Raw genomic sequence first — 72,089 nt, forward strand, 5'->3', positions numbered from 1 at the left:
AGATTATACCCTGCAGGGGTGTCCTAACTTAGCCCATGACAAGCTCTCGCGATCAACAAAGGAATAGACCTTCTCCCAGGAAGACCCGATCAGACTCGAAATCCCGGTTTACAAGACATTTCGACAATGGTAAAACAAGACCAGCAAGACCGCCCGATGCACCGACAATCCCGATAGGAGCTGCACATATCTCGTTCTCAGGGCAACACCGGATGAACACTACGTACAACTAAAACCAACCCTCAAGTTTCCCCGAGGTGGCGCTGCAAGTGGATCTGGTTCGAACCAACACTTAGACAAGCACTGGCCCGGGGGGGCTATAATAAAGATGACCCTCGAGCGAGCGACTCCCAAGGGAAAAGTAGGTGGTGGTGAGGCAAATGGTAAAACCAAGGTTGGGCCTTGCTGGAGGAGTTTTATTCAAAGCGAACTGTCAAGGGGGTCCCATAAATCACCCGACCGCGTAAGGAATGCAAAATCCGGGAACATAACACCGGTATGACGGAAACTAGGGTGGCAAGAGTGGAACAAAACACCAGGCAAAAGGCCGAGCCTTCCGCCATTTACCAAGTATATAGATGCATTAATAATATAAGAGATATTGTGATATCCCAACCAAAATCCTGTCCACCATGGAGCAATCTTCAACTTCACCTGCAACTAGAAATGCTATAAGAGGGGCTGAGCAAAAGCGGTAACATAGCCAAACAACGGTTTGCATAGGAAAGGTGTCAAAGGTTAGAGATTCATGGCAATATGGGAGGCTTGATGAACAGGTGATAGGTAGCGCAGCAAGGCGATAGAACGAAGCAACTAGCATAGCAATGATAGTAGTGAGATCCAGGGTAGCGGTCATCTTGCCTGAAATCCCGCAAGGAAGAAGAACGAGTCCATGAAGAAGACGAATGGATGAAGCCGAACCAAGCGTAGACGAACGAATCCTCACGATCGCAACGAAACAGGAACTATCGAGAAGAAACACACAACATGGTAAACACACCGCACATGAACAAGGCATGATGCACAACCAAGTATGATGCCTGACAAAACTAGATGTGGCTACTCATGGCAAGAGATGATGCAAACAAGAGCAATACATCAAGGCAAGTTTAAATGAGGCCGGGAACAACATATAACAATTCCGGTAAGTCCTCATATGCATATTTCGAAATTGGTCCAGATCTGAATAAACCTTATGTTCAAGTTGTTAAACAACAAGTTAATATGCACAAGGATGATCTACACGAGATTCTAGTCAAGTTACATATAAAGTTCATTTAGTTCGGAGCTACGACCTAGAAGATATGAGCAAAACAAGTTAAACATGGCATTGATGCAAAATGCACCCAAACATAAAGCAAACATCTCAAAACAAGGATGCAACATGATAATATGAAGCTACATGCAATTCTAAGCAAGTTTCATATAGAGCACACTCAAAACCGAGCAACAGTTCAACACAGACACATGAAACAAGTTATAAGGACAAGCTGTCCAAAATAGCAACTAGGCATATTGCAAGCATCAAAACAACATGCTACAGGACCTCAACAAGAAAACAAAAGGCATGGGCATGATGTACAGGTAAAGCATTACAAAACATGAACACCGAGCTATCTCCAGAAATCACTAGAACATACTCAAACACACATGGTAAGATTGCAAGTAATAACAATTCAGACTTTGCAGAAAATAACATCACGATGCAATGTTCAGAGCTATCAAATAACATGTTACAAGAACTTATCATGGCAAACAAAGGCATGGCATGAATCTACTAAATGCATAGATCAAATTTCCTTTACTGACCATAAGCCAAAAAGGATCAGAAAATATGATGGCACCCATGTAAACATAGCAAGTTATATTGCAGATTTAAACATGGCAGGAACAGAATTATGAAGGCATGTAGATGAGCTTGTGCAACTCTCTACAGAGCAATACATGGCATGGCAAGGCACCCAACAGTAAAAAGGCATGTTTGTGAAGCTAAGAATGGCAATAGCAAGTCCATAGGGTGCATGGAACACTAGCAACAATCATAGAAACAACTGAACTTAATGTAAACAGGCTGACAGCAACATTATCGAGCAACTTTGGAGCAGGATATGAACAATCTACAGCAAGCTATAAATGCAACTAGGGGCATGGATGGTTATAGGATGACATGTAGATCAAAACATATTTATAGAACATCTCCATATTATGCATAGAATGATTAGTAGCAACATGTTTATATAGCATCAAAATAACAGCAGAACAGGGACTAAAATCAGCAACATCACGATGCCTAGTTTGCATGCTTGTGCTAGTCATCACATTGATCACAAAAATACATGCTAAGCACCTTTGTAAAGAAGACATGGCATAGTTCAAAACACCTGAAGACATCAACCTCATAGGATGCACACATCAATCATGGCAAAAATGACAAATGAGCTCGTTCTGTTAACAGACAGCAGAAAACATTATGAAGCACTCTTACAACAATGATTCAGGCATCAAGATGACCTCAAATGAACATGATGCAATAGAATGAAATGATGTACTCGTCGAGGCGAACAATTTGACATATTACACGCCCAAAATGGAGCTACCGATGCAGAGATACAACAGGTCAAACATGGCATGATTATTGCAAAAAAACAGGGCAGCAGTTTCGGGGTCAACCTCGGGTCCGCACGGATATCGAGGCGGCGGCGCGAGCTCACCGGAGAGATCGCCGGAGACGACGGGGAAGACGTTCGGGGAGGCCGGAGATGGCGGATCCGGCCCTCCCGTGGCCGGATCTGGCCGGGGGCGACGGAGAGGAGGCGCGGGGAGGCGCTGGTCGGGGCGGAGGCGGGCCAGACCGGCCGGATCCCGCCGGATCCGGCGCGACGGCGGCGGAACGCGGCCGGGCGCGGGGCGGCGAGGCCCGGCCTCCGACGGGGTGGCGCGGAGGCCGACGACATGGGGCGGCGGCGAGCAGGGCCGGGGCGGCGGAGCTCCTGGCGGCGGAGGCGACGGCGGCTGGGGGCGGCGCGGCGCGCTGGCGAGGCGGCGGCGGGCGCCGGCGCGGGAGCCGGGCGGCGCGCGGGAGGCGGCGGCGGCGGCGCGGGCCGCGCGGGCCGGCTGCGGGCCGGGCGGGCCCGACGGCGGAGGCGGCGGGGAGCGCCACGTGGCGGAACGCGGTTCGCTGAGGGCGGCGGCGCGGACGGGGCGGACATGTCCGGCCCGATACGAACGTGTCCGGCGGCGGAGAGGAGCGGGGCTAGGGTTAGGGGGGATTTTCATCCGCAAATTTCGGGGGAGGGGCTAGTTTTATAGGAAGAGGGAGCTAGGAGAGTCCAAATGAGGAGCGGTTTTCGGCCACGCGATCGTGATCGAACAACCGAGAGCATGGAGGGGAGTTAGATGGGTTTTGGGCCACTTTGGAGGGGGTTGGGATGCAAGGAGAAGGAGGCTTTACGGTTACCCGGTTAACCGTTGGAGTACCAAACGAACTCCAAATGGCACGAAACTTGACAGGCGGTCTACCGGTGCTATACCAAGGCCGCTTGGCAAACCTCGGGCCATTCCGAGAAAGTTTAACACCCACTCACAACGAGAAACAAATGGGGAACGCCGGAGGACATAGGAGCGCCGGATTGCAAAACGGACAACGGGGAAAAAGCTCGGATGCATGAGACGAACACGTATGCAAAATGAAATACACATGATGACATGATAAAATGCAACACGCAAGCAAATGACATGGCAACAACGACGAATAACTGGCAGACACCTGGTGCATCGAAACCGGGGCGTTACAAATTAGAAGAAGAGAGGAGGCACTTGGGTTGAAAATCAAGGGATACCCAAGTGATCAAGTCCAAATGGAATGATTCAAAACTCCAAATTCAAACCAACTCAGATGAAAATCAGGCCAAGAAAAGAGAGCAAAAACCAGGCTGTGACACAATTATTATCATTTTGAGCGCTCCACCAAGATGTATGTGACATGGAAGAGTAACCCATGAGCCTAACTCTTTGTGAATTTGCAGTCCAAAGCAAATCTTAAACTATGCACAAATTTAGGGGGAGCTCTTGCTTATCACATACCTCTCAAAGCGACAATGTTTTTCACTCTTATTATCATTTGTCGAAGCATTGATCTATATGTTGTCATCTATTACCAAAAAGGGGGAGATTGAAAGTGCAACTATCCCTAGGTGGTTTTGGTAATTCGTAATAACACATAGCTCATTGAGCTAACATCATTCCAAGATGAATATTTCAGGAAAAGCTCAATGAATGGCAATGGCATGGATGAGAAAAATGGACCCCTCAAAATGCTAAGGATAAAAGGATTGGCTCAAGCTCAAAAGCTCAAGACTCTACATTTTATATTTTAGTGATCCAAGATCACATTGAGTCTATAGAAAAATCCAATACTATCAAGGAGGGATGAGATGTTGCTTAATGAGTTTCTTGCTCCATAGTGCTTAGTGATATGGTCCAAAGCCCTCAACTACTTTCTCACATCCACATATGACCTAAACCAAAAGTCAAACTCGACCCTACCGATTCTTTCTATCCGGCGCCACCGAGTTTAGATGTCATAGCCGCTGCCACAAACCCCAGGCAAACTGGTCTCACCGATAGGGATCTCGGTCTCACCGAGATGGGATTGTAATCTCTCTGTTTCCCTTCGTAACGGTTCGGTAACACCGAGATGAGCGATCGGTCCCACCGAGATTGCAATGTAAACTCCCTGTTTCCTTTCTGTAACATTTCGGTCCCACCGAAATGAGCGAACCGGTCCCACCGAGTTTACCTGACCAACTCTCTGGTTAGCTTATTACCAAAATCGGTCCCACCGAGTTTGTGTAATCGGTCTCACCGAGATTACGTTAAGCCCTAAACCCTAACCATATCGGTCCTACCGAGTTGCATGTTGGTCCCACCAAAAATCCTAACAGTCACTAGATTTGCTGAATCGGTCCGACCGAGTTTACCAATTCGGTCCCACCGAGTTTGGCAAGTTGTGTGTAACGGTTAGATTTTGTGTGGAGACTATATATACCCCTCCACCTCCTCTTCATTCGGAGAGAGAGCAATCAGAATGAACCTACACTTCCAACTTGCTGTTTCTGAGAGAGAACCGGCTACTCATGTGTTGAGGCCAAGATATTCCATTCCTACCATATGAATCTTGATCTCTAGCCTTCCCCAAGTTGCTTTCCACTCAAATCTTCTTTCCACCTAATCCAAATCCTGTGAGAGAGAGTTGAGTGTTGGGGAGACTATCATTTGAAGCACAAGAGCAAGGAGTTCATCATCAACACACCATTTGTTACTTCTTTGAGAGTGGTGTCTCCTAGATTGGCTAGGTGTCACTTGGGAGCCTCCAACAAGATTGTGGAGTTGAACTAAGGAGTTTGTAAGGGCAAGGATATCGCCTACTTCGTGAAGATCTACCAATAGCGAGGCAAGTCCTTCGTGGGCGATGGCCATGGTGGGATAGACAAGGTTGCTTCTTCGTGGACCCTTCGTGGGTGGAGCCCTCCGTGGACTCGCGCAACCGTTACCCTTCGTGGGTTGAAGTCTCCATCAACGTGGATGTACGATAGCACCACCTATCAGAACCACGACAAAAACATCCATGTCTCCAATTGCGTTTGAATCCTCCAACCCCTCCCTTTACATTCTTGCAAGTTGCATGCTTTACTTTCCGCTGCTCATATACTCTTTGCATGCTTGCTTGAATTGTGTTGAGATTGCTTGACTTGTGCTAATATAGCTAAAATCTGCCAAAGACTAAAATTGGGAAAAGGATAAGTTTCTATTTGGTCAAGTAGTCTAATCACCCCCCTCTAGACATACTTTCGATCCTACATTTATGTAGTAGTACTAGTACTACTCTAGTAGGCAAGCCACGAGATGATGGGGGGGGGGGGACCTGTTCACGTGGCTGGGCTATCCAATGCACCCACATTGTGGTGCGACACGTCCGTTCGACTTCAAAAGTCAAACTACCAATGTACAATATTGGCTTGCATTGAGGTTAACAATGTTTACAAAAAGGCCGCCGTGCGTTCTGCCGGGATCGAACCAACAAAACGAACTACACACTCCCGCAACTACTAGTCATACAATTCAACCTAGAATAACCTTTTGTCGCTAGTACATTGTTCCTTATAAGAAACCACTACAAAGAAACTACCACTTTCCAACCAGCCCTACCAAAAAACCATTACTCTACAAAAATTAGCAAAAAAATACCGAAATTTTCTTAATCCGTCGCAAAAAACAACCAAGTGTCATTATAGGCATGTTTCAACCCATGTCGCCCCTTAAGTCAATGTCGTCTATTTGACCGGCAAGTTAGGAGTTATGACTTGTGGGACCTACATGTCAGTCTGGACAAAAATCCCCGAGTGACCTCCTACCTACGTCCTGTCCACCTAGTCGTCCTCGACCATGGGACGCAGCTACCACCGCCAGCAGAAGGCGATGTCAAAAGCGCAGGCCGTGAGGAGCCCATCTTGCGGTAGCCCAGATGCCAGCTCCATGCGGCGCTCACGACCGCTAGCTAGACAAGCTAGAACACACCTTGCTGGATACATCCAGCTTCTTGTCTACAAGGTTTGCTAGCTAGGTTGGCACGGCGGTGCGGCGACTTGCTCGCGCGTGCTGCACTAAGGCCAACCATCTGGCTCGAGCAAAGGTCAGTGCAGCGGCTTGCTCGCACGTGAGCCATGCTTGCACCAGCCAGCCAACCGATGCGGAGCCCAGCACGGCAGCCGGCATGTCCGGCGGAGCGGCGGCCAACTCCCTCATCATCGGCGCCACCGACGAACACGCATAAGAACTGTTTGATGTAATGTTTACGAATAATAATGATTGGAGGAGGAAGAAGAAGATAGAAGGTTAGATGTGGGTCCCGCATGTCAATGGTCAAACAAATGGTGTTGGTTTAAGGTGCCTCATCAGCATGGACGTGTGGGCCAACCCTGTCATAAACAGGTTTAAACGAGCCTAATTGGCACTAGGTAGTAGTTTTTTGGCGCGAATTATGAAATTTTGGGTATGTTTTTGCTATTTTTTGCACAATAGTTTCTTTCTAGGGCAGGTTGAAAATGGTAGTTGTTTGTTAAATACTCTACATACTGCAAGTAGGAGTGAAAGTTAAGCTTTGGAAGCCAATAAGCACGACTAGTTACATAGTGCCTATGTGTATGTAATTCAAACTAAATATCGACTATGAGTGACTAATATCTTGATGGAAAACTGAAAACTAGGGAAATACTAGCATTTTTTTGCATGGATGGAAATACTAGCAATGTGCACATGCGCTGCAATGGATCGTAATTGGAATAATACTTATTCACAAAGTTGATAGAAAACACTCTAATTTTGATATACATATATCACTAAAAATATATTATGTTTCAATCAGAATATATTCCTTGGGCTGTTTTGGTGAGGTGAGGGAGGGATGTGGTTGGTTTTAAGAGTAATAAAGGGGTTTTCTGCAAATTGGGTAGAGAAGTGGGATGTCGTAGAGAAAAGGCAACAACTTACCTCACAGATGTTAGATGTAGATCTAATGCTCATAAATGACGGATGGCAGACACACCAGTATCACCAACTAAGTCTTTTGTAGGAGTACTAGCAAGATGCCCGTGCATTGCAGGGAACATCAAGATGCATTTTTTTATAAAACACCTGTTGTGATTGACCCATGCGGGAGTAATCCCGTGTGTAAAAACTAATGATATCCCGAGAAAGAGGAGAGATAAGGTGAGGAGGAAAGGGGCGTGGAGGTGATTGGTGGTCGGACTGAGCGGATGGACGACGCCGGCAACGACCACCATGCCAGATTGTTCCAAAGGCTTCCTTTTTTAACTGCTCAACAATGAGGTTGTGGGAGATAAGGATGAATGAGGGAAGGCCTTGTCTGCAAATGTGGAGAGAGGTGCATGTATATTTTAGTTTGCTTTCAATCTATCAGATATAGATCGGAGGGTCTATATTGCAAGATGGCAGGCATACCATCATCACCAACTCAATTTTTTATAAGAGAAGAGATATAAGTATGGAGATACAAATGTATTATCGATACTTGTTTCCATAAACTTGGAACTACATTCTATTCAACAGCTGAGCACGTGGGGCCTTAGCACGATGATTTCCCGACTGTCTAAAACAAAAGTTTTCCCGTCGCCGATAAGGAGGGGTCGGAGGCGCGCTTTCGGCTCGCTCTAGTCCTAGTAGTCATACTAGGTGGTCTACAAACATGTAGATTTATTCTTTTTCATGTCTCGTGTTCGTCGTACTGCCACGACTGTTGATGAATAGACGGTAAGTTATTCATGAGAAAACCTTGGTTGAGTGTGTGTGTGCGAGAGAGAGACACCGTGTGCATGCGTGATATGTAGAGATTGAGGGAATGATAAGAGATCCTTTGTGTCCCTTTGTGTGGAGGATAGAGAGAGACATGTGCATGGGGCTTCGCGTTGTGTAACGTGGAGGCACATAGACATAATCAGAGAGTGAGTGTGTCAGATACACATGCAGACATGGGTAGAGATGTGTGAGTTTGAGAGACAGAAAATTTTGGCGTGCATGTGAGCTAGAGAGAGAGGGATATATATAAATACCGAGTATGATTTGTGACACCTAGGTGCCCATGCTCCTTGACTTTCCACCACTCGATTGCATTTAGATGTGTGTTGTTGTGATGACTAATTTGGAAATAATTATGATAGAATCATTAATTGGAAATGTAATTAAGGCAGTGAGGGTAACATGCATGGTAAAAATTATGTAGTGGTATTAAATAGGGAAGAGAATGCCATGCATGGCAATGGTGCATATTTGAGAGATATTAATAGAAATAGGAGAGAGACAATTAATGCGTCATCATTTGTGTAATTATATGAAGATATTTTTTCATAGTTATATGAAGATATTTTTTCATATGTATATTAATAAAAGGTATGTTGTACTCTGTTATGGGACGCGATTTTATATTTTTAAATTAGGTATACAATACATTGGGTATATGATACCATGAGTATGATACCTAGGAAAAATCATGAGTATAAAAATTCTGAATATAATATTGTGGGTATATCATATTTATTTTTTGTACGTCCTATTTATTATCATCTTGAGGTATACATATTTATTTTGAGTATACAAATACCGAGTATGATACCTAGGACAAATTCTTGCGACATGCATGGCAAATTTATTTTGAGGTATCTCCATACCCATGATATTTTTGGGTATATACATTGTGTTTCATTTGTAGGTATTTGATACCTCGGGCATGTGTCGGTGATTTTGAGTACATACACCATTTAGGTATATACATACCGGATGTGCGTACGCATAATATTGCGAGGTATCCACGTACTCATGATGTTTGTGGGTATATTCATTACATCTTGTTAGTAGGTATTTGAGATACCCAAGGTATATTCATAACTTTTATTTGGTATAATACCTCGGGTATGTGTATATTCTTATACACATAATACCATCGGTATATGTATATTTTTCATTAAGTAGTAATACTTATGGTATGTTTATAATTTATCTCTACTCTTAATGGAGCAGTTCGTGAATAGTCTCCACGGTTTATTTTTGCTGGGTTTTTTCGTCTCTCCTCCCACCACCCCCTCCCATCCTGGTGCATCGGTTTATTTTTCTCTCCACTCTTTATTACAACCAGGACTTTCCTAACATATAACAAATCACGGATCTAACTGCCTTAAATTATTCATATCAATCGATTCCTTTTATTGGTTCAATTTGTCTTAGGAAACAAATAACAAATTTTTAAGAAACAAATAATAGATTTGAATCTAACTTTCCTAACTTATCTAAATCAATCAATTTCTCTCATTAGTGAAATTTGTTTTAGGGAACAAATAATAGACACGTCACAAACTTTCCTCCCAATAAATAGTTTCTTAACATTTGCAAACTTTCCTAATCAAAGACGTCACAAACGGGCAGGTACTGATATCATGTTACCAAACAATAAAACCCCATTTGCATAGAAATCAGTTCAAAATCCTAACTTTCCTAAATCTTTACCTTTCCTAGATAACATCCAATATTTCCTATGTTTTCCACCTATTGAAGGAAATCACCCCTCCATCGATATTAGCATTTTTTGGAATGAGATCTTCGGGTTATGATTTTTTTGCGATTCTTTCCAATTGTGACCTCTCCTTCCGCTCTAGCTCCTTCTCGCATAATCACCTCCACCACAGCCAGCTGACGCCACCCTAGACCTCTCGCCTCTCCACACCTTCTCCGCCACCTCCTCCTCGTACTCCATTGACAATCCCTCTGCCACATTTGTCCACGGCGGTGTCGAGGCATGGCGCAACAGTGTACCAGTGGTAGAGCAGCGCATAGCAGCAGGAAGAAGCACACTGCAGGCGAGGCGAGCGGCCGACGGTGGAGGGCAGAGATGCGATAGGAGGCGGCGCGAGGCACGGGCGCGATAGCGGGGCGAGGGAAGGGATAGGCGGCAGCAGACGGGGCGAGCGCAAACAGCGAGAGTGTGACACGCGGCCAGGGTGTGCATCGCGCGGGGCATAGTGGTGCGGTGGCTGTGGCGAGCATGATGGCAACGGCGGGCGCGACGGACGCGGTGTGGCACGTGCATGGGCATGGAGAGCCAGAGAGGGAGTGGCCCCGCGGGCGCGGAAGAAGAGCTGAAGGCTCGGGCATGGGCGCGCATAGGAGCGGCCATGTGCCACGGGGTCAATCCGAGGAGCTCAGTGGCTACCCATGCAATGGCCATGGGGGACGGCGGTTCTCGGCCACGGCGAAATACCTAACGAGAGCAAACGGGAGGGGAAACAGGGGAAAGGCAAGAGGAGATCACGGCGGTGTCAATGGCACCCTAGGGGAAGATAGGGGAGCTCGGGGCGGCGTGGATCGAACAGCAATGTCGCGGTGGCCGAAGGTTGAGGAAGACGGCAACAACGTCGATTTGGGGGTGCTGGACTTGATTTCGTTGGTGCAGACGAAGTAGCGGAGGCATACGGAGCTCCTCGACAAGGTCCTAGCCAGCAGGGAGGGCAGTGGCCGTGTGGACGGGGTCAGTCATGGTGGCCGTGGCATCTAACTTCGTCCAGATCACCGGGATCGAGCGAGCGAGGAGGAGAAGTGGATCTGGGAGGGGGCGTCGAGGAGGAGTGAGGCCATGGGGGCAGGGGAGGTAGGGTGTCACCCTTATCCATTCCCCTTCGATGCCGGCGAGGTGGTCGGGCGGGAGCCCGGCTCTGTAGCAACGGGCTCGGGGAACAGGAGAAGACGAACGTGCGGGGACTAGGCCACTGGGCCGGTTCGGTGGCAAGGCCCGGGGGATAGGGGAATCCCCCTTTTCATCGTCCTTTTGGTTTTTAATGTATTCTAATCCATTTCTCATTTTTAACACCGTTTTCTATTTATTCTTATATCAACTAAATGAATTTTGTTAGTTGTGAAACTATGCACACAAGTCGAGCACAATATTTTTAGGTGGCACAAAAAGTTTGGGGCCAAAAGGAAATACATAAAATTAGGTTTATATTTAATTGGTTGTTTTAACTACTGTTGGACCTCTTATTAATTTGACAAGATTTAATTTTTGGGTCAAATAATGTTGGGCTCAACATGGCAAAGATCAGTGAGATTTATAGAATATGGTGAACATTTTAGTTTTACTGTTTGACGAAATAATTTATTTGACTTTATTTTAAATTTGAATTGCGCTTTGATTTTTATCAAGTGGCAGTTTGGCATAGCAAGCCTGATGACAAGGCATCATTAGGGGGAGCTCACTGTAGCTAACGACTTGAGGTGTTACATAATCTTCCCATTTATGAAATTTCATTGTTAAATGATTGGGGAATATATCACACTATCCATTAGTTCAGTCAAGCTCACCACAAGTCCACACATTATTGCCAATTGAGTAAGTCTTATTGGCGGGGAGAATAGGCTATGTGTGTGTGTTAGAGAGAGAAGGAGAGAGAGTGAGGAAGAGGAAGGGGGAGAGAGTGTGTGTGTGTGAGGATTTGATGATAAAAAAAGGTCGCCAATGTCGTAATATTGAACTCTTAAAGTTAATGTGGCCCCGTGACAACGCACGAGCGTTCTTCTAGTAAGACATAATAGCCCTCTCATGTGTATATTTTCAATAGGTATAATGCATTAACATAATATTTAGAAAGGAATTGTTGCTAAGAAATCAATATAATTATATTTTTTTGGAAAGCAATCATTGACGTTGAGGATATCGTGCATGCACATGAAAAATAGAAAGCTAGTATTTAATGGATTACATGTCATGTAGTAATAAAAATGACCTGCCATAACGGGCCTAGGTGCCCCAAATTTCAGCAGAATAGTTATTCTAATAACACTTCCGCACTGTCCATCAAACGAGCACTGCAACGTCACCAGAAAAAACTGCATGCATTTTTTCGGCACTGTTTTCGCTCTAGTTTCTAAACCGTTCGTCAGAACGAGGTGTATAATATACTGCTGGATAGCTATGGAAAATGCGCAGCCTCTTCATGTTGAACACTTTTTGAAATTCATCGCGGTTTAAGAGCAGTTTCAAAAATAGTGCGCGCATGACGGGATGACGCGAGCGTATTTTCGCGATTTTTTCTAAATCGCACATCAGAATGAAGCAAAGAATACGGCGTTGGAAAGATATCATCGAGCCACATCTTTTTTATATCTATTATTTTCTCTAATTTTGTACGGTTTAAGAGCAGTTTCAAATTTAGTAAATCGCGGAATTCTGTTTTTTCGATTTCTTTTGCAATTTGTATACTGTTTTCGCTCCAGTTTTTGAACCGTTTGTCGAAACATGGCGTGTGATATGCCGTTGGAAAGCTACTGACGAGGTGCAACTTTCATATGTTGAAATGTTTTTGAGATACCTTATGGTTTTAGTTAATTTTGAAAATCGTGCGGCTGACGACGTTTTTCGTGAAATTTTCACAAACCGCTGATCGAAATGATAGAAATTATACGCAGTTGGAAAGATATCGTCGAGACGCAACTTTTTCATGTAGAATGCTCCCTCTAATTACTTACGATTTAAGAGCAGTTTTAAAAATACCAAAACGCGGACACTTTGTTTTTTTGCGACACCCAAATCATCGCGTGCACTGCATCAGAAAGATGAACGCACTGCTTCAGACCAAAAAACCACACTGCATCAAACAGTCAAGTGAACTTCATGGTTTCTTTTGTCGGGAGTAAACTTTCTCACACGAGTTTTTGTGAGTGTTTTTCAACATTTTTTATGAAAGAGTGGACCGCGGTGACGAGGGCAAGTGAACCACAACCTATGTCGGAGTGAGCTACATAATTGTTTTGTCTTTCTTATTTTTTGTAAATTCATATAGAGTACATGGTCAATATTAGTGAGCTACATTGTTAATGTTAGTGAGTTGCATCAATTTTTTGATGTGTTCATCTTCTCCTGCAAAATATAGTTTAACTGAATCGCATGTGTGTAACACATCGGAGCTACCATGAACTTCATGTTTTTTTTTTGTTTTGTGAAGTGCACCGCCAAGGTGTTCTTAATAAACTGCATCAATGTCGATTCAAATTTGCAAAAAAATTCCTCCAAAAATAATAAAAAGTGAACTCCTCTGTACATTTTTTTACAAAGTGAACTCCTTCGTACTATGCACTGTACTGCAATTGTGTCCATGAAAGAATGCACGTTTAGAGGGGTGCAAAATGCATCAAATTTCCTCCAATCAAAACAACAAAACCAGGGACAACAGGAAAAAAATAAAAGCACACCAAGGCCATCGCATGCAGCCCATCCGAGTTGCACTCCAGGGCCATCTGAACCTCGCATGTACGTGGCATCTCTGGTCCAGAGTCGCCAGCGAAGCGCACGACCGCGACGAGCGTACTGCATGGCGCACCGAAGTAGAGATGGCGAGCTCCTGCAAAAAAAAGAAGTAGAGATGGCGAGCGTTGGCGTGTACTTCACGACCCTTGGCCAGAACTGCAAGCCGCTGCCGGTGGACACTTCATCGTGGAATTGTGGCTGAGCTGCACCTATCCATCACCACGGACTGCAAACACGCACACACAGCACTTCAAAAAGAAGAACTTGTATGGTACCCCAGCGAACGTCCACACTTTCTTTGAAGCAATCGGGGCCTTTGAGCACAGCCAAACTGCAGTTTTTTTGCTACAGAAAAACAAAATGCTTTCAACTGTACCTTTGGATCTCACCGTTGATGTGTCATGTGAGACGAGGAGAAGAGCGTAGACTCCAGCCAAGGGATGCAGCCGTACGATGGTGCGGTCCATGCCCGTGGCCTCAACTAAACCCCAATTTTCTTTTTACACAACACACACCACAAAGGAAATCTTCACTTGGTTTTTTCAGTATTGCATTAGAGAACTACAAGGACTAGAGAACTACGAGAACTGCAAGACGACCACTCACACACTTCAACTCGGCCATCCCGCACAAACAAATCAAAATTTGCAACTCGGGCGAACTACGCACGCGTGATGATCTATAGTGGACTGCACGCAGTTGCGTAATACAGGCCGTCCACGGCTAGTCTGCAAAGCCGGTCCTGCTGAACCGTGCATGCGAGCGAACGCATTGCAAGGAGGGAGGCATTGAACGGGAGGTAGCTTGCCAGGCAGAGCAGAAGGTCATCGGCTTGTCGTCCGGTGGCGGAAATGGAGGGGAAGGGGTCTTTTGCAACGAGTGGTGAGGCCGGCAGACCACCTGTGGGGTCGGCACATCTGGGGGGTCACCGGTCGCGGCCTCCTTGATGGAGGAGAAGGTCGTCTGCACTGCATGCCTGCTCCGTTCGGCATCCACAGGCGAACCACACTGAGGGCGTTGACGACCTGCACATGCACAAATGAGCTTGTTTCCGCCGCCGGCTCGACGGAGTAGACTGCAGGGAGCGACACCGGCGTGCTGCGTGCACCGACCCAATGGACTGTATGGGCGTAGATGAGCTTGGATCCACCACTGGCTCGACGGAGCAGCCTGCAGGGCGAACCGGTCGGGACTGTAGCTCATGGCGACCGGATCCGTGCCCGGAGTTCTCTCCTCAGGATGGAATGACGGGGAGGAAGGGGCAGTGGGGGGCTGACGCGCTAGGGGTCGGCAGTGGCCGGATCCGTCGTTTGTGTCTGCACCGATGGTTGTGGCAGCCGGATCCGGTGGTTGAGGCCGCGCCGGGGGCCGGGGGCGGCCGTATCCATACATGACCGCTGGGTGGCGCGGGAGATAGGTGAGGGCGATGGCCAGGGTAGGAGGTGGTGCCCACAAGACGCGATCGTGCCGCCCGAGAAGGTGGGGAGGGTGGGTGGGAGGTGGGGAGGCTCGGGCGGCCGGTGATGGATGTGGAAGAAGGTGGGGGTGCGCTGGAAGAAAGTGGGGGGGGGGGGGGGGGGGGGGGGGCGAACACGGGTGGGGTGGGGTGTTAGCACAATAAGAGATTAGTGTTGGTAGAATAAGGTCTTCACGGTGTTATTAGAATATATATATATATATATATATATATATATATATATATATATATATATATACCCAGAGCTTGAGAGAATATGCAAGGGTGTGTGTCTTAAAAGAAGGATCGAGATAGATGGGTGTTTGTGCATGTCTCTGTATGTTTGTGCGCACCGCGTGTGTGTGTGAGGGAGTGTGAGTATGTGGAGAAGAGAGACCACTAATGATGTAAACCTAGTAGAAAGGGGGAATGGTGTGACATATGTGTCCAAGAGAGAGAAAGGCATGTGTAGTAGCGGGATAGCATGAGTGCGGGCGGGGAGCTGACTATTTGGAAGAGACATCGAGTGTGTGTGGGAGAGGGTGTGAGAGCGAGAGAGAGAGAGGAGGGAAGGAGGGAGAGAGGGGTTGTTTGTGTGCGGAAGTGGCGTATATATTGGGAGACAAGGTTGATGTTGTTCAAAAGTGGCCTATGTACGGAGACGCAAGGGAAGCGAGTTATCGTGTGTGTGATAGAAACTTCATGGGAGATCTAGAATAGATGGTGTAGAGAATAATGTGTGAGATTGACAACGGTGATACGCTAGGGAGCCATGGGGGAGATAGAAAGAGGAGAGTGGTTCACAAGGAGACAGAGGGTGCTTGTTTGTAGTGGGGTGGTGAGTGAGGTGAGTGTGAGAAAACCATATAACTAGGGAGATAGACGTTTGGGGTGACATTTTGTGTGTATGGGAAAGATATGCTGCTATATAGTGCGTGTGCTTGGAAAGAGAGATGTTGCGAGACCAAGAGAGTGGGGGAAGATATGTGTGCATGCCCGAGAGACAAAGTGATAGAGACCTATATTGGGGTCCGGACTTAGAAGAGAGAGGGGGGGTTAATGTGCTCCTATGTTCGTGTCCGGGGGAGAGAACGACTTGTGTGTGCGGGGTGGTGCCTTCAGATAAAGAGTGAGGTGTCTATATTTGAGAAACTTGAACGTAACTGAGATATATAAGGTCAATAGTGTGTGCAATTATGGTTGATCAATTTGTTTCACAATTTGGACTATGAGATAATGATACTTTGAAAAATGCGTGATATACTTTGAAGTACCAAAATTACAAACCTAAGATTGGAATTTTCGAATTCGACTCCATTATTATATTCTGTAATTCATTTAAATGGAGGTAAATTTTTAAAGCCGGGATTTCGTGATTTCAAATTCCGATATCAAACCTAGAGATATACACATACGGGCATGTCCAAACCTTATAATCATCCACTTTATTCATACACATACACATTTTTGTTTTTCTATCAAATTTAGGATAAACACATTTGGAATTTCAATTGATTTGGACCATATGATGGTATTTGCTTCCACTAGCTCAATGTTCCATATTTGAATTGAATGGATAATCTAAGTTTTGAGTTGGACACATTGATTTTTGAAACTTGAACTTTATTGTGTGCAAACAAATAAATTCCCGGCCATGATATCATAGTCAGCCATACAAGAGCAGAACACTTAATTTCAGCCGGCAAAAGCTTTCAAACTTCCTGCTCACGTCGAAATGTCTCGCGCCCAGAAGTTTAGCCCTATGATATTCCTGTTTTACCCCTGCCACATGAACGGAAAAGGGCTGGTTAGGTAACTCCATTGTTTTCCCCTCTTTGCCCCAACATTGTTCCCTAGAGCCCCTCCCCTTCCCCTCCCCGTCTCCTCCCCCCCCCCAACCATGCCAAGCCGCCAAATCTAGTCCTCCGCTTCATTGGAGCCGCTTCAGCAACTAGCTTGTCCACCACTCCAGATCTCCTTGACCGCTGTCGGTGTCAAAACCGGCGGATCTCGGGTAGGGGGTCCCGAACTGTGCGTCTAGGCGGATGGTAACAGGAGACAGGGGACACGATGTTTTTACCCAGGTTCGGGCCCTCTCGATGGAGGTAAAACCCTACTCCTACTTGATTGATATTGATGATATGGGTAGTATAAGAGCGGATCTACCACGAGATCAAGGAGGCTAAACCCTAGAAGCTAGCCTATGGTATGATTGTTATTGTTGTTGTTGTTGTTGTTGTTGTGTCCTATGGACTAAAACCCTCCGGTTTATATAGACACCGGAGAGGGCTAGGGTTACACAGAGTCGGTTACAATGGTAGGAGATCTACATATCCGTATCGCCAAGCTTGCCTTCCACGCCAAGGAAAGTCCCATCCGGACACGGGACGAAGTCTTCAATCTTGTATCTTCATAGTCTTGGAGTCCGGCCGATGATGTTAGTTCGGCTATCCGGACACCCCCTAGTCCAGGACTCCCTCAGTAGCCCCCGAACCAGGCTTCAATGATGATTTAGTCCAGCGCGCGTATTGTCTTCGGCGTTGCAAGGCGGGTTCTCCTCCAAATTCCATGTGCTTGCCGAATAGTGTCCGGCTTCCTCATAAATGTTGCGCTCCTTGGCTTCCACGTCCAATAATGGCCCTCTTCCACGTGTCGTATGAATGCAAAAAGCCAGGGTATTTTTACGTTTTACCCCCAAGCTGCACGAATAAGCTGCCTATAAGAGAGGCAAGGATCTAGATCCAAATCACACCATCCTCCTTCCGCGAGTACTCATCGGAGCGCCTCTGACAAAAATCCACTCCATCATGGACAGTCGACGCGGCTCCTCCTCTCGCGCTCCCAGTCCCCAGCTCGGAGATTGGAGGAGATGTTCAGTCCTGCATAGCGAGCTTGTGATGCTCCAGGCCGAGGGATACCTTCCCCCAGCCTTCATGGTTCCGGTTCGAGCCGGACTGGCCACCTACAAGGGTGGGAAGCAGGCGGAGAGCGTCCCCAATCCCTCCATAGGAGAGCGGGTATGCTTCGTCCCTTATCTGATAAGAGGACTCGGTTTTCCCATACATCCGTTTCTCCGGGGGCTCCTGGAGTTCTATGGACTCCAGCTTCATCACCTTACACCTGCCTCCATTTTGCACATCGCGGGTTTTGTAGCTCTTTGCGAGCTGTTCTTGGGCATCGAGCCCCATTTTGCGTTGTGGAAGAGATTGTTTTGCCTCGTACCCCGTTCTCACGAGGGGTCAATATATCAAGTGGGCGGAGCCGAAATATGGCGCATCGCCGGGACCGGATATCTATCCGGGACCCCAAAGAAGGCGTCCGAAGACTGGCCTTCGGAATGGTTTTATATGGAAGACACTCCAGTGCCGGACCCAGTTCGGATCGGCCTCCCGGAGTTCAGCAACGCTCCTCTGAAGAAACGCCTGAGTTGGCGCCCGCGGAGCCCTCAACGGGAAGATGATAGGAGCGTCCAATATCTGATGGGCCGGATAAGGTTACTCGCCCATTCCGGATTGACCATGATTGGAGTCATGGCCACGTGCATTATGCGAGGGGTGCAGCCACTCCAATATAGGGGCCACCCCATGTGGGATTTCAACGGGGAGAATGACGCCACCCGTCATGGCCGCAAGGGGCCGGGATCGGCTGCCGATCTGGTGAAGATCCTGTCCGGCTTATACAAGGGGAAGAAGGAGGACTTCCTCCGTGCGAGTCCATTGAATGGATTCTCCATGAATAACCCTCGGAGCTGGGTAAGCGGACGTTTATCTATCCGATCCGTGCTTTCAAAGTTAAGTGTCTTACTTTATGATTTCGGTGCAGGAACTGCGCCGGGATGTGGAGGGCATACACAGCCCGGCTCCACAACCCGAGGATCCAGGATGATCCATTGATCCGGCCTCCGAGGAGGATCCGGATATAGAGGTGGAGCTGATCGATGGGGTGTTCCACCAACTTAGCATGGACAATGCCTTAGTCGCCATTACGGCCGACTACCCCGGTTTAACTCCGACTTCCCAGGTAACTGCGACCGAGGTCTTGTCATTATTACTCATCCATGCTTATTTCTGAACACTGTATACCAACGGTGTCCCGCAGGAGGTACCTTTAGGGCGGGAAGCCGGATCCGCGGCGGCTGACCAACAAGGGTCAGTTCGGCCCAATAGGCGGAAGAGGAGTGCGGCGCGAGTCGAAACGTCGCCACAACGGTATGGAGCACCACCATATTTAAGGGAAAGATTCTTGTGAGGTATATTAACGCTCCTAATTCTTCTAGGAGAAAGAGCGCTCGCCGGACTGTGCCCGGAGAGGTTGCCAACCAGGCCTCCGCCAGCCAGGCTCCAACACCTGGTCCGGAGGGGAAGGCGAGCGCAAGGCGCGAGCCGGATGCTCCTCCAGCGGAGGATACTGACAGGCTGTCCACCACCAGTTCAGAGGTGGAGAGCGCCATGAATCACAGGCGCCGCCGGACAGTTCTTCGTGACGCGTGTTTCTCCCCGGAGGCGTTGAATGCCTTTAATGCGGGAGACGCGCACCTCCGTGCCGCTCAAAATGGTTTAACCAGAGCCACGGAGCAGTATGTGAAGGACATACGGGTAAGGAATTTTAATAGTTATATATGCCAGTAGCCCCCGAGACATAAACTAGTTAAAATAATTGATTTAAGGATCATTTGTTATGCAGGATCTTACAGAGAAGAATACCCAGCTGTCCCAGGAGCTACAAAAGTGCAAGGCCCAACTTGAGGCCGCACTAGCCGCCGCCTGGGGAGCCACGGAGACCCCCTCTGGTAATACATACTTCGAAAAGATAAGTAGTTTATGAAGTGCGGCGTGTGCATAAGTCTGACAATAATATTGCAGAGGGTGCCGGACTAGATCCAGACAAGCAACATCTGCTGCGCCAGCTGTAGGCCGGCAAGAAGGTGCTTATGAGGGTGCAGCAGGAGAGGAACAAACTCCAAGATGCCAACACCCAGCTGGGCGAAGAACTAAAAGATGTTCAGGTCCAGCTGTCTGACTCCGTAAAGGAGAATCGGCGGCTTTGTCGCGGCATTTACAGTAAGTGCTTGAGCAAACTCTTTTGAAAAGAAGAGTTCGGCGAGGAAGTCGATTGACAGAAATGTGGCTGTAGGCATGCTCACGGGTCGTCCGGTGGAGGAAATGCCTGGTTCCACGGGTGACCTTCTTCCCGAGTTGCTGCAACTGCACGAACGTGTTCGGCAGGCGATGACGGTGTCGTTCAGGCCTTATGGCCGTCCGTCTCCCTACCTGAGGGTCTTGGAGGGCTTACTTAGAAGCTTCAGGGAGTATGGCAGCGCTTCCGTCTTTGGAAGATATCGGCCTGCCATCAAGGCGCCAGGGAGGCCTGGGCTATGGTGAAGACGCGGTACATGAAGGATGATCCAAACCACATGGCCGAGGTCGGACCTGTGGGGCCCGATGGGAAGAAGATTCCTGTGAGCATAATGTACGGCCAAGTAGAGTTGGCCGCGAAATATTCCCAACGGGACTGTAAACTAGACAACTTGTTAGATGGGATTGAAGAGGAGTACAATCAGTCAATTTGACGATGTAATTTAAAATGACATGTAAAATGCCTTCTAGCCGGATTGTAGATCGTTTGTCTTTGCGGACCTTTTTGCTTCAACCTCAGGACCCAACAGTCCGGAGTGTGTCCGAATACCCTCACGGTTATATAAAAACTGGGGCATGCATGGAGACCAGGCGTAGGGGTCATTAGTGCTTTATCAGACAATTGCCCAACTAGTTATGTTATATTACATGGTTAGTAAGAAACATCTTCCAGGGAGAATAGTTCCGTTAGGGGTTCCTTTCCCTGGGAGGCATGCCCTAAAGTGCATGTCCAGACTGCGAAAAGAGCAGAAAAAGCATCTGGGGGCAGATAAATAAATAAGTAATAAATCATCTTTCAAGTCACCGACCGAATATTCCCTTAAGAACGCTAGCTTTCGGCTTCACCCAGTCTAAGGTACACACCCGGCTGACCCGGCAGTAACAATCGCAGAGGTGCTCCCTTTACCTCCTAGCCGAACAATCGGGGACGTAGGGGTAAGCACAGGAGCCAGGCAACCCAGCTTGGCCAAAACTTAAGTCATATCGATGCATATAATGGTGAATAAAAGGTACATGCGGAAGTATGAGACATGTGTTGGGCATGAAGCCCATATAAATAAGCTTCTGTTAAAGAAGCCCCCAGGTATAATGAGTGCGAGTAGCACATCAAGTGTGTGCGAACAATGCGCAGATCAGCCCTCAAAGGCTTTTACTAAAAAGGGAGGAAAAAGGAAGGAAATAAAAGACAGCGAAAATATAAAAGGTGGACGGAGGAAGGAGACGAACTCTTAGTCCGGCGCTAGGCGTAGAATCTTCGGAGACGGGCTGCGTTCCATGGGTTTGGCTTGAGTCGGTTGTCAGATGCATTACGTAGACGGTATGCTCCGCCGGTCAGGACTTGGTCGATGATGAAGGGACCTTCCCATTTGGGCTTAAGTTTGTCCTTTTTCTTGTCCGGCAGGCATAGAACTAGCTCGCCAACATTGTAAGTTTTGGCCCGTACTTCTCTGCTTTGATATCTTCAAGCCTGCTGCTGATAGAATGCGGAACGAGCTTTTGCCACGTCACGCTCCTCCTCTAAGGCGTCCAAACTGTCCTGCCGATCCAACTCGACTTCTCTTTCTTCGTACATGCGCACGCGAGGTGAGTCATGAATTATATCGCAGGGCAAAACTGCCTCTGCGCCGTATACCATGAAAAATGGTGTGAATCCGGTAGTGCGGTTTGGCGTGGTCCGCAGCCCCCAGAGTACGGAGTCGAGCTCCTCTACCCAGTGCGTGTTAGATTCCATGAGGGACCGCACTAATCTGGGTTTGATGCCGCTCATAATTAGACCATTTGCTCGTTCGACTTGACCGTTAGTTTGAGGGTGATAGACTGAAGCGTAGTCGAGCTTGATGCCCATATTGTTGCACCAGAGTTTAACCTCGTCGGCCGTGAAATTCGTGCCGTTATTAGTGATGATGCTGTGGGGGACGCCATAACGGTGTACTACCCCGGATATGAAGTCTACCACAGGTCCGGATTCGGCCGTTTTAACTGGCTTGGCCTCTATCCATTTGGTGAATTTATCCACCATGACCAATAGGTATTTTTTCTTGTGGGTTCCCCCTTTAAGGGGTCCAACCATGTCAAGCCCCCAGACTGCAAATGGCCAGGTGATGGGTATAGTTTTGAGGGAGGTGGGTGGCATGTGGCTCTGATTAGCAAAGAGCTGGCAACCGACGCATCGTTGGACTAAGTCCTGAGCATCTGCCCGGGCCGTCGGCCAATAAAATCCTGTACGAAAGGCCTTGCCTACAAGGGCCCGGGCTGCGGCGTGGTGCCCGCTGAGTCCGGCGTGAATTTCAGCCAGAAGATTTCGCCCTTCCTCTTCGGAGATGCACCTCTGAAGGACACCGGTTGTGCTTTTCTTATAAAGCTCTCCCTCATGGACCTTGTAGGCTTTAGATCGCCGAACTATGCAGCGGGCCTCATTTTGGTCTTCGGGGAGTTCCTGCCTAATTAAGTTGGCGAGGAATGGTTCCGTCCATGGGGCAATTACTGCCATTATTTCGTGGGATGAAGGTGTTATTTCATCGGCTGAGCCACCGATTGTGTCAGAATGTTCGGTGTTGGGCGGTGCGGTTGGTTCCGGATTGTTGTTTCCGGACTCCTCTTCCCATGCTACGGATGGCTTAAAGAGCCGCTCCAGGAAGATGTTTGGGGGGACGGCGTCGCGCTTTGCGCCGATGCGTGCCAATACGTCGGCCGCCTAGTTATTGTCCCGGGCTACGTGGTGGAATTCGAGTCCTTCGAACCGAGCTGACATTTTTAAGACGACATTACGGTAGGCTGCCATTTTCGGATCCTTGGCATCAAAGTCTCCATTTACTTGGGATATTGCAAGGTTTGAATCCCCGCGGACCTCTAGGCGTTGAATGCCCATGGAGATTGCCATCCGGAGACCATGTAGAAGGGCCTCGTATTCGGTTGCATTGTTGGAGTCCGTGTACATTATTTGAAGTACGTATTGGACTGTATCTCCGGTTGGGGACATCAAGATGACGCCAGCCCCCAAGCCGGCCGACATTTTAGAGCCGTCGAAGTGCATAATCCAATTGGAGTATGCGTCGTACTCTTTAGGGAGTTCGGCTTCAGTCCATTCAGCGATGAAGTCCGCCAAAACTTGCGACTTTATAGCTCGCCGTGGTTTGTAGGTTATATCGAATGGTAAGAGCTCAATGGCCCATTTTGCAATCATGCCCGTCGCGTCGCAGTTGTTTATAATGTCGTTGAGAGGTACTTCGGAGGCCACTGTTATCGAACACTCTTGAAAGTAGTGTCGCAGCTTCTGGGATGCCATGAACATTGCGTACACTATCTTTTGATAATGTGGGTACCGAGACTTGCATGGAGTTAAGATAGTGGATACGTAGTACACTGGTTTTTGAAGAGGGAATTTGTGCCCTTCTGTTTCTCGCTCGACGACGAGCACCGCGCTTACAACTTGATGTGTTGCCGCGATATATAACAACATTGGTTCGCCCAAGTTGGGCGCGGCCAGGACCAGATTTGTTGCCAATATGGCCTTTATTTCTTCGAGTCCGGCCGTGGCAGCATTCGTCCATTCAAAGTGTTCGGTGCGCCTGAGGAGGCGATAGAGGGGCAATGCCTTTTCTCCCAAACGGGAGATGAAGCGGCTTAGGGCTGCCACGCATCCTGTCAATTTTTGTATTTGTTTGAGGTTTTTGGGATATCCAATTGTGACAGAGCTCGGATCTTGGCTGGGTTTGCTTCAATTCCTCTACCGGATACAATGAAGCCCAAGAGCTTTCCGGCTGGTACGCCGAAGATGCATTTTTCCGGGTTGAACTTAATGTCATATGCTTGGAGGTTGTCGAATGTGAGCCTCAAATCGTCTACTAGAGTTTCAACGTGTCTGGTCTTGATGACCACATCGTCTATGTATGCCTCCACTGTTTTGCCGATCTGGGTAGCCAGACATGTCTGAATCATGCGCTGATATGTTGCGCCGACGTTTTTGAGTCCGAAGGGCATTGTGTTGAAGCAGAATGGTCCGTATGGAGTAATGAATGCCGTTGTTGCTTGGTCTATCTCCGCCATCTTAATTTGATGGTATCCGGAGTATGCGTCGAGGAAGCACAATGAATCGTGCCCTGCGGTAGCATCGATGATTTGATCGATGTGGGGAAGGGGGAAAGGAACCTTTGGACAAGCCTTGTTAAGGTCTTTAAAGTCGACACACAGGCGCCAAGATTTGTCCTTTTTTGGTACCATTACCAGGTTTGCTAGCCAGTCCGGATGTTTGATGTCTTTGATGAATCCGGCTTCGAATAGTTTGGCTAGCTCCTCTCCCATTGCTTGTCTTTTGGGTTCGGAAAATCACCGAAGAGCCTGTTTGACTGGCTTGAATCCTTTTAGGATGTTTAGGCTGTGTTCTGCCAACCTTCGTGGGATTCTTGGCATATTTGAAGGGTGCCAGGCAAAGATGTCCCAATTCTCCCGAAGGAATTCTCGTAGTGCAGCGTCTACATCAGGGTTTAATTGTGCCCCAATGGAGGCCGTCTTTGTGGGGTCTGTTGGATGGACTTGGAATTTGACTATTTCGTCCGCTGGTTTAAAAGAGGTGGACTTGGATCTCTTATTGAGTATCACATCGTCCCTGTTCACCATGGAGCGCAGCGCAGTGAGTTCCTCTGCCGCTAGGGCTTCGAATAGTGCCTCTAGGGCTAGTGTGGCTGTCTTATTTTCGGTGCGGAGTGCTGTGTCCGGATCACTGACGAGAGTGATGATTCCATTGGGCCCGGGCATTTTAAGCTTCATGTACCCATAATGGGGTATGGCTTGGAAAATTGTGAATGCCTCTCGCCCTAATAAAGCTGATATCCGCTGCTGAATGGGGCCACTTGGAACGTGACCTCCTCGGACCTGTAGTTGTCCGGCGAGCCGAACACCACATCTAATGTAATTTTTCCTGTGCAACGTGCTTCCCGACTAGGGATTATTCCTCTAAAGGCTGTGCTGCTTCGCTCAATGCGGCTCCAATCCATTTCCATTTTTCGAAGGGTTTCCTCGTAGATGAGGTTTAATCCGCTGCCGCCATCCATGAGTACCTTGGTAAGACGAAAGCCGTCCACTATTGGACTGAGGACCAATGCGGCTGGTGCTCGGCTGTTCGGAATTTAGGTTCGTCGCTGGCGTTGAAGGTGATAGCCATGTCGCTCCATGGATATGTTGTTGCTACTTGGTATGCTTCGGAGAGGCTGCGGATTGTTCGTATCCGCATATTATTTGATGCAAAAGTCTCGGAGACTGTTAATATCGTACTGGTACTGTTGGGCTGGTTCTCTGGGGCTAGAAGCTCTTCGCCACTTTTGGCCACCTGCCGTAGTATCCAACATGCCCGAAGGCTATGTGTTGGAGTTGCGCCCTCTGTACTATGGATTTTACAGGGTCCGCTGAGCCATCCCTCCAATACGGTTTCGTGCCCTTTAGGGGTTTTTTGCTTTTTGGCTTTTGTCCCAGGTGCCTGGGCGTGATGCACTCTTTTATTTCGGACTAGGGTTGTGTTCGGAGCCGGATTGTCCCAAAACTTAGTTTCGGTTTTCCAGGCACTCTCCATCGCACAGTACTTTTGTACTATGGACGCCAGGTCGGCAAAGCGTGTAATTTCGCGACGACTTACGGCGTTCAAAATTCCCTTGTCCGTGCAATTGTTGCAGAAAATTGAGATTGCGTTTTCCTCATGGCAGTCCTTTATCCTGTCCATAACCAGGAGGAATCTGGCCCAGTAATGATGTACTGTCTCCGTGGGCTCTTGCCGGATTTGAGATAGATCGCTTATGTTTGGGTGGGCGGGTGGCATTAAGTCCGGAACCCTGCCCAACTTGAGGCTCAAGGGCCAAAAAGTTTCCGAATTTCGAAGCTCGGATTGCTGGATGTTGTCCAACGAATCTGGTCCGTTGCTTGACTTTAGGTTCAGTACTTGATTGACGTTCGTCCCTCCGCGGGAATCTGGCATGGAGGGATCAGGAATCCGGACATAACTGGTCTTTAATATAGAAGAAGAGACGCCGTGTTGTTCCTCCACCACCTCAACATGGTGGGTAGCCTGGGGAGAGTTGATCTCTCTCAAATCGGTTTTAAGCCCAATATAATCGTAGTCTGTAGCGACTCCCAGGGCGGCAATGCGATCCAAGAGCTTGTTTACAGAGGAGAGCTCCATCGGATCTAGCAGCTCTACGAATTCCGAGTTGACGTGGAGACCGCTTTTGATGACCCGAGAGGTCGTCGTCGGAAGCTCCCTTGGCAATGGTACCGTCTTTATAGATGGGAAGAGGCATCCTTCCTGATTGTGACGGCACAGAGGAACTCTCAATGAAAGCACCAATGTCGGTGTCAAAACCGGCAGATCTCGGGTAGGGGGTCCCGAACTGTGTGTCTAGGCGGATGGTAACAGGAGACAGGGGACATGATGTTTTTACCCAGGTTCGGGCCCTCTCGATAGAGGTAAAACCCTACTCCCGCTTGATTGATATTGATGATAGGGGTAGTACAAGAGTGGATCTACCACGAGATCAAGGAGGCTAAACCCTAGAAGCTAGCCTATGGTATGATTGTTGTTGTTGTTGTTGTTGTTGTTGTTGTGTCCTACGGGCTAAAACCCTCCAGTTTATATAGACATCGGAGAGGGCTAGGGTTACACAGAGTCGGTTACAATGGTAGGAGATCTACATATCCGTATCGCCAAGCTTGCCTTCCACGCCAAGGAAAGTCCCATCCGGACACGGGACGAAGTCTTCAATCTTGTATCTTCATAGTCTTGGAGTCCGGCCGATGATGATAGTTTGGCTATCCGGACACCCCCTAGTCCAGGACTCCCTCAACCGCCATTATGCTCCACCGCACCGGATCTGCTTCCCCGGCGCCCTCGTCCACCATAGCGTAGGCCCTTCACCGACTCCCTCGTCTGCCACATCGTTTTCCCTTCATACCAACCCTGATTTGCCACAATAGATCCGCCACACCGAAAGCACTATACACCACGCTAGATGTGCTTCACCGACGCCTTCGTCCACTGCACCGGACCAGCTCCACGGACGCCATATACAACTCCACCGACCCCGCTTTACTAATGCCGCAGCCTCATCGGGTTATTTAGATTTGTACTCCTTCGGTTTTTCTCTTCTTTATCATGGAACTGTTCACTTACCACAGATGAGCTTTCTTGTATGTGGACAGGCACCGCAAACGAAGCACCAGAGCTGCTTCAGCAACACCGACAGCCGGTCCAAACTCAACCGCAACACGAGCACCATCAACGATCCTTAGGTTTCAAGTATGAGAACAATACCAATAAGCTACCGAGAATCATGTGATATTATCCAACGGCCGGCACCTACGTTCACTTTCTTAGCATAAGCACCGCACCTTAGAATTTCTTCAGGGCATCATTCAATTTTTCATGAGATGCGCTATTCTGCTTGCACCTGTAGGGCCATACATGTGGCAGTGAACAGGTTACATGTGCTAAATTACAAACCAGTGCACATATAGTTACAATGCTTTTGTTTTGTCCTAAGTATTACTATACTTCCTAGATATCGCTGCCTACTATTTTACTTCTTGCATGCTATATTTATGATAATGGTGTTGTTCTGATACCACCTGTTGGTTACATCACACTAATTCTATAGCCCTATTTGCATACTCTAACTTAGCTAGAGGTTAGAGTTAGTTTCTAGCTCATGACCAACCCTGAACAAACTCTAGCCAAAGAGGTTTTTGGATGACAGGGTTAGATTGACTATAAATGCACTAGGAGAACTAGCTCCTATTAGCACCTCTTGGGTGGGATAGTCCCTATTTGGATACTCTAACTTAGCTAGAGGTTAGAGTTAGTTTCTAACTCATGACTAACCCTGAACTAACTCTAGCCAAAGAGGTGTTTGGATGATAGGGTTAGATTGACAATAAATGCACTAGAAGAACTTGCTCCAATTAGCACCTCTTGGGTGGGATAGTTTGTTTGGATGGGTTAGATACAACTAGCTCAAACTAGCCCTCATGTTTGGATACTTTAGGGCTATTTGAGCCCAAACTAGCTCAAACTAACTCTAACCCATGGATCCAAACAGGGCCATAGTTTTTTTGGGCGGGTTAGATGCAACTAGCTCAAACTAGCCCTCATGTTTGGATACGCTAGGGCTATTTGAGCCCAGACTAGCTCTAACCCATGGATCCAAATAGGGCCACACTTTTTTGTGCGTTCTTGATCTTCCTAAGTTGCATGACTAATGTGATGCTTCTATTAATTATGGAGCTGCTAACCCCATCAAGCAAAATATTTGTTCTTTTGGGGCTGGCACCTCGAACAAGCATAAATAGAGTGAAGCACATATATTGCCATGTAAGGACACACCGTTCTTTCATTAGTTTAGATTAACCAGTGATGATCAATTTGAACCAATGCATGTGATTAAAATTAATTTTACCTAAATAGAGGGGGAAGAATAAACTACAACAACTAGACTTGCAATCGCGGGATGCTGACGATATCTTCAAAGAGCATTGGAATAGTAGCGAGGCTTGACATCAACATATGGTAAGCCAGTGTGTTTTAGTACATGTGAAATGTAATGTGTGTGGGCTGCTTTCTTGGCTTGTGCCGTCAATCTGTAATCCTACAGAATTACAAATAGTTCAGTTGTCTACTTTGCTGTATTGCTTGATTTGAATGCTTGTTTGTTACTTGTTAGGCTATAATTGAGTTGGCCAATATGTCAGCAGTGTCTAATGTACTATCGTAAAGAAATGCATGCTTAATTCATTTGACTCCTTAACTTTTCCTATGAACTTCATCACAAGACTGTCTTTGTAGTTTATACGAGGCCACAATATTTAAGTGCTTTCTCAGATTATTTCAACTGCTTAGATGCCTAGACAACTTAAATATAGTGGTGGTACACTGCCTTTCATCTTACCATTTTAATTTGTTTTCGACTGATGCTGCTTCGAACAATTTAAATATAGCGTGCCATGCTTCGTATGTCGTCTACCACATAAGCTTACTGACTAGATCATGTGATAACTATTTCTTACTTATGTCTAGCGGAAACCTTTCAGGATGTCGTTCACACTAGGACACATTGTACAACCCCAGAATCTATTTGTGGAAGGAGTGCGCCAACCATGTTACCAAATGGTAGCAGTTCAGAGGCAAGACGCTGGAGAGCAGTCTGAGCACAGATATTATAGTTCTTGAGGCTCTACTAGAGGTAGAAAGAGATGGTGTGGCTGCCATGAATGAGGTAGTCCTGATCTTGAGGCTGGAAACCGTGCAATTAGCTACACGCATTATGCAAGCAACCCAAGAATTGGAGGAAGTAAGAATGTTGCATTTGAAGACAGAGGGGGTCCTGCTGCTTCTGCTATCTGAAGCCCGGGGTAATCCCAATTCTTCTTTAGACTCCAGTTGAAATTGTCATTAGATTAGTATACTTGCATGTTATGTCATGTCTCTGAATGTTTTATGTTGTAAAACCCCCTTTGTTGTCCATGTGATCTGAATTTTTTAGGTGAGGTAATCCTCAGTACTTGTATGATTGACACAGTTGAAATGTTTTTTGAGTGAGCATATTGTATTGGATGAAATAACTCTTTGACTCAAAGTGTATCCAACCTACTGAATTCGAAGATCACGACATTTTTAAATCATATTCATATATAAAGGTGGAATAAATCTTTGTCGTGGTTTTGATGAATAAATAACGAAAGGTAGAATGATGTATGGATATTCGTAATGGAATACAAATTGGATTTGAATTTAGTTGGCAGGGCCCAGGGTAAATGTGAATGCTAATTCTCCCAAATTTCGAACGAAGTGGAAAAACACGCACTATCATTTGTCGTCTACCCGAAGCCAGTGTTTGTGATCTAGAAATTACTGTCTACCCTTGACACTTCACATCCTAATCGACCCGATTTCCACTGCTGTCGGTAGGGGTAGACTAGTAACTTCAATCAGACGTGACATGACCACCTGTCTCCCCATCCAGACATGGTGGGCGGCAAACATGGGCGGCAAACACACATTTGATTCAAACTCATCCGACAGACCTCTGTCTCTCCCTCAATTTTCTCATTCATACACGTGGGTGGCAAAATAAACTTGACTCAGTAGAAAACAATGTAGGTAAATATTTTTAATAGGGGCAGGTTTGTAACTTCACTCGGACATGACACAACCGCCATACCTGTCAGCCCATTCATACACCGTGGGCGCCAACCGTGGGTGCCAAATTACCCTCTCCTCGCTCGAAATCGCTATCGGCAAATATTGGGGAGATGCGAGATTACCGTCCTATCCCCAATTAATGAGATGTCTGAAATTTTGAACGGGGGCTAAGTTCGTAACTTTCCCACATTTTAGACAAGCGTGTCCCAAAGTTTGAGATCCCCTCGCCCTCCCCCTCCCCCATTCATGCACCGTCGGTGCCACAACAACCTCCCCACTCCGGCCAGCCTCCTCCGTCCGCCACCCCATCCTCCACCTTACTGGAGCCGCTACCCCTACCCCGTCGTCCACTACAAGAGATAGATGTCTCTCATCCATGGTGCCCGACCAGGATCCTTTCATCGCGTCCTCTCGCTTCATCGGCGCTGTTGTCCACCTTGCTGTTGCCGCTCCTACAACCGCTTCGTCCACGGCAACATGTCTTATCCCTTGTCTGCCGTCTCAAGTCTTCTTCCATGCCACCCACAGCCATCGCACCCGCATCACCCTCAATGTATCAGCAGGGGCCTACAGGGCGTCGCAAGAGAGGTGGTACTCTTTCATATCTGCTTAAGTTATTGATCTCACACGGAAAATAGATTATAACTTGTTTACTATACTTTTCTTGTCCATACTAAATCGTAGTGGCTAGTTGAAAGAAAACATTGGTTGCGAAGTAGCACTAAAAAAATACACTTCCGTGATGATACGTGTTTGTCACAGTAGGTCGCATTTTCTGTCATGCATGTACATCCATGACGATTTTATGACAGAATCAAGATAGTCATAGCAGTGTTGTCGTAGAAGTGTTCCATGACATTACCAAAATTATCATCACGGAAGTGTCCACTTCCATGACGACAAATCGCGCGTCATAGAAGTGCTTTCGTCAAGGGTGACCGGCACGTGGCATCCACCGTAACGGGATGCCGTTAACCGTCGTTAACCTATCGGGTCCGTTTTTTGGATCCGATAACCCGCTAACAGCCACGACCAATGCTGATTTTCCACGTGTAAAATTCTCATTGGTTGACGGATCCACGTGTCAGCTCCGCGTTGGAACAGGTGTCACTTAGCCAACGGTCGAGATGGGCCTATGATATGTTGACATGTGGACCGACCCATAAAGTATAAATGGGCCGGCCCAACCGAAGGCCCATAAGATTTAGCGGACCATAATGGGCTGGCCCAGCTAAAGGCCCACAAGATTTTGCAGACCATAATGGGCCAGCCCAGCTAAAGGCCCACAAAGCGGACCATAATGGTCCGGCCCAGCTAAAGGCCCACACGATTTTGCAGACCATAATGGGTCGGCCCAGCTAAAGGCCCACAAGATTTTGCGGACCACAATGGGCCGGCCCAACTAAAGGCCCACAAGATTCTGCAGACCATAATGGGCCGGCCCAGCTAAAGGCCCAAATTCTCTGTCAAATCGGCCTATCAACGGCCTATCGTAAACTTGTCATCAACGCGGCCCATGGTCACTTCTGGCCCGTTAATAGTCCGTTAAGTAATTGGGCCGAATTACGGCCCGGTGTATTTCCGGCCTGTTAAAGGTCCTGCTTCATTTGGGCCCATTTACAGGCCATCAAAACTTTCGGCCCATAAACGACCGTGAAGGATTTGGGTCATATTCGGCCATGTCTGACATTCGGCCTGTTAGAGGCCCACTATAGATTTGGGCCACTTTCGGCCTGTTGTCATTTTCGGCCTGTTAAAGCCGGACAAAAACAATGGGCCATATGTGGCCCAACGTCATATAAGGCCCATTAATGGCCCATATAAAAATGACGATAATCTAGCCCGACCGAAGTTCCGGCCTGTTAAAGGCCCGTGTATTAGGTCGGCGCATTTACGGCCCGTCCGAATTTCGGCATGTCAAAGATCCGCATCGTAAATGGGCCACCATTTCGGCCTGCTAAGACCAGTGGGATATTTGGCACAATCAGGGCCCAATCTCACTTTCGGTTTATTAAAGGCCCGTGTTTTTATGGGCTCGAGATATTTACACCTGTAAATGGCCTATTTTTATTGAGGGCCCAAATTATGTTTAGGCCTGTTAAAGGCCCACTATGGGCACAGGCCTACCAGAGAAATATGAAAGCTTATGCTGATTTAGGCCCAGATATTTTTAGTTGGCTACATGCCAATTCGGCCTGTTATCATTTTTAGCCCAATTGGAATGGGCCCGACGAATGTTGGCATGTTGGGCTCCTATGAAGCTTTCGGCCAAATACATTACTAAGATAAACCTACACTATACAAAAATCGCGTCGTAATTAGTGCAGCCTGTGGCAGCATCATAAATGTTGTATCACAACAAAATAAATTCCAACCATACAACAAAAGGCATGTTGGCATAAAGTTTACAGTCCTTCCAGATAAGAGCACCATCAGATGTATAGAAGCACAGATCATTTGACCTGAGTGCTAATGTTTCAGGCTGTAGAATCTGATGGAGCAGCACGATCTCCATCCTTTTCCGCCATTGCTCTTGAACAGCGAAGCGAATGTCTGATAGTCTGGTTTCAAAATCATTCATATCTTGACGACATTTGTCAACCACTATTCTTGTTTCCGAAATGACGTCCATTAGGGATTGGACTTGTGTCTGGAGCACAGATATATCACTCTGTCTAGCAGGAAGATTTTGTTCAGTAGGCGATTTGGACGAGGTTACCTTGACAACCAACCCAGAATTACGCTGGAAGGTGCTTTTTGCACTGTTAGTGGAGAGATACTGACGCACTTCACCAAGAGGTGACATTGTGCCTATGGTAGCCTCGTCACCTTCAAGTGATTGTGGCTGTTCAATCATTTGTTCCATAGCTTCCTGAAAGTTTGAACTTGTAAATTAGTGTACCAGATAAGTTACTAATGAGAAAAAAACAAACAAAGTAGGTTAAACGTTTATACATAACTTATTTTGGTGAACTACTGTAATACATTAGCATGTATTGTAGTGCCAACTACATAATAAAATCACTTTAGGAACATATGTCCATGTAGCATGCCTACTGTATTGTCTATTTCCTCACATTCGTTGACATCTAAGGATAAAGAGACATGGTTTAAAGTAGGATGAACATAGTATGACATCATTCATATCATGGGAAAACAGATATAAAACAAACATGCTATTTTATCATTGTGTGCGCACATGAACATAACAACAAGATTACAGATCAAGACCAAAAGAATATCCTTCATCTCTTTTAAACCATGTAAGGTGAAATGATACGTTAAGACAACTGTGTATAAAAGTGAATAGAGTAACTGACATTGGCTGCAAACCAAGTAGTTAAATGAACGCATCACAGTACCAATCAATTCAAGGCAGGAGGAGTAAGGACTTACAACAGCAGCTTGAACTGGTGTGCTCATGCCCTTCATCTTGCTGGTGTGCCAATCCTTGAAGATTTGCACTGCATTCGGTTCAGGTTCTTTTTGGCCCGCACGGGCTTTCCTCTATATTTGGAACAAGTCAATATAGATACGATAATATGCCACAAAAAAAGAAGGAAGTAGCAGCTATTTACAAGAGCCTCGCAGTGTGCAATATAGCTACGAGATCATGTTGTCTGTTGGAATTTCACTTTAGAACGGTTGGTTTTGTTCTTCAAACAGTTAGCGTAGAAGAAGATACACTTGTAAGGCACATACATAAATACAAGTTCAATATGTGGTTTGATCAAATACATATAGCCTACCTGATACTTTGGATCAGACCAGTGTTTAACGAGGGTTGTCTAGTCTTCATCTGTAATATATTCCACTAGACATGTTTGGGCGATTTCATTGTCAGCCTTGCCTTCAAAGTGAGATTTTCTAAGGTGGTACCGATACTGTCGCAGAGCAGACTGAAAAACATGAGTGCATGCTTGTTTAGTCGCATCATCTTTCGGATCCAGCTTGAACCTCATGTGTTGAAAAAAGAATGTGAGTCTTATTAGGAGGAAGCTAGAAAGTATGGGACAGACCAAGACAATATTACTAATTGCGATGAATAACATTACTTACGGATAAATGGTCAAGGAAGGTGTTAAACTGGGTATTGTCTTTCTCATTCCTGTACTGGTTCCACGTTGGGAGGATACATGCCTGACACCTAACGGCAACGGCTGCCTCTGATACTAACTTGGCTATCTCTGTAGCATCACGTGGCCTTTTTAAACCTGCCTCAAAATGGATCTCCATTCTTCCTCCTTTAGGTTTTGTTAATCTGTCAAGCATTATCCCTGATGTATGTTTCCGCTTGCGCTGTGGTGCTAGTTCAACAACGAATATGGAAAGTGTTAGTGTACATCAAACTGTGAGAGTACATATAAAGGAGCATGCAACTGCAACTTGACTCGGTCAGGTACCGTATTGGTGTTGATGCTCATGAGGTTCGTCTGATCTTCCCAAGTCCTGTTGTGTCAGTAGTGCTTTGGAAGTAGTGTTACGTGTGAAGGCAACTTGGGAACTGGCCAGTTCCGGAGCAAACGAATGATTAACTCGTTGAGATGCTGGTACAGTTGAAGCGGATGCTGCAGCTGGTAGAGCAAGTGATACTGTGTTTGTAGATTTAGCCGATGGACTTGGACCTTCTACTGCACTATAAGTACCAGTAGAATCTCGATGGCAGATCCTTTTACGTTTCACCCGACGAGTAACAGCACTCCCTACTATATTATTTTCCTTGCTCTTTTTTGACTTTGCCATGTCAAGTTGTACCCACAACACAAAAGAATAAAATCGCTCTTCAGAACTCATTGATGCATGATACAGACAAGCAATACTTTGATGTAAGACAACCGTATGAGGATGAAATATGTAAGAAAAATAGGACGACATGACATATTCACAGCTATGATGTGCAAACTAAGCAGAAGGATTTTCAAGAAAATAGAAGTAATGCAAGTTAGACACCATATGAAAGATGCAACCAATATTACTCTACCAAGTTAAAAGTGTCTTTTCATAAGTGGCAATTCGAAAAATTAGAAGCAGTACAACGTAGAAATCAATGCAAGATGCAACCACTATCAAACTGCCATGTTAAAAGCGTCCAATCATGAGTGACTGATGCGGGATACACAATAGCAGTACTTTGATGTAAGAACATGGTATGATAGATAGATGCAGTGTATTCTAGACACAGAAAGCCATGTCATATGCACATGTATAACGTATAAACTCAGCAGGTGCAATTTAATCAAAATAGAAGAAATACATGGTAGACAACATATGCAACATGAAACCAATTATCACACTGTCAACTTAGAGCAAGCACCTGTGATGGTGGAGTACGGGAGATGAACTCATCATGTAGACTTGGGACTTCAACTTCATTAGCAGTAGGAGTGGCAAATCTAGAGAGTCTCTGTTTGCGTCGGTGCGGAGGACCACCAACATCCCCTAACTTACTCGTTTCCTTCCTATTTTCTGATATTGCCTTATGAAGTCAAAACCACAAGAAGATGAATAAAATTAGCTCTGCATAACTGCTTGATGCATGATACATACGAACACTACTTTGATGTAAGGCAAGCGTAGGATAGGAGGATGGAATATATACAAAAAAAGATAGCATTTCATATTCACACGTACGATAGGAGGATGGAATATGTATGAAAAAATAGTAAGTGGAAGGCATTTCAACAAAATTAGAAGAAATGAAAGCTAGGCACCATATGAACATGCAACCAATATCTCTCTATTAGGTAAAAAGTGTCTCGTCGTATGTGCCATTTCAAGAAATTAGAAGCAGTACGAGCTAGAAGACAATGCAAGATGCAACCTACATCACAGTCCCATGTTAAATGTGTCTTATGGGTAAGTGATCATTGCAGGTATAAGTTGTAAGCTACGCAGATGCAATTCAACATAATCAGAAGCAATACAAACTAGACATCATACGGAAAACGCAACCATATATAACAGTTCCAAGTAAGAGCAAGCACCTATGATGGTGGAGTAGGGGAGATGTGCTCATCATGTGCACGTATGTTCTAGAAATAGGAACACGTGTCATATTCACAGGCATTATGTGTAAAGTAAGTAGATGCAATTCTAGTTAGAAGCAATACAAGCTAGACATCATACGCAACATGCAACCACATATAATAGTGCCAACTTAGAGCAAGCACCTGTGATGGTGGAGTAGGGGAAATGTGCTCATCATCTACACAACTACATTGACTATCCAACCTTGTGTTGTCTTGCAAATCTTGTTGGGAGGATGGCGGAGTAGAATTTGTAGAGACCCCCTGTTTGAGTTGCTCTGAAGGACCACCATCATCCACTGTCGGACTAATTTCCTTCAGCTGTAATGATTTTGCACTGTGAAGTCAAACCGATAAGAAAAAGGAATAAAATTCGCTCTTCAGAACTCATTCATGCATGATACCGACGAATACTACTCGGATGAAAGGCAAACACATGATGCGAGGATGGAATATGTATGAAAAACAGGATGGCATGACATATTCACACCTATGATGTGGTAACTAAGCAGAAGGCATTTCAACAAATTAGAAGCACTGCAAGCTAGACACCATATGAAAGATGCAACCAATATCACTCTGCCAAGTTCAAACTGTATGGCGTTTCAACAAATTAGAAGCAGTACATGCTAGAAATCATATGCAAGACACAACCAATATCACAGTGGCGACTTAAAGGTGCCTTATCATAAGTGACTAATGCGGGATATGCAAGAACAGTAGTCTGATGTAGAAACAGGAACACATGTCATATTCACAGGCATTATGTGTAAAGTAAGCAGATGCAATTCAACAAAGTTAGAAGCAATACAAGCTAGACATCATACACAACATGCAACCACATATAATAGTGCCAAGTTAGAGCAAGCACCTGTGATGGTGGAGTAGGGGAGATGTGCACATCATCTACACAGCTACGTTGACTGTCTAGCCTTGCGTTGTCTTGCGAATCTTGTTGGGAGGATGGCGGAGTAGAATCTGTAGAGAACCTCCATCAGTTGCTCGGAAGGACCACCATCATCCAATGCCTTGCCAATTTCCTTCAGCTTTATTGATTTTTCATTGTGAGGTCATACCGACAAGAAAAAGGAATATAATTCGCTCTTCAGAACTCATTCATGCATGATACTGATGAACACTACTCTGATGAAAGGCAAAGTCATGATACGAGGATGGAATATGTACGAAAAAATGGACGACTTGACGTATTCACACCTATGATGTGGTAACTAAGTAGAAGGCACTTCAACAAATTAGAAACACTGCAAGACACCATATGGAAAGGTGCAATCAATATCACTCTGCCAAGTTAAAATTGTCTCGTCATAGGTGGCGTTCATCAAACTAGAAGCAATACATGCTAGAAATCATATTCAAGATGCAAACCAATATCACACTGCCAACTTAAAGGTGTCCCATCATAAGTGACTGATGCAGGATACACAAGAAGAGTAGTTTCATGTAAGAACATGGTGTGATAGACAGATATAGTATGTACCAAAAACAGGAAAGCGTGCCATATTCACATGTATCATGTGTAAGCTAAGTAGAAGCAGTTTACACTAATTAGGAGCAATACAAGCTAGACACCATATGCAACATGCAACCAGATATCACACTGCCAAGTTAGAGAAAGCACCTTGGATGGTGGAGTAGGGGAGCAGAGACATGGACCTTGTAATGCACTATCAGTACAAGGAGAATCGGTACAGATGCTCCGTTTATGTTACGTAGAGGACCACCATCATCGCCTTCCTTACTCTTTTCCTTCCTCTTTCTTGATTTTGCCTTGTCAAGTCAAACCCACAAGAAAAGGGAATAAAATTTGCTCTTCACAACTCATTGATGCATGATACTGACAAACACTAATTTCATGTAAGGCAGCCGCATGATAGGAGGATGGAATATGTATGAAAAACAGGACGGTGTGACATATTGACATGTATGATGTAAACTAAACACAAGGTGCTTGAACTTGTTGGAATCAATGCAAGCTAGAAACCATATGAAAGATGGAACCAATATCACTTTGCCAAATTAAAAGGGTTCCCTAACAAATGTATTTGACCAAATTAGAAGCAATAAATGGCAACAGGCTAGAAATAATATGCAATATGCAACGAATAAAGGTGACTCATCATAAGTGATTGATGCAAGATACATAAGAGAGGTAGTTTCATGTAAGAACAAGGTTAACACGTAGATGTAGTGTGTACCAAAAATAGGAAGGCATGTTATATTCATAGGTATAGTGTGTAAACTAAGCAGATGCAATTTACCCTAATTAGAAGCATTACAAGTTAGACACCGTATGCAACATGCAACCACATATCACACTGCGAAGTTAGAGCAACCTGTGATGGTTGTGTAGGGGAAGTGTGGTCTTCAAGTACAGAGCTACGTTCAATATCTTCATTTAGGCTTGCTGTTTCTTGAGAATCATGTGGAGAGGATGAAATTAAAATCTTTATAAGAGTATTGCGTCTCATATTAACCCACGCACGTGACTGTCTCATCATAAGCGATAGATGCAGGATACACAAGAACAGTAGTTTGATGTAAGAACATGGTGTGATAGGCAGATGTAGTATGTACCAAAAACAGGAAGGCGTGTCATATTCACATGTATAATGTGTAAGCTAAGGAGATGCAATTTAACAAATTAGGAGCAATACAAGCTAGGCACCATATGCAACATGCAACCAGATATCACACTGCCATGTTAGAGCAAGCACCTTGGGTTGTGGAGTAGGGGAGATGAGATTTGGAACTAGCACTGCAGTACGAGTAGCAGGAAAAGCTGCAGAGATCATCTGCTTCGGTTGCTCCAGAGGACCACCATCATTACATGCCTTCGTCCTTTCAGATTTTGCCTTATCAAGTAAACACACAAGAAAAAGGAATGAAATTCGCACTTCCAAATTCGTTGATGCATGATACCGATGAACACAACTTTTATGAATGGCAACCACATTGTAGGAGGATGGAATATGTATGAAAAACGCTAAGCAGAAGGCTTTTCAACAAATTGGAAGCAATGCAATCTAGACACCATATGAAAGATCCAACCAAAATCACTCTACCAAGTTAGATGTATCTCATTATAATTGGCACTTCAACAAATTAGAGGCAATACATGTTTGAAATGATATGCAAGATGCAACCAATATTACATTCTCAACTTGAAGGTGTATCGTCAGAAGTGATTGATGAGGGATACACAAGAAAACTAGTTTTTGGTGTAAGAACATGGTTAATAGAAAGACGTAGTATGTACCAAAAATAGGAAGGTATGTCATATTCACAGGTATAATGTGTTAACTAAGCAGATGCAATTTACCCTAATTAGAAGCATTACAAGGTAGACACCATATGCAACATGCAACCACATATCACACTGCCAAGTAAGAGCAAGCACCTGTGATGGTGGTGTGGGGGAATTGCGGTGATCAACTAGAGAGCTACGTTGACTATCTTCATTTAGTCTTGCTGTTTCTTGAGAATCATGTGGGGAGGATGGCACTGCACTCTTTAAACGAGTAGGGCGTCTCACAGTAACCCACTCGGGTGACTGTCTCATCATAAGTGATTGACGAGGGATACAAAAGAGCATTAGTTTGATGTACGAACATGGTTAATAGACATATGTAGTATGTATCAAAAACAGGAAGTCATGTCATTATCAAAGGTATAATGTGTAAAGTAAGTAGATGCAATTTAACCAAATTGGAAGCAATACAAGCTAGACACCATATGCAACCTGTAACCACATTTGGCAGCACGAAGTTAAAGCAAGCACCTGGGATGGTTGTGTGTGGCAATTGAGATCATCAACTGCAGAGCTACGTTTAGTGTCTCCAACTGCTCACACTGCACCCATCAGAGCGTTGAAACGCCTAGTGCTTTTGTTCGAACTACACTGGAGCGACTTCTGTCTTTTCTTTTCTGCATTCATCAACACTGCGTCAGAATCTGAAATACCCATGCATAAAAAACAATAGTGTGAGCATGGGTGAAGTGTGTGCACAATTAGTACAGTGTAAAGGTAGCAGATAGCAGGTCGGTGAGAAATAAATGACGGGAGACATATGATAGCCCTACAACATGCATGGCACACTAAATTACTACAGGATTGTATGAAAATAACATGGCACACTAAATTACTACAGGATTGTATGAAAATAAAAGTCGACTGAAAGCAAATAGGTCAGTCCATTTTTTCTGCACCGTCCGATGTACAAAGAACGAGCAGATCGCCTTCATCTACCTCCAGCCAGTCAGTGTTGACGATCTTCCTTGAAATGCCAGCAACCACCGGCCCAGTATTCCTCCCCTGCCTGCGCCCTCCCCTTGACCTCACCACACTGCCGTGCTTGGCACCGCTCCCCAGCCATCCATTCAAGCCCCACCGACCTCCTGCGCCCCACACCCCTATGATAGACACCGATGTGTCGCTTCCCCGGGGAACAGGCGGACTAGGTGCTCCGCGCGCCTAAGCGGGTGCTGCTTCTTTTAATTGCGGTTCGACTGACCCTGAATTGAAATCCAGGCGGGCTACTGACCTCTAGCAAAGGTGAAATAGTAAAAGGGAGGAAACCATGTGCATTTAGTATGAAGAAGAAGATGCAGTAAGAAGCGCTCAACTAGTTTCTTTCGTGGGATGAATACGGTGTGAGAGGAGACGTAAGATTTGCACGAATAAGGGAAGAGGAGTACCTCTTTCTGCTGGCAGTGCTGTGTCCTTCTGTTTTTCCAACGATCTTCTTGTGGTTCGCCGGAACCAGAAGTTGTGGAGGACGGTGCAGCCTTGGACGAACCCATGGCCAAGTTTTTGAGTGTGGTGCGGTGGCCATCTGTCGGCTATGGGGAAGCAGATCCGAGGCGGCGAACGACGGCGTAGCGGGAACAACTCCGGTGCGGTGGATGGTTGCGATAGTGGAGCGGCAGCAGTGAGGCGCAGGACGGCGTGATCGGAGTGGGTCTGGTACGGCGCATGTCGGCGTCGGCATCGTGGAGGCAGCTCTGCCTCGGCTTCAGTTGCTAAGTCCTTGAGGTCATTGTGGTTGCAGTTGCGTTGGACGACGACGTCGGGGTACCTGCTCCGGCGTGATGGAGGAGGGCGGCAGTGGATTGGCCCCTATGGGGTGGAGGGCGGAAGAGGCTGGGGTTTCGTGGCTGGTGGAGAGGGCGTATTGGCGCCCACGGAGTATGGATGGGGAAACGGAGGGAAGCGGGGAACTAAGGGGGAACAATGTTTCGGTTTGAGACGTGCTTGTTTGAAATTTGGGGAAAGTTACAAACTTTGCCCTGATCTAAAATTTCGGACATATTGCGGGTTAGGGGTAGGACAGTAATGTCAGGTGTCCCAAATGTGGGCGGGATAGATTTCGGCCGAGCGCATGGGTGTTTAGGCGCCCATGGCGTATGAATGCTTCGTGGAGGCAGTTGAGACTGGCGTCTTGGTAAAGTTACAAACCTACCCCAGTTTAGACCTTTGGACATCGGGCCCATAGGCTACACGGTCCAGAGTCAGGACAGTAATTTCCTACCACCAAACATTAGTCTCGCGCGGTTTCGGGTGACCACAGGCCTATTTGGCGCTTCGTTCAACATTTGGGAGCAGAAGCATTAATGTTTTCGATTCTCTTGAATTGAACTTTTAGGATTTGTCAAACTTCACAAATCGTTACTCTTGAAAATCCTAAAGCTACGATTATTTTGGAATGGAGGGGGTACATTTGAATATACATTGTACACGAGTATATATTAAAAAATATGCAACTTACCTCAGTTCATGCATGGTTCCAGATATAATCTCCTTGGTTGCAAAAAAAAGTTAGATATGCATAAGAATATATATATATATATATATAGCATGTTCAAACTCACAACACAGATTGATGCCCCCTTTTACATCTGATTTACAAATGCCATTATCTCGGGTTCAAATAGATGAATGCACTTCCTATGAATTCGAATCTTCGAAACCCCCTTTATGTTGAATTCGACATGTATTCTATTTCGTAGCTAGCAATTTGGAATGTATCCATGCAAGTGGCAAATGTATAAAGTGCTTCACAGTAACAACATGGAGTGCACTAATTAATGTTTATGTATGAATTGCAAAAGCATCCATTGCCTTTATTTCAAACCGCTCTCACTCTATGGATCGATAATATGAAATAAACACATGCACATGCTAGAATTCAATAGAGTATGGGTGTCTGATAGACCGATTTTCGTCCATACGCAATTTGCAAAATTCATGATCTCATCCAAAAATAATAATGCCATTTGTATTTTAATTTAATGCATAGAACCGCCTTTTACACGTAGATGCACTATGCCTCGGCCCGTTCTCACAAACGCGTTATATATCTCTCTATCTAACGCATAAGTGCACACACTTTATATGCATCGGCATTTATCTTTCACACATGCTCACAATCTCTCTCAGGGTGTCGGGGTCTCTCACGCACATGCTCTCTCTGTTTCTCTCTCTCTCTCTCTCTTTCTGACTACTATGTACCACTCTTTTCACTAATCTCAGATGGAAAACACTATTTCTCTCACATGCATATATACACACGCACGGTCTCTACTAGCCCTCTATACGCACATATATGTGCCTACGTGTCTCTCGCACGCACATTATCTTTAGGCCTCTCTCGCACACATTGCCCCCCCAGACACACCTCTCTCTTAGTAGTTGGCAGATATGATTTCATCATATCATTCGGTAGGATATCCCTGGCTGTTAGGCTAGATGGTAATATGAGGCAAAGTTACCCTTGCAGTTGAAGAAAGAGCCTACTCCTGGTACTGTATATTACTGATAGGGGTGTGTACAAACTACACATGAAGAACAGGCATTGTGCGTGTGTGTATACTATCGACGAACTAGCCCCCAAGCTTCTATAACATACTGGGGGCCTAGGGTTACAAATCATATATAGTCGGCATATCACCAGTGGGGATAGAGTCCTCCGCGACTCTGGTAGCTTTGTGTTGTACGCCGAGTCCTCCACATGGGTCTTCGTATAACGCATCTCGGTCCAACCTATATGTGGTGCAGGATGGAACCGACCCATGAGTCTTCATGTTGACCCACCACAACTAGAAATGATGTGCCCACCACACCACACACGCAATCGGCCACTAAGAAAATAAGCATATACAATAGTACAACGGTATCTAGCTCATGATACGTCTCCATATATTCTTGATGACACTAACGGACTTTGCATTTGATGCGTGCTCCGTATTTTGTTGGCGACACTTACGGTCATTGTATTTGAAGCGAAAGCACGATATGGTCACTGGACTTCAGAATAAGCTCATCACGGTCACCACATACATTTTGTCGTGCTAACCAACATGTGGTTCGATGGTTTGGAGGATAATGGTTTCTCGAGCCCACCAAGGTTAAAGTCCCGGTGCTCGCATTTATCTTGTGTTAATTTCAGTATTTTCCGCGATGTGCGTTCAGTGGGAGGAGATGTTCCACTCGACTACGAGGCACCTATGGTGACTTCGTAAAATCTCAAGATCATATATGTTGGCCCACTCTCTCGAAGGTTCTCATAGGGGTAGGGTCCGCGTGTGTGCGCTTATAGCACTGAGTGCTTGTGCGTATATATGAGCCCTTGCGTCTGTACCGTGTTAAACAAATACATGTCATGATTATACGGTCACTGGCTCACCCATACAACTCCTTATTTTGTTGATGACACAATGAATTGACCAGTCAAATGTTCCACGCGGCGCAACTAGTGTTACACCATTGGGGTGCATAACCGTGGGGCCCACCTGTCAGCCCGTATATGAAAGAAATAAAATGGTAGTTTGAGTCTGTACTATGTTAATAAAATAGGAGTACATTTTAGGGTGATCATACGGTCACTGGCTCACCATACAGCTCCGTAATTTGTTGATAACGCGATCAATTGACCAGTCAAATGGTCCACATTAAGCAGCGCACATTACCATAGGGCCCACTCGTCAGCGCGTATATGAAGGACATAAATGGTAATAAATTAGTGCTTGGTGGGTATTCGAAGTCGCGAGACCTCTGGTTGGGGGGGGGGCGTTGATTGGGCGGTGGGGTGGGGATCGCCGGAGAAAAAGCTCGGCGCGGAGGGGCCTAGAGGGATGGCCGGTGCTGTGGTGGACCGACGGTGGGGAGTGGTTTCAGGGAGGGCGGGCTGGCATAGAGGTGCAGGCCGGCCGTGGGAGGCGGTGGCCAACGGTTCGGCCGGTGGTGGCTGGCGGCTCAGGGGGGTGGATTTGATGATAAACTGGAGGCCCTTGATTTCATATCCAACGGATGGAAAATCTAATGACCAGAGATTAAAAAGTTAGTCAACTGACATGTAGCCTCACCCCGCACGTACACATGCACGCACGCAAGACACGCACCCATGCAGGCATGCAACACTAACACGTACACATAACGTACACACGCACGCATGCTGGCGTGCAACACTGACACGTACACATGCACTCATGAACACTCGCACGTATGCACCCATGCATGCAATACTGAAACGTACCCTTGCACGCACGCAACACTCGCACGCCTGGATGCACACAACACACGACGCAAGACACATGCTCAACCTATACGTGCATGCACCCTGTGTTAGGAACATGGATTGTTACGAGTATTAATCAATCTTATCTGTGATAAGCAGAACATTGATGTTTGTACCGGTCTTTATGAATCACATCGTATCGAACGAGCTATCAACATAGTAGGCTTATGTACATGAAAAAGATGACGTCACACTCAATAAACAATCATCAGTTTATGAAATGCCCACTTCTGACCGCCCTGGCCCACCAAAGGTTCCTATGCTATGCGCTGTCTGCGTTGGGTCACTGACATGCAGGCCATGTACCCAAAGAGCCCACACGTCAGTGGAAGAATGGCACGGTGTCCTAGGTCAGAGTCGAGGGCGCCACTCGCTGCACGCCCGGCTGAACACGCCTCCTTCCTGCATTCAAACGCCTCCATGAAACCCGCCCGTGTGGAAGCCGAGAAACCCACTCTGGACACACGTCCGTTCATGACCGGGCTGGCATTAAACGCAATGCCGTCCGAGCTCCTCCCGTCCGCCGTCTATTTAATCTCCTATTTAAACGAGGCCAAACGCCGGCCAAGAATTGTACACCTCCGCCGCTCCCCTATCTCCTCCTTCAACATTTTGTCCACTCTTACAATGGCTTACGAAGAGTAGTTATTCCGCATCCAAGCCGGTTGGGTAGCCCGCCGGATATGAGCTATGCAGCTCGCTGATCCACCTCCCTCCCCTCGCCTGACGGAGCCAGTTGCTGCCCCAAGCCGGCGCGCGGTTCAGCAACTCGCCGCTCCAGGCCAGCTCGATGAGGAGCGGCGCACGAGCGTCGTTGCTGCCATCCACGCCACCGCCTCGTACCGCGTCTCCCGATTCTGTGGATGAGACTCCCATGCCGGCGACCGTGCCATGCAAGCAGCAACAGAAGCCGGGTGCGTGGAGAGCGACGAGTCGGTGGCCAGCGCCTCCGCGTCCGCCACCATCATCAAGGAGAGGTAGAACACGGGAGGCCGCCGGCGCTTGGGTCCCATGAAGGCCGCCGCGGAGGCGACGCCGGCGTACACAGCAGGTGTCTTGCTAGATCCTTTTGTTGCGAGGACCTTCGTCGACACTGCATTGGCTCCACAGAAGAGGGCAGTGTTAGGATGAACTCGAGCTGGTGCCGGCCATGGCGAAGTAGTGGCCGGTGATGAACTCGAACCGGTGCCGTCCACCATCATCTTCGGCATCAGCCAATGATATCAGTTGGGCAGTGGGAAAGCGAGCCGTCCTTTGCGCTGAAGCATATACCTCCGAGGCTCCCAGCAGTCCGGTGATCGTGCTGCCGGACATGAGGAACACAAATTGATCGGCGGACGACCATTTAGGCCAGGTATTATATACATGTGCTGTCCAGAACTAGCACCGCATAGTTCATTTGAATGTAATGAAATCCGTCATGTTTGTATGAAAATCCGGTATTTTATATGATTTCCATCGTTGTTATATGAAATATCAGTTTGTCTACGTGTTTGCGTGAATTTTGCCTGGTTGGTTGAGTTGCTATCATAATGTGTGCGGCTACGGTTGGATGGCGTAATTTGCGGGTCACCGGTCGGTCTGCGGGTGGCTTAGGCGGCATTGTGGGACAAAAAAAACACAGCTCGTGCGAGCTTGTCTCCAACCTGCGCGCTGGGGGATGCATGAGCACCCGAGCCATTCCTAATTCATAGGTGGCAAAGGCACCGGTGGACAAAAGGCTCGCCAATATTTTGGCTACCCTGAGCAAGATCCAAACAGCCCCTCCCAACAGATTCAAATCCCTCGTTCGCCGTGGAATTTTGCCATGCGTTGTTTTCATGGACTAGCAAGATGCCCGTGCATTGCATGGAACATCAAGATGCATTTTTTTACAAACTCCCGCATGCATGCAAGGGATAATTAATGTCCTCCTTTGCTAGTACCATGAGGCAAACACCATTAATATTGCATCGATTAGTGTTAGTGGCCTTGTATATCTGCAAATTGTAATTTTGATAGTGGCCCCTTGTATATAAAAGTGGAGGGAGAAAGATGAGAGATAAGGTGAGGAGGAGTGGGGCGTGGTGGTGACTGGTGGTCGGACTAGGCGGAGGCATGGGGATGGACGGCACATTATGTCTAGGTTTGTATCTCTCTCACACACACCCACGTAGGTGGGGGACATGCACGAAGAGAAGAGGTGCACGCACGGCGCACATACTCCCGTCTCTTTCCCAACCACACCCGCGCCGGTACACGGTGGAGCTCATTTCTGTATGAAAAGGCAGCCCACGTGTAATTTGACACGTGTACTAGTTGTCCACTTGGTGGAGGGAGGATCGTCTACCAAGGGTGAACAAACAAATTGCGACTTGACGTGTTATGTTAAAAAAGAGGCAAACCATGTGGGTCCTACCTTAGAGGCAAGGCTCTATACACTGGAGTACTTTTGATGTGTCCCGTCAACTCGCAGAACGACGAGAAGCTTGCTTAGTACGCCGTCTCCCCCGCCCACGGGCGCGGTGGCTTGCAGGATGAGGTGAAGCTTGCTTACGAGTATTAGTAGTAGTATTGTACGCCTTACGATCGCTCCCTCGTCCACGCGCGCGGTGGCTCGCAACACGAGGAGAAAATTTTACTACTCCCTCCGTTTACTCCTCGTCCCTACTACATACCTTGGTTAGATAGATTATCATATTGTTTGGAATATATATGTCTTTAGTACTCCCTCCATTTACTTATACAAGGCCACTATAAAAAAATACATTTTGCATCTATACAAGGCCACAAATAGTAATCGAGACAAAAGTTACTACTCCCTCGTTTCCAGTTTATGGCTCAATTTCAAAATCTCTCCAACCAAGGTAGACGGTGAGTGGTCGAATTAATTTCATAGTTTGCACAAGTAATTGGTACGCTCGTTTTTCTCAAGAAGTTATGTTTACCGAGGCATTAATTAGAACGAATGCATGAATGACCACTAAATTTCCATGAACTTCTACATGCATTGGTGAGTTTCCTCTTGACACTTCTTGCATCGGGTGATCTAACGCACCTCGAAATCCAACATGTAATGGTACTACTACCAGTAGTAGAATTGAGACTGATCAAACGGAAAAACGAATGTTTTTTGGATGATCCCTATAAACCCTAGTGGGTACGTACTCCGTAAAAACAGATTTTTCCAAAACTAAGTCGCTCCCTTTCATGAATTATGTACTTCCTATCGCTGACATGTGGGACATATAGCAACCGGGTCGACATGTCAAGCACCAAATAATAGTGCAGAACAGCAGGGGGGACGCACCCCACTCGTATTGGCCCAGTAATAGTAATGAGCAATGAGACGTCAAATCACAATGCCGCACCTTCCCAGATGGACGAAGCAACCATTATTTCACACTTCGGTTCGCCATCATCTCAAACCACGTAGTATTGCTTCTGCCTCAAGAGGGACACGCGCATCGCCTTGGTACATCATGACATGTGGGACCGCATGAGAGGCCATGCTCCCCCGCTGATCGCTCGGTAAAATCACCTCATTTTTACTATACTTCCTCCGTATCGGTTTACTACATGGCATGCACGTCGTTCTAGGTTGAGAATTTAACTGGCTATATATGTGATGAACAGTACTCTAGCCTTTTAAAAATTGTATACTTTTGTATAGTAGTAGAATCAATGGATTGCGCCATGGAGCAAAAATTGAAATTAAAAAAAAAGGTGGTACATATAGAGAGCGCCCGTCACCAAATTATGCATATAATACTATTAAAAAAGCTAGTACATGCTTAATTGGGGTGCTAAATTCTATTAAAGAAATACTAGTAGTATGTACATACTAAAGAGTTAAAGTAACGAGAAGAAACATCACATAGTTCTGCTGGGGGCTCAGCACAACACACACCTCAAATTAAACTAAGCATGCCTGAAATTAAACTATGCAACTAATCCGGTAGACACTGCATTAGAACCACCATGAGCAACGATACTGACACCTTACTCACTCGCTGTGACGCCCCCGATTCAATCGTACACTAATCATGAACGCAAACGTGTACGATCAAGATCAGGGACTCACGGGAAGATATCACAACACAACTCTAAAACATAAATAAGTCATACAAGCATCATAATACAAGCCAGAGGCCTCGAGGGCTCGAATACAAGTGCTCGATCATAGATGAGTCAACGGAAGCAACAATATCTGAGTACAGACATAAGTTAAACAAGTTTGCCTTAAGAAGGCTAGCACAAACTGGGATACAGATCGAAAGAGGCGCAGGCCTCCTGCCTGGGATCCTCCTAAACTACTCCTGGTCATCGTCAGTGGGCTGCACGTAGTAGTAGGCACCTCCGGTGTAGTAGGAGTCGTCGTCGAGGGTGGCGTCTGGCTCCTGGACTCCAGCATCTGGTTGCGACAACCAGAAAGAAAGGAAAGGGGGGAAAAGGGGGGAGAAAGAAACCGTGAGTACTCAGCCAAAGTACTCGCAAGCAAGGAACTACACTACATATGCATGGGTATATGTGTAAGGAGGCCATATCAGTGGACTGAACTGCAGAATGCCAGAATAAGAGGGGGATAGCTAGTCCTATCGAAGACTACGCTTCTGGCAGCCTCCGTCTTGCAGCATGTAGAAGAGAGTAGATTGAAGTCCTCCAAGTAGCATCTCCAAGTAGCATCTCCAAGTAGCATCTCCAGTAGCATCGCATAGCATAATCCTACCCGGCGATCCTCCCCTCGTTGCCCTATGGAAAAGCGATCACTGGGTTGTCTGTGGAACTTGGAAGGGTGTGTTTTATTAAGTATCCGGTTCTAGTTATCATAAGGTCAAGGTACAACTCCAAGTCGTCCTGTTACCAAAGATCACGGCTATTCAAATAGATTAACTTCCCTGCAGGGGTGCACCACATAACCCAACACGCTCGATCCCATTTGGCCGGACACACTTTCCTGGGTCATGCCCGGCTCGGAAGATCAACACGTCGCAGCCCCACCTAGGCACAATAGAGAGGTCAACACGCCGGTCTAAATCCTATGCGCGCAAGGGTCTGGGCCCATCGCCCATTGCACACCTGCACGTTGCGAGGGCGACCGGAAGCAGACCTAGCCTCTCTTATACAAGAGTAGGCGTTCCAGTCCAATCCGGCGCGCGCCGCTCCGTCGCTGACGTCAAGAAGGCTTCGGCTGATACCACGACGTCGAGTGCCCATAACTGTTCCCGCGCAGTTGGTTAGTGCGTATAGGCCAGTAGCCAGACTCGGATCAAATACCAAGATCTCGTTAAGCATGTTAAGTACCCGCGAACGCCGAACAGGGCCAGGCCTACCTGTCTCCTAGGTGGTCTCAACCTGCCCTGTCGCTCCGCCACAAAGTAACAATCGGGGGCCGTCGGGAACCCAGGCCCACCTCTACCGGGATGGAGCCACCTGTCCTTCTAGCCCCCATATCTGAATCACTTGCGGGTACTCAACGAGCTGACCCGACTTTAGTCACCATCTATATAGTATATGTATATGTATAGCATATACCCGTGATCACCTCCCGAGGGATCACGGCCCGATAGTATAGCAAGGCAGACTGACAAGAATGTAGGGCCAATGATGATAAACTAGCATCCTATACTAAGCAATTAGGATTGCGGGTAAGGTATCAATGACTATAGCAACAATGACAGGCTATGCAACAGAATAGGAGTAACCGAACAGTAACATGCTACACTACTCTAATGCAAGCAGTATAGAGAAGAATAGGCGATATCTGGTGATCAAAGGGGAGGCTTGCCTGGTTGCTCTAGCAAAGAAGGAGGGGTCATCTTCGGTGTAGTCGAACACACGAACATCGGCACCGGTCTCAGAGTCTACCGCAAAGAAGTAATGGAGGGGGAACACAATAAATAACAAAGCAATCAAATGTAACACAAAGCAAGACGCGGCAATATGCGGTGCTAGGGTGACCTAACGTAGTGGTAGGTGATACCGGCGAAGGGGGGAAACATCTGAGAAAGTGTTCTCGGTGTTTCACGTTTTTGGACAGATGAACCAGAGGTGAAATGTTGCAGGTTTGCTATGCTAGGGATGTGTGGCGGGCGAACGGACTGTGTATCCGGATTCATCCCATTGTTCTGAGCAACTTTTATGTACAAAGTATTTTCATCCGAGATACGGTTTATTTTATATGAATTTTAAAAGATTCAAATTAATTTTAGCATTTATTTAATTAATTTAATACAAAATTGTCCAGAACAGTGCATGTTGTCATCATGACGTCAGCATGACGTCAGGGGGATGTCAGCAGTCAACAGCCAGTTGACTTGGTCAAACTGACGCGTGGGTCCCGGTTGTCATTGTCTAAGACTAACTAATCAGGTTTAGTTAGTCTAACTAAAATGATTAGGTTTATTAACTACAATTAATTAGGTTAACTAATTTAATTAATTAATTTAAACAGAATTAATTAAGTTAACTATTTAGTTAATTAATTGATCATTTAGTATTTAATTATATTTATTATTATCTTTTTTTGAAATCGTTCTAGGGCGCTGGGGCCCCCTTGTCATTTGCCCTAGGGGCCAACCGGGGCGGGTGCGGCTTAACGGGCAGCGGGCGCGGGCGTAACGGGCGACGGGCGCCCGTAGCCTGCCCAGGGCAGGGGTTGCCGCAGCGGGGCACGAGGGCCACGGTGGGCGGAGGCGGACAGGGGCAGCGGCAGCGGGCGCGCACACGGTGACGAACGACGGCGGCCCGAGGCAGCAGCAACAACCACGCAGCAGCGGTAGGAGGAGAAGAAGGCCAGGGCGGAGCACGGCGAGGGGAAGGAGGCCGCGGCAGGTGAGGGGCGTGCGCGTGTGCGCGCGCACGCGCGGCAGGCGGTGAGGGCGCGAGCGCCTCTGGGTTGGCCGGGTGCGGCTGTCCGCGGGCGACGTCAGGTGGCGGAGCCGAGCGCGGGGAGAGGGCGCGACCACGGTAGAGAGAGGAGGAAAGAGGAGCTCACAGAGGAGGAGTAGGGCACGGGCAGTGGGCTCGGGGAGGCTCGGGGTGGTCGACGGGGACGACGCCACGGAGCAGGAGGCAGGCCGGCGGGGTAGAACGACGAGGTGGAGGCGGCGGCATCCCGGCGAGGTGCGACGGCGGCGAGGTCGGGCGAAGTGCGGCGGCGGGCACCGAGGGCGACGGGATCGGGCAGCGTCGGTGTTCAGGCGGCGAGCGGCAGCCTCCGAGACGGGGAGGTGACGAGGCGATCCGGCGACGACAAGGTGGAGGTGGGACGATGCGGCGACGAGGAGCGCCGGCGACATCAGCAGGGGCGGGGCGTCGAAGTGATGGGGTCGAGGCGCCGCTTTCCCCGATCCAGATCGGGGGGGCGAGGGAGACGGAGGAGTGGGGAGAGTGGGGGGTTCGATGCCCTAGGGTTTCGGGGGTGAGTGGATAAGGGGGAGTTGGGGGGGAGTGCCCGGCTGGGCCTGGAGGGTTGGCCCAGTGGGGCTGATGGCCTGCTGGGCCGGAGCCCGTGGGGGGGGGGTCCTTCTTTTTTTGTATTTATTTGTTTTCTGTTTTTATTTCTTTTATTTTATTTATTTTCTTTTCTGTTTTAAATCACTTTAAAATACTTAGGCAATTTCTAAAAATGAGTTTTCTCCATAATAATTACCTAGGCATTTAACTGCACACTCCGAACATTTTTATTTTTAACATTTGAAAACTTTTATTGTTTGCTTGATTTTGAATTTAAATCCGAACCGGTTTCGAACTAACTCGAGATTAGCAACAGTAATTAGGGTGACGTGGTATCATTAGCAGAGGTTCACTGTAGCTTAAATATCCGGGCGTCATACTCGGAGTCCTCGTCCACGTCCTCGACTTCGTCCTTGTCCCTCTTCCTCTTGGCCAATACTTCTTTGCTTGAACCGCACACTTGGCTCTTGCTCTTCATCCAACCCTTGTAGATATTGAAACAAAGGTATCCATCCATTGCCGCGTAGTGGATGTGGTCTATATCTAGTACATTCCGCTGCCATGCATGATGATGAAATGTGTAATGAGGTTTCTCCAGTTTACGGTATGAAGGATGAACCATGGCTCCTGCTAGGGTCAGCATTAAAGGCTGGCCTCCGGAGGGCAGCAACCAATTCTTCTCGAGCTCGAAGGGGTTCCCTACAACGAGGCCTATCCGACCCAGGACTTCTTTTTCATTCCTAAAGTCTACAGTAACGAATTTTACTAGGTTGCTCTCGAGGAAGTTCTTAAAATCCAGGCATTCAATGTTGGCATGGCATATGTGGTAGACAAAGCATAAGTCATGCACGCAAACCTGGATCACGGCGGGCTTCTTACTATCTTCGTCCTTTAGATCCTTCTCTCGTCCCAGGACTATGGTGTACTCAACATCTAGCCCAGTGACCCACTCATCATCTGAGTTTTCGAACATGCGTCTGAAGCGAGAAAGGCATCCTTTCACCGTCACTGAGGAACGAGTGTAGATGACGTCGAATTCATCGCCGGTGATGGTTCTAACCTTGTACTCACCGCCGATCATGGAGATTTGGGACGCCATGGATTTGGGAGGAGGGTTAGGATTAGTGGAACTGCCGTAATGTGAAAAGGACGGGACGACTAGGAGCGAACCGTCGTAGTATTAAAGGACATGCGGGGACGAGTAGGAGCGAACTGCTAGCGTGCGAACGGCAGGCTAGTGGCTTTCCATTCTCACATGATACGGGCTTCCGAGAGCCCTTGGAGAGATCGAATGGTTGCATGGCATGATTCTAGACCTATGGGTGAATATCCTATCCTGGAGGGTTATTCTGCAAATTTTCAGCAACTTAGCATGCGACCGTTTCATCTCAGATCCAAGGGCTATCAGCAGCCTGTATGATGGTCGCGCCTACCACGACCGTCGCGTCACACGCGCGGTCGCGCCCTTGGAGATTTAACACGGTGCATTAGGATATCTGATGTTGGCATGTCATACATAGTCACCACTTAGTCGCTCATACTACAACAAGGTTAGCTATAAGGTTGGCTATAAGTGTACTTTTTTACTTCTCTCTATCTCTTTCTTCGTACTCCCTCCGTCCCATAATATAAGAACGTTTTTTACACTAGTGTAGTGCCGAAAACGTTCTTATATTATGGGACATGGGTCACAGGGAGTACTAGTATTTATTGCATTTGCCAAGGAGTGACCTCTTCCAATGAAATGGTGTGCTTATTAGTTTTTTGTTGCTAAGTTTGCTTCATTTAATTAGCTATAGACTCAAAATTGTCGCGCTTAGCACCATTTCTTCCTTGGGTCACCAAACTAGTCTCTCTCTTCTTGATTAACTTGCCACATCAGACTTTATGCCTATGTGGCAAGCTTAGCACCTGTAGGAGCAAGTAAGTACAATAGTGCGCTTTACATGGCATTTTTGCATATGTGGAGGAAAGAGAGGCAAGGAAAAAGTGGAGAAGTGGGCTCTCATGCAAGAGCCAGCCTCTACTACATGGTGGAGCATTGGGAGAGGCACCTGTATGGAGGTGGTCAGGAATCGGGAGACTCACGCCGGTCGTAGCGCCATAGTTAAAATGATAATGGCAAGTCAAATCACGGGGCCCCACCTGTCCAGTAGTAACTCGCTATCAAATCACACAGCCCTACGTTTGCAGCAGCCTACTCCCTCGTCTTTTCGCATCTCTGTCGAACCGACTAGGCGGACTGCCCCGCCTACCGCGTAGGAAAAGCCCCGCCCTCGACTTTTAAATACAACTACAATCGCTTAAGACTCCAATGATATACTTTTTGTGACATAGTAACTCATATTTAGTTAGTTAAATGGATGACCTAGAACTACGTGCACACCCTATAAACCGAGACGCCTAAAAATAAAAAACGGAGATGGAGAGGGTAGTTCAGCATGTATCTTTTTAGATCAATATAGTTGGGATTCACCAAGGAGCAAAACCAAGTGGTAGGCTGCTCCTGTCGTGTTGGCGTAGCAACTCAAGCAGGGTTAGTCCGCAAACGAAATGGCGACACACTTAACAGGACCCCTTTGGCCGACATGTGGCTCATCCACCGTCTTGTTCCACGTGCGATGCACCAAATTACATTTCGGAGCAGCGGTTGGAATTGGAGGCACCCCGGTCGTAATGCCGCATTAGTAGAAAATGAGCGATGAGGGGTCAAATCACAAAGCCCCACCTTTCCCGCATTAAGATGGACAGACGAAGCAACCATCATTTCACTCTAGGGTGCAAGAGCATAAAGAAAAGAGAAAACAATGATGCGTGCGGCAGCTACCTAGGGCACCCTAGGGTAGGGGTCTCCACTACAGATCCTTGTTTTGAAAGCGTCTCCACTACAAATCGGCTTCTCCCTCGTCCTCTTGAAGAAAACCGATGATGAGTGCGGCGGTAGGGTTTGTAGGAGTACTATGGCGTGCGGGGCCACGTCGTAGTAAATGGGTTCAAGTCGACGCCTTAAATATGTGTGGGCCGCTTGGTTTTACGGGAACAAGGCAACATTTTGGGTTCGGGGACCAGTGGAGATATAGTATACATACAAAAAATTGTGGACGTAGGTTCGACCAAAAGGCAATGATGCATGGGCCCTACATTTTGATATACCCGGGGCCGAGTGAAATTTGCTACTCTACTCAAAACTATTAAGGTACACATGCATTGAACGCATGAGATTTCGAAACCAAATTATGAATAAATACACACTATAGCATGTAAAGCTTTGAGTCATATATGCATGATGTAGATGTTCGTTTAGTTCTTATAGTTCATCTCATTCAAAATCAATTAGTTTTATAAAAAATTTAAGATTCATGGGGTTTCATTGTAAAGCAAAGTAAAAAACAAATAATGGCAATTCATTTAGAAAAAAATCAATTATGATACAGAAGATTCTAGAACAAAGGAGAAGTGCTTGTGTTTTGAGGTTTGTGCATTATGCTTAAGTTCAACCATGGAGTCTTCTAAATTGTACATGTGGCAGATCTGGTGGAATGTTGATGATATCCAACGGCCAGTAGTGCTCGGATTTGCCATCTCTGCACTGTCGGATTAGCTTCATCCAGCGACCATCTTTCAAAGTTATTGGCACACTATATAGTTCTTGTGCCATAGTTGCATGTTTTGGAAAAAAGCTACTAGTGGGTTGTACTATCTATTTAGGAATAGAAGATGTATACATGGAAGTTGTAGGGAAAGAGATGACATGGAGCATCTCAATTCCTATGAGTAGGGATTGGAAAAGAGATGTCATTTGGTTCACATCATAGGAACTTTTCTATTGAATCTAGAGATGACATGTATCTCAATTCCTACGAGGAGGGATTAGAAAAGAGATGTAATTTGGTTCATATCATAGGAACTTTTCTATTGAATATACGCTAATGTTTATTTTCCTTTGAAATTAAGGGAGTATAGGAATCCATTCATATGAACCAAGTGGCTCTAAAGCTATAGAAATGATATCATGTTTATTTCCTTTGAAATGTGGAGTATATGAATCTATTCCTATGAACCAATTGGCTCTAAAGGAAAAAATCCTATAAAATCATATCATATAGAGTTCCTATGATATTCCTCGACACTAAAGGATGGTTGAAATTGCTGCGGGTGATACGATGGTCTTTCTTTGTAGACTCCTCACCCATCTTTATAGTTACCTCTCGAAGATGAATGAAATGATATATACAGGGTATTCTACATGTGCAATTTGGTACATGAAAACTCGGTAAAAGTTTGCGAGGTTCGAATTTTCAATAAAGCTATATGCACTGCATTTCGGAACGGAGGGAGCATACGGCAGTTGCTAACACTCACGTGGAAGATTTGTGTGTAGGAGGAGTGGCTGTTCTGTTAAATGACATGGCAAAACTGACACTGTCGGATGCCGATCTAACGGTTCTTACGGCGTTCGTCAGGAAAAGGCTTGTGGCGAATGTTTGTTGGATAATGATTTATGGACACATGCATTGCATTGATACGTGCCCCCCTCTCTCTCACGCACACGCACCCTCACGAGTCACGACTCTCCCGAGTCCTCTCGCAGACTCACACGTCACACCCACCGTCTATCCGCAGGTAGACGTCACGCACATATGTGCTCTTCACACACCCCCTCAGAACTTCTAAAAACAAAAGACGTCGCGCACATTTTATTTTAGCTCACACGTCACACACTTATACTATTACTCTTGCGGCGAATGTTCTTTGGGCATAGTATATTGTACTCTCACGAAGAGAAGCAATGCACGCACGCACTAGTTCTCTCACACCCACTCGCGGGTACACGTAGGAGCGCATTTTTTTGAAGCTGGTACAACAAAATCACTCCACTATATATATAAGCAGGAGCCTTAGCGCTTGCTTTACTAGGGTTCCTCTCATTCACTCTCTCATGATCTCCAGATCTAAGCAAGACATAAGTGGCCACACTCTCTCTCAACTCACGGCCGGTCACAAATCCGGCCGGACAACCTCGACCGGGGCAGGGGTGTAGGTGCATCGTTCACGCTGTTGTCGGCGGCGAGGGAGGAGACTAACGGCTGCTCGTGCGTCCCGATCAGCGGCCGTGCCATTCTCTCCGAGAGACCGCCGGCTCGGGAGGGCCTCTGACCCCTTCTTCCTCCCTGCGGTATTGTGGCCAAGATGCGGCCTCCCAACGCCGTCTTTGCCACATGCCGTCGACCCTCAGGTATATATTCCTTCGAAACGGAACACCTGCCTTGCTCTACTGCCCTAGCTCCCTTCCTGTGGATCTTTTTCTACTTCCGTCCGTTGTTCCAAAGCCACCAAGACTTTTACTACTATTAGAGGTAAAGCTAGTTCATACAGTCGACTCTAAGCGTTGGTTCAAACAAGGAAGAAAGTGGGAAAGCTGTACGATGAATCTAGGACTTGGTTCTAAGAGGAAACGGGGGAAAGTAGTAGATACTGGCTACCCAACCGGTCTCTTGGTTGAAAAGACGAGGAAAGCATGGTGGATGGCGAAGGGTGGGGGAAGTGGACCTATCTCTTGGTTGAAAAAGGAAAGAAAGTGATGGGTGTTGGGGGACAACGCAAATGAGAATGAGCAGGTCTAGATTTCCTGTGCTCACATAGGAAAATGTCACCGAGGAGATAAAAAATGGGACAAATGCATACATATTGCCTGAGTGTTTCCCGCTCTCAGTAGCCACATCTGCCTCACCACTTTATGCCCCTGCTATCCCTACGCCCATATCGCTACCGTTAATGTAAAATCACATGAAGCATTAAGCAATGCCACCTAATGTCACTATAAGTAATGGTCTAGTGCTGTCGATAAATTGAAGCAATGCCACCACCATTTTATGAAGTGCTTCCGTCTTGCTTTATTTCCCATGAATTGTGTTTTTGCAGTTACACTGAAATCTCACACCGCTAACATTGCTTCATCCCAGTGGAACTGCACAAATTTGATTGCACATTTACTGACCATGTGCTACTCTCATGACAGTAATACTAATGCTATTGTTCTGCATGTTAATCTAGTGGCATTATTGATGTGATGTGATGCTACTTACTTAAGGACTCTTCATACTGTCAATCTAGTGCCAATTATAACACAATAGATGCTGTTGTTAATCATACACCACTACAAATATCTGTCACTGTTTAAATAACTGTATTTCGTATTTGTGCAAACAAGGATGTCTGTCCCCATATCGTTTTGGGATGTCTGTCTCTGTATCGTTTCTATCCGCGCAATCAAAAGCACACACCTTAGTTTTAGTACAACTGCGCAAAATGAGATGGCCATCCCACGTTGCCGTCGTCTAACCTCCCGTCTTCAAGGTATTCCTACATTGGTAGTAACTAAGGTAGAATGAGCAATGCAATCTAAAAGAAGCTTATTCGTACGTTTTACTTCCTGATTGCAGTGCAGGGACGGGCGAAAACAACTGCATCCTAGTCCGGAATGCACTTTCTACCAGTTCATCCATGGACCGAGTACTAGCTGGCACGGCTGCACGGCGGTTTTTTGGATAGGTGCGTGGACAAGAGGCATTGTGGTCTGCTTATTTCTGCAAATAGCGGTGCTTAAATTTAGTGGAATGCACAAGAATTTCACCTGGTCAGTACACTGCATGGTTCACTTCAGCATTCCACCTGAGACCACAATTATAATTGGTTATTCTGGAATGAGAGAACCTAACCCTGGATGGTGGCAACAAGAAAAAACCAGAGTGAACTCCAGGAAATTTAAGCCTGCCAGGAGGCCCTTTGCTCAGAGAAGCCTTGCTTGTTTTTTCCTGATTTGTAAACCTTGTCACAACTTTGTCTTTTGCTGTGAACTAGTATATGTTTGTTATGTTTTATGAATCATTGAGATGTATAAAATTTCTTAACTTATGTTTTTCAAGTTTTTTATGAAGACGAGTTTAATGTGAGTGTTCCACATGAGCGCTGGACTAGCGTGTGAACGTTTGGAATTTATTACATTGTGGCCTCAGTTAACTGCATGAACCACTGTAACAAGATACATAGTTGCTTATATGTCAGACAGCAAATTGTTGATTGTTAGCTGGTCGATAGCCTAGTGTTGAAGTGATCTGAGCCAATGTGCCGTGTTTTGCACAACTGCTTACAAGTGGGGTAGCACTAACAGTATTTACAAGTACTTATGTATACGTCGGCGCACAGTTCTCGAACGAGTGCTCTATTTCATCAGAACACACACTGCTCGTATGATAAACCGTGACAACTTATGTCTTACCATGCCATATTCATGAAAAAACTAGAGAGGACGCATCTGTTTCGGCAACAATTACGATGGTTCTCACATGATTCACGGGCACACCAAAGTAGCAGCAGTTCCCATAAACGGATTCAAACAGAGTACTAGCCCCAGAGGGGTCGATAATGGGCAAGGTTCGGATAATTAGACACAATCCAAACTACTATTAAACACTAGATGGGGCAACTATTTCATGCCTCGATCTAATTTGGGCCAGACACAAGATGGACCTTGCTATGAACATCATCGAGGACGTCCCGCAGCAGCTCAATCCTGTGAACCTTCACGAAGACAACCTTGTGTCCTTGCCACTGATAAACTTGTTTGTGGAGGCATGCCACGTCATCCTCCTGCGTAAGCTTGACAAGAACAGTATGCCTCACAAACGAAGGAGTAGCTTTGAACTTCTTGTGCTTCAGTACACCCTGGACAACATGCCTGACAACAGTGAGGCTGGAATACAACTCTTCATTGGTATAACCGCAAATGGATTCCAAGATCCAACACCTAAGAACTCTGTTTTCCCAGTGCGTTTATTTAGGTCATCCGCCTCATAGCGAGTGACATGTACAACCAGACAATCCTTGTCTGCATCAGGGCTCTAATTGAAACAGAAACAAATTCTGAATTACTTTTCAGTATAAGAAACACAAGTTATTTAAACCACTATGTATAGCATGGCATTGAAGCTAATAAAATTTTGCATTATTAATCACCACATACTTAGATGAAAAACTACAATCGAGATCGGCAAAGAAGAAAATCACCTTGGGAAGCTCAGCAGGGGGGGGGGGACACATCGTCGAAGGGGGAAACTGCTCCTGCAGTGCCACGGGGGCCGTAACCTCAAACGAGGCGTTGACCATCTCAGTAGTGGCCGTGAGCGTATCTGGGGTCGGCTCAGTGGCTGCCTCCATCTACTTGGAGCTCTCTGTCTCGTGGGGATCAGCCTCCCACGTCTGCTCCAATATCGGTAGATCTTTGCCTGGTTCTCCTTGGTCCATCATGAAACTGACGAATGCTAGGAGACCACTGAAAGGAAAACACAATCACAATGACAATGAAACAAAAAAGAGAGTGAGGATCGGTTACTGCTTTGCAAAAGTTCTTTTTCTTTCTCTGAACGAAAATATACCAACATCAGGGATCTGCTTACCTTCCCTTTGTTGGAAGAGAAGAACAGTGGCAGATGCGAGTGTTGCCTTTCTTGAAGACGGTGAGGGAGAAGGGGATTCAGCGAAGAGTGAAATGATGGTTGCTTCGTCCGTCAAACTTAGACTGCAGGGAGGTGGGGTTTTGTGATACGACGGCTCGTTACTGCCACACTACGACCGGGGTGACTCTCCACCAGCATACTGCCTTCTAATTTGGTGGATGGCATTTGGGCTCGCGCGCTACATGGCCCGCATGTCGGTGAACAAAAGTATAACGACATTCAGTAGAGGGAGACGCTTCAATGACCTAGGAGGAGCCAGAAGCGGTAGCGTGTCTCCACAGTACTAGTAGTAATTGTTTTTCTAGGTAGCTGTAGAGTGTCTCCACTGTACTAGTAGTAATTGTTTCTTTGGGCCCAAGACAAAACAGCCCATCCACACTAGTAAATAGTAAAATCAATTCAAAAGCCCATATATTTACTGAATGGGAGGCGCTACCCACACGCAGGCACCCAGCACACCGCCCCCAAGAAAACTTGGGTGCTCTTCTTCCTCCTCGCTCCCACCCACCCCACGTGCTCCACTCGTACCCCCAAATTCCTCACCTAACTCCTACAGAAAACCCCAACTCCCCTTCTTCCTCACTCCTACAGAAATCCATGAGCGCGATGTGACGCCCTCGAGGAAAATGGAGTCGGCTGACCCCAGCGCCAAGAAGATGAGGCTCCCACCAGCGGCGACGCCTGTTGTAGATCCCGCACCCGGCAGTGCGGGGAGAAGCGACGACCCCGCCCCACCGGATCCCAGGAACCCGTAGAATATCGGGTGGACCACATCAGCTGTAACGCCCCGGATACAACTTTCCATATTTGTAACTCCAACTCTTACCTTTTCCAGAGATGCGATATGTTATTTCCTCCGTGGTTAGGTTTTGTCTTTTGTTTTGCATTGTGTTCATGTCATGCATCTCATCTCATAGCATCGTGCGCATTGCATCTGCATATTTTCATAAAACTCATAGCCGTTCACAGTTGCCCTTTCTCTCTTTGCCTTCGGTGTCATTTTGTCAGGCCCTTGTCCTCGTTCACCTCTCTCAGACCCCTCGTGTGCGTGTCCGAAACTTACCCGAACCCGAACCGGTTTGTTGTTACCGATGGATCCGGATCATCTCCAAACATCCCTAGAACATCTCCATTTTCTTATTCGGGCTAGCTAACCTATTTATTTTGACCGCCTGATTGCGATCGGACGGACCGGATTAGCCCCTACCCTATCCCCTACCTATATAATCAGGTCCAACCCTAGATCCTAGGGGCTTGTCCCATTGATCCCACCGAGCCGCCACTCCACCTGGTTTCCTCGGGATCTCTCCCGGACCAACCAGCAGCTTCCTCCCTGATCCAAAAAAAATTCCTCTCTCGTTCTCCACCAGCCACCACCAAATCCTCCTCCTTGCCTCGATCCGGCCCACAAGAGAGGAGCTCCTCCTCTGCTTTCTCCTCGAGCCGCAGCAACAGCGCAGCGCCCGAACGCACTTCGCCTCGCCTGACCTGCTGGACCCCGCGGTCTCCACGACGGAGCTCGTCGGAGCAAGCACCGCCAGGCCGTCCCTGCCCCTGCCCTCTTTCTTCTCCTTCCCCGTGCCCTCTCCCTCCTGACCTCTCCTGCCCTTTCATGGTCCGCAGCAGAAGGAACGCCATGGCCGCCCCTTGGTGCTTCGCGTCACGCCTAGCCATCATCCTCAACACCGGCGAGTTCCTGTTGCGTCACCGTCGCCCGTACGGGACCTCGTCTGCCTCCCCTGCGCTGCCTCGAGCCACCGCAGCTCGCCGGTGAGCACCTCTAGCCGCCCGCGTCCGTTCCCATTTCTTCTCTGTACCTCTCCTCTCTGAAACTCTCTCGCAACCTGTACATGTTCACAGGAGTACATCCCCGCTGCCGGCCCTCTTCCATAGCGCACCGGCGCCGCCATACCTCATTTTGGCCTGAATTGCCACCAGATCCGGCCATCTCCGGCGCCTACTCGCTGGTTCCCGCCGATCCCGTCGCCAAGTCCCTCGCCGCCGTTCCTCTGCGCCCTGAACCTCCTGTAGCTGTCTCTGTTCTTCAGTAACGAGAAGGAGCAGCTCGCTCGCCTCGCGTTGACCTCCCAGATCCAGTCGGCCCAGTGCCTCCCTTGCCGGCCTCTCTTCCACCGAACGGGCCAAGGCCCATGGGTGAGCGGCCCCCCAGTGCCTCTCTGCTTTTTTCCGCCGATTGGGCCAACCAGATTCAGCCCGTTGTGTATTTCTTTCTGCTGCTGCGAATTTGTCCGTTTATCTAGTAAACTGCATATTTATAGATTGGACCCTTATCTTCATGCATTTAATAACTCATGAACCGTGCATAGGAGTTCTTCTTCTGCTTCTTCTTCGATCAGGGGATAGGTTCTAGGTCGGCAGCCTGGGCTAGCAGGGTGGATGTCGTTTGAGTTTCTGTTTGTGTTTCATCCGTAGTCGAATGGTGCTCTTATGTATGATGATGTTGTATTCGTGTGGCATTGTATGCCTCTTGTATGTATCCCCATCTATTATGTAATGTTGATGTAATGATATCCACCTTGCAAAAGCGTATCAATATGCGGTTCTATCCTTGGTGGGACCTTCGAGTCTCTTTAGGATAGTATCGCATATTGGGCGTGACAAGTTGGTATCAGAGCCTCGACCGACCATAGGAGCCCCCTTGTTTGTTGGCCGTTGTTGAGTCTAGAAGAAAACTATTTTGAGTCTTAGGATTATATATATCGGAGAGTAGGATTCTTTTTACTCCTCAGCCCCCTTCGTCGCTCTGGTGAGGACTCCTGACGTAGATGTTTTGTCTTTCCTCTCCTCAAATTTCACTAAAAAAAATTTAGGATCACGCGGGTATCATGGAATCGTTCCAATAGTCTTGTGATGAGAACATTGTTCTTGGTGCCTCCTGACATTTAGGGGTTGTGGCAGTGTCCCGGGGAGTTGAGCTCCGAGGTGTTGTCGTCACAATTTTATCGTTGCAGTTCTGGAATACCTGAGTTTTGCCGACATCGAAAATCTCTTTTATGCAGTTGTTGGTGAGATAACCTCGACACCACCCAGTACTGGGGAGTTCGGGAGTATTGCCATAGCTCGTATAGCGGATGCTTTTCGAAGGTTGAGGTACACAATTTCTGGAGTTTTCTTGGTTATGTGTTGACGGATGGATATAACTGGATGTAGGGATTGTTAGTTTGGGTGAGATATATTGCTTCCCCTGTATCCCCAACACCAGATTGCATAACCAGAAAGTTTCGGGAGTTTATAGGTGGGAATTCAAGTAGCTCCTAGAATATCTTTCCGACAGATGCCTGATATGGGGTTGGGTAAATCTCTATCATATGTATTTGTTCCGGCTTATTCTGCAAGTCAAATCCTTTGTTTTGTTTTATTTATGGTATTCGAGTTGCTTCGAAGTCAAATGTTGAATCCATACCTTTCCTAAACGGTGTTCTCATATTGCTATGTGAATACTAATCCTTTTTGATCATTGAGGTTGTCATGGTAATTCTTTTCCAACCGGTGCGCTTCTCTTCGAGATGATCCCATCATTCTCCCCATCCGCAAGATCAATTCTAATTTTTCTCAACGGTGTTTGTTTCGTTCATCCCAAGTTGTCTTTGTTTTTCCCCACCCTCCCACCCTTTTCTTCAAGGAATCATTTATTTTAATCAAGTATCCATTTATTCATGTGAAGTCACTTCACTCTTTTCAATCAATGTTCTGTTCCGGTGATCCCTCGTGAAGTTGCTCACGAGCTTCAAGTTCATCATCCTCCATTCTTTTTTGCTTCTCCGGTGGATCCAATTCAAGCTTTCAGTGTTGATCATATTCCTTTCCTCGTGTCAAACGCTTTCTCATGCCGGTGCACCTCTCAATCACTCACCTCTTGCTATTCATTTGTTCCAGAGTGTTGAAGATATCTCAGAAGATTTTTGTTTCCATTCTTAATCCGTTCAAGCCATTTGGAGATTGTTATCTCATTCAAGTCATTTAATTCAACCGGTGCGATCTCTCTTTAAAATCATTTTCAACGGTATTTTCTTTTGAGTGGGCCCTAACCCACAGGTCTTTTCCCAGGATCTTACTTGACTCTTCGAATTATCAGGAGCGATTCTCAAATTCATTTCCAAGTTTGACGTAAGAATGAATTTTCATCAGTCACATGCCTTCTCCAAGGTCGTTTTCAAATTCTTTTCATCTTTGGCTCAACCTTTCCTCTTTTAATTCTCCCAGAGTATCTCAACAATTCATGGTGGTTCTCATTCTCAACATTTGAAGACCGAAGAAGGATTTCTCTTAAATCTTGGTCCATTCTCTTGAATATTCATGGTTCTAGCTTCATGATATCCTCATAATTGTTTTGATTGTGACAATTCTTTTCTTACCATCCGAAGCATTTCATGAGTTGTTTCCATTTCTTTCCTCCGAAGGCCATCATGTCATAATTCTTCATTCTCAGCGTGTAGCTATCATTCTCCAAATCTTACCGGTGCATAGTTCAAACACCCTCTAATTAGTTCATGATCTCTTCGTTCTCATGTATCTAAACCCCCCCAAGTATCTTCATTCGTTTTCCAATTCTTCCCGGTGAATTGTGCCTTTGCTACTTTCATTTTCAATTCTTACGGTGGTTCGTTCAAGATTTCACTTCCTTCGTTATCATATCAAATATTTGTTGTTTCCAAATCCCACCGGTGGTTCCATCAATACCTTCTCAAGCTTGCGCTATATCTCTCTTAATCCTTTCTACGAGAATAAGTAGTACGCCAAATCCATTACTTGTCATCAATTTAATTAGATGAAGGATAAGCATACAATAAATCTTATTCTTATTTCCTCGAGGTGATTCAATTCTTTTCTTCCAGAGATTGTTCATGATGAAGTAATTCTCGGTTCTAGTGTTCATCTTTTCTTTCCGGAGTTCCAAGTTTTCTTGGATGTCTCGTCACGAAGCTCCATCTATATCATTGCAAGGCTTCAATCTTGTTTGCTTCAACCTTCAATTCTTTTATGTTATATTTTCCTATTCGGAGTTCTTCATGGAGGCTCAACATGGTGATTCATCAAGGATTCTTTTCATTCTTCAAGATTTCTCTTGAAGTTATGACCCACCAAGCTATACTCTAAAATAAACATGGTGCTCAACACATGTTTTGTTTTGAGGAGCTCAAGTATTCTTCATCTTGCATTCCAAAGTGCTATTCCTTCTACCCTATCTTTTGAGATGGTGTTATGTCACTCTTGACAATTTCCTTCATGTTTCATGATTCATATGTTGTCAAGAAGGAGGTATTTTAAATCCATCAATCTCTTCTTTGGAGTTATCTTGGTATAGATTTCACCTAAAGCCTTCCCTAAGGAATGTTGCTATTTGTGGTGCTTATCAATGATCCGAGTTTTCTCCTATCCTCTCGGTGAAGAAGTTTTTCATCTCTTTGGTGCTATCAATCAAATCAATGGTTTCCATTAGTGGCCGGTTGTCACCTCATAGTCTTGAGAAGTTTTGCATAAGCCCACTACAAGATTATTCGTTTTGTTGTTGGTTTTCCAACAACTCTGTTATAACCTTCTTGGAAGGATGCTTTTCAAGTTCATTTGTGGCACAAGATGTCATTTTGTTCTCCATTCTGTTATTCCAATGATCTATCTTCTATTCTTTCTTCCGAAGGCATTGTGATGTTGCTCTTTTCATTCATCATCTCGAATTGTGAGGTTCATGTTCTTTTCATGCTTATCCATTTAACCGGAGTGTCGTGTCCTCTTTTCAAGTTCTTTTCATCTTATCAAGTCTTGCATCTCTTTTCAACCGGAGTGCTGTCCAAATTTGTTCTTCCTTGTTCCTTGTTTATCTCGTTTCAACCAGAGTGGTTTCAATTCCTTCCTGTCCATTGTGCTCGTCATTCATAGCTTTGCAACCTCTAAGGTTCATATGGTGTTCCCTGGTTCTCTTTTCTACTGGAGTGCTCTCAATTGTGTTCAACTCTGTTGTGTTCTTTCTTTCAACTTTGCAACCTTTCAAGGTTTGTGGTTTCACTCGTTCGTCAAAGAAGCAACTTAGTTTACCTCTTATCTTCCTCTTCCTTTTCCCTCTGTTGCCATCCTAGATCTCGGGACGCGATCCTCTCGTAGTGGTGGAGTGTTGTAACGCCCCGGATACAACTTTCCATATTCGTAACTCCAACTCTTGCCTTTTCCAGAGATGTGATATGTTATTTCCTCCGTGGTTGGGTTTTGTCTTTTGTTTTGCATTGTGTTCATGTCATGCATCTCATCTCATAGCATCGTGCGCATTGCATCTGCATATTTTCATAAAACTCGTAGCCGTTCGCAGTTGCCCTTTCTCTCTTTGCCTCCGGTGTCATTTTGTCAAGCCCTTGTCCTCGTTGACCTCTCTCAGTCCCCTCGTGCGCGTGTCCGAAACTTACCCGAACCCGAACCGGTCTGTTGTTACCGATGGATCCGGATCATCTCCAAACATCCCTAGAACATCTCCGTTTTCTTATTCGGGCTAGCTAACCTATTTATTTTGACCGCCCGATTGCGATCGGACGGACCGGATTAGCCCCTACCCTATCCCCTACCTATATAATCAGGTCCAACCCTAGATCCTAGGGGCTTGTCCCATCGATCCCACCGAGCCGCCACTCCACCTAGTTTCCTCGGGATCTCTCTCGGACCAACCAGGAGCTTCCTCCCTGATCCAAAAAAAATTCCTCTCTCGTTCTCCACCAGCCACCACCAAATCCTCCTCCTTGCCTCGATCCAGCCCACAAGAGAGGAGCTCCTCCTCTGCTTTCTCCTCGAGCCGCAGCAACAGCCTAGCGCCAGAGCACACTTGACCTCGCCTGACCTGCTGGACCCCGCCGCCTCCACGACGGAGCTCATCGGAGCAAGCACCGCCAGGCCGTCCCTGCCCCCTGCCCTCTTTCTTCTCCCTCCCCATGCCCTCTCCCTCCTGACCTCTCCTGCCCTTTCAAGGTCCGCAGCAGAAGGAATGCCATGGCCGCCCCTTGGTGCTTCGCGTCGCGCCCGACCATTATCCTCAACGCCGGCGAGTTCCTGTTGCATCACCGTCGCCCGTACGGGACCTCGTCTGCCTCCCCTGCGCTGCCTCGAGCCACCGCAGCTCACCGGTGAGCACCTCTAGCCGCCCGCGTCCGTTCCCGTTTCTTCTCTGTACCTCTCCTCTCTGAAACTCTCTCGCAACCTGTACATGTTCACAGGAGTACATCCCCGCTGCCGGCCCTCTTCCACAGCACGCCGGCGCCGCCATGCCTCGTTTTGGCCCAAATTGCCACCAGATCCGGCCATCTCCGGCGCCTACTCGCTAGTTCCCGCCGACCTCGTCGCCAAGTCCCTCGCCGCCGTTCCTCTGCGCCCTTAACCTGCTGCAGCTGTCTCCGTTCTTCAGTAACAAGAAGGAGCACCTCGCTCGCCTCGCGTTGACCTCCCAGATCCAGTCGGCCCAGTGCCTCCCTTGCCGGCCTCTCTTCCACCGAACGGGCCAAGGCCCATGGGTGAGCGCCCCCCCAGTGCCTCTCTGCTTTTTTCCGCCGATTGGGCCAACCAGATTCAGCCCGTTGTGTATTTTTTTCTGCTGCTGCGAATTTGTCCGTTTATCCAGTAAACGGCATATTTACAGATTGGACCCTCATCTTCATGCATTTAATAACTCATGAACCGTGCATCGGATTAAAATGATTTAGACATGTAAAATGATTAGAATTTTGTGTAGATTAATAATATGCCACTTTCATCCATGTTTAAAATATTTAAAATGCTGTTTGTTTAAATTTGCTCAAATTGCCATGCCAAAATGATTTATTTCATAACTAAATAACCGTAGCTCCAATTTTAATAAACTTTATATGTAAATGGGGTGGAAAAATGCCTAGTTTAACATGGTCCACTTTATTTTCCTGTTTAACAACTTTAAAATATGTTTTAGGGCAGAACAGTAGCAAATTCATAAATTGCATATTAGGATTTTCCAGAAATGTTGTTTGTTGTTCCGGCCTCATTTAAACTTGCCTAAATAGTTAGTTTACTTTTGTTACACTCCTTGCCATGTTTAACAACATTTAACATTGTTGTGTACCTAAACGAGAGCGAACTAAAAAACTCGAATGTGGTGTTTTGTCAATATGCAACTCCTTGCATATTGAGCTCCACTTAACTTGTAGCATTGTTTGTTGCACTTTGCCATGCCATGCCTCATTAAACCGGACATGCATCATAATTGTTTGTGCATCATGCCATGTTTATGCTTGTGCATTTACCATGTTGTTTGTTTCTTTCCAGTGTTTCTTCTTAGTTCTGGTAATGTTGCAATTGTGAGGATTCGTTCGACAACTCCCGTTCGTCTTCTTCATGGACTTGTTCTTCTTCCTAGCGGGATTTCAGGCAAGATGACCGTCACCTTGGATCTCACTACTATCATTGCTATGCTAGTTGCTTCGTTCTATCGCTATGCTGCGCTACCTATCTTTTGCTCTTCAAGCCTCCCAATTTACCATGTCAGCCCCTAACCTTTCCACCCTTCCTAGCAAACCATTGCTTGGCTATGTTACCACTTGGCTCAACCCCTCTTATAGCGTTGTTAGTTGCAGGTGAAGTTTGAAGATTGCTCCATGGTGGACAGGATTATGTTGGGATATCACAATATCTCTTATATTATTAATGCATCTATATACTTGGTAAAGGGTGGAAGGCTCGGCCTTATGCCTGGTGTTTTGTTCCACTCTTGCTGCCCTAGTTTTCGTCATACCGGTGTTATGTTCCCAGACTTTGCGTTCCTTACGCGGTTGGGTGATTTATGGGACCCCTTGACAATTCGCTTTGAATAAAACTCCTCCAGCAAGGCCCAACCTTGGTTTTACCATTTGCCTCACCACCACCTATACCCTTCCCTTGGGTCGGCCAACCCGAGGGTCATCTTTATTTTGGCCCCCCCGGGCCAGTGCTTGTCTAAGTGTTGGTCCGAACCGAGTAGACTGCGGGCCCCCCTCGGGGAAACTCGAGGTCTGGTTTTACTCGTAGGATGTCTCATCCGGTGTTGCCCTGAGAACGAGATATGTGCAGCTCCTATCGGGATTGTCGGTGCATCGGGCGGTCTTGCTGGTCTTGTTTTACCATTGTCGAAATGTCTTGTAAACCGGGATTCCGAGACTGATCGGGTCTTCCTGGGAGAAGGAATATCCTTCATTGATCACGAGAGCTTATCATGGGCTAAGTTGGGACACCCCTGCAGGGTATAAACTTTCAAGAGCCGTGCCCGCGGTTATGTGGCAGATGGGAATTTGTTAATGTCCGGTTGTAGATAACTTGACATCAGATCCGAATTAAAATGCATCAACCGCGTGTGTAGCCGTGATGGTCTCTTTTCGGCGGAGTCCGGGAAGTGAACACGGTTTTTGGGTTATGTTTGACGTAAGTAGGAGTTCAGGATCACCTCTTGATCATTGCTAGTTTCACGACCGTTCCGCGTGTTCTCCTCTCGCTCTTATTTGCGTATGTTAGCCACCATATATGCTTAGTCACTGCTGCAACCTCACCACTTTACCCCTTCCTTACCCATTAATCTTTGCTAGTCTTGATACCCATGGTAATGGGATTGCTGAGTCCTCGTGGCTCACAGATTACTACAACAACAGTTACAGGTACGGGTTATGCGATGATCATGACGTGAGAGCGATATTTACTTGTTTTGGAGTTCTTCTTCTGCTTCTTCTTCGATCAGGGGATATGTTCCAGGTCAGAAGCCTGGGCTAGCAGGGTGGATGTCATTTGAGTTTCTGTTTGTGTTTCATCCGTAGTCGGATGGTGCTCTTATGTATGATGATGTTGTATTCGTGTGGCATTGTATGCCTCTTGTATGTATCCCCATCTATTATGTAATGTTGACGTAATGATATCCACCTTGCAAAAGCGTATCAATATGCGGTTCTATCCTTGGTGGGACCTTCGAGTCTCTTTAGGATAGTATCGCATATTGGGTGTGACATCAGCGATCTCCCGGACACCGTCCTTGGGGAGATCATCTCGCTTCTCCCCACCAAGGATTGCTGCCGCACCCAAGTCCTCTCAATTCGGTGATGCCATCTATAGCGCGTCATGCCCCTTAATCTCGACTATCGTTAGCTATCTCTCTTCAATGATTTTGAAATCCCCAGAGCCATCATCTCCTCCCACCAGGGCTCCTTTCAAATCCTCTGCATCCCGTCATGCTATGTAACATCCCAAAATTCTAAATTTTGGAATGTTATAATAAATAGATAGATTTGATTGATTGTGTGAAATTGAGTGAAATTCGAAACTTTTTGAAAGTTAAATGAGAGGGAATAAAAGGACTTTCCCAAACTTTCATTTTCTTTTCTGATCTTCATGAATTCAAATTCTTTTCAGCACAAAACCCTGGAGAGAAGATGACATGACTTCTTCCATTTATTTAAATGACAAGGGGGTGTTGAAAATATTTGAATTTCATCTAGAAAATATTTCCAACCCAGGAACTTTATGCAACTCAATGATTTTCATGAGAGAAGATAATATGACTTCTTCAAAATATATGAAATATGAGTTGGGAGTTTCAAAGAACTAAATTCAAAGTTCTTTTGAATTTATTTTCAATTTGGAATTATTTGAGTTTTATTCAAATTATTTTTCTCCAAAAATAAAATATATGGAAAATAGGGGAACATGATTCCCTACATCAGAAAATTGGAGAGAAATAAATTTGAATTAAGTTTGGTATTTTTAAAATGATTTTTATTGGATTTTACTATAGCTGTAGCACTCTTTGCTTTATTTGAATTTCTATGGATTTTATTTGATGCTAGAATAATGTTCATCTTGTAGAAAAAAAATTCTGAAAATTTTGATATATAATAT

At 46.4% G+C, this 72,089-nt stretch overlaps 1 long non-coding RNA gene across 1 annotated transcript; it reads right to left on the reverse strand.

The window, feature by feature from the left end:
- Positions 1 to 13,633: 13,633 nt before the first annotated feature.
- On the reverse strand, positions 13,634 to 15,352 carry LOC123134169 (uncharacterized). Its single transcript, XR_006465550.1, has 2 exons — positions 14,241 to 15,352; positions 13,634 to 14,090 (listed from the first exon to the last, which is right to left on the reverse strand). It is a non-coding gene; the product is annotated as an uncharacterized lncRNA (long non-coding RNA).
- Positions 15,353 to 72,089: the final 56,737 nt, after the last annotated feature.

This window comes from Triticum aestivum, chromosome 6B, assembly GCF_018294505.1.
Source record: "Triticum aestivum cultivar Chinese Spring chromosome 6B, IWGSC CS RefSeq v2.1, whole genome shotgun sequence".
In the NCBI taxonomy this organism is placed as follows: domain Eukaryota; kingdom Viridiplantae; phylum Streptophyta; class Magnoliopsida; order Poales; family Poaceae; genus Triticum; species Triticum aestivum.